The sequence below is a fragment of the Macaca nemestrina genome, chromosome 19, assembly GCF_043159975.1.
Source record: "Macaca nemestrina isolate mMacNem1 chromosome 19, mMacNem.hap1, whole genome shotgun sequence".
In the NCBI taxonomy this organism is placed as follows: Eukaryota; Metazoa; Chordata; class Mammalia; order Primates; family Cercopithecidae; genus Macaca; species Macaca nemestrina.
The window spans coordinates 72,543,500-72,615,588 of NC_092143.1; positions in this window are offsets into that span (position 1 = coordinate 72,543,500).

The following is a 72,089-nucleotide window of genomic DNA, read 5'->3' on the forward strand; positions in this document are numbered from 1 at the left end:
AGAGCCTCCCTACGAATTAATACACCAAGCAGTGCTATTCAAATGGATTGCTCTCACTGAGGTTGAAGAAAATGAAAAGAAATGTTAATAGATTGATAAGGACAAATCTCCAAGTAATGCAGTTTGAGGAATAAAAAAATCCTGGAACTAAAAATTAGATTTCACATTTTGAAAATTCAAGAAAGGAAATAAAAAGGAATGTACTTGCTGAGAGCTAACTGCAAGAATCCGTAAAGTCGGCTGGTGTCCTGTCAGAGTAAAGAACATCAAAAAGTGTAAATCGTGAGTGAAAATATCAGTCATGGAGAGAAATTATAAATACATGTATAAAGTTTGAAACACTTAAGAGAATAAAAAGAAAAAATGAAGAAAGAACTAATAAAGGGGGTAAAATGAAGAAAACTTCTTCAACTTGAAGGATGACTTGATTTGTCAAATACAAGAGGCTGATCAATGTTGAACACAATTTAAAGAAAAAGACAGACCTAAACTTTTACATCTTGCATCTTGATGCATATTCTGATTTTTTTTATCTTTAAGCATAAACAGATTATCTTGAAGGCTTCTAAATAGAAAGCAACAGGTTACTTACATAGAGATAACTGTCATACTTGCATTGGACTTCTCAGTTGCAAGTTTAGATCAGAAAAAAAAAATACACTTACAGACTACTGACAAAAAACTACTGATTAGGCTGCATGTAAAAATGTATAATATGTACTATTCTCATATGTGTTCAATTCCAAATATTTTCTTTTAACATTTCTATTTTGGCCAATGGGCTATTTGAAAATATATCTTTAATATTTCCAAAGATATATATCTTTGTAACTGACTTTTGGCATAGTTGCATTGTACTCAGAAACCAGAGATAATTTCAATCTTTTGCAATATGTGTCAGTATTTTTTAGGCTCAGTATATTAAAGTGGTCTATGTGCTGTTAAAAATGAAATATTCCCAACAATTGTTTGATGCAATGTTCTATATCTATTCCTTAGGTGATATTTATAAGTTGTGTTGCTCCAATCTTCTACATACTTACTATTATTTTTTTTGTCCACTAACTCTACCACTGCAGAAAGTAGTGTATCAAAAAGTCTACTGTTGTTGATTTGTTTATCTTTACTTAGGGATGTGCCAAATTTTGCTTTGTGTATTTTTAGGACATATTAAAGTACATTCAAATCCAGAATCATTGTATATTCCTGATGAACTACATTTTCTCATTGAAAGTTTTCCCTCTTGATTGTAAATAACACTTATTTTTGTTTTCAAGTCTATTTCATTTTAAATACTTTGTATCTTTATGGTACTATCTTCTTAACTGAATATGATCAGATTTTTTATCATCTACATATTTATTTCTGCATTTTAATGAGAACTTTCAGTATTTATTACATAGTTGTGTTTTAACATAACACTTTTTTTATTTAAACCACTTAAAAATTTCTCAATTCTTCAGTTTTTGTTGATTGAGAAAATTTTGTTTTTATAGTTTTTCCTTTAAATAGTTTGAAGTTATACTATTTTTTCTTGTTATTTAGTCTGCCTTTAGTTTCCAGTGAACACACAGCACAGCACTGTGATCCTTAAGACAAAAAACAACAACAACAACAACAACAGATGTTTCCTAAGAACACCCTAAGTTTCTTTGTGGAAGCATGTTTTCATCAGTAGTCAAAGAGGGGAGGAAACAGGAAATGCAAACAGGTCTTGCTTAATTTATGAGCAAAAATAAGAGTTTAGGAAAGCTAAGGCAGCTAGAATTGGTGAAGCAGAGCACAAAAGAAGAGAAACCGCCTTAAAGAAAATGTTCCAGAGATCTGAATAGAGATCCTCTTGAGTCTGCTGCTGAACAATAAGCCATTCATAAGTTGAAAAGATAGAGATGAACTATATGGGAGGTTGAGGTTACTAGAATTGTGATGCAGTATTCAGGAGAAGAGAAAAATACACAGAAATAAAGCTGCAAAAATGTGCATAGGTAATCCTTGAATATTTGCTAAGTGTTAAGAATCACATATATAGTGTGAATCTCTTCAGAAAGGAGGAGCTATGTAGAAGATGAGCGCCAGAAATATGCATTGGGTTTATTTTGAGCCTGTTGCCAAATCCTAAGACATATATAGTGAGTGAAACCTCAGAGGAAACTGTTATCAGAACAAGTTCTAGAGCTCACAGAGCTGAGAGATATTTGAGTACCAATCAACTAGAGTTAAGAGAACACATTGAATACTTTGGACATTCCTTAGGGATCCAAGAATGGTGATATCTTGGAGGAAGTAGGGCTACAACAGACCTAGGGTGAAAGCTACTCTATACTTGTCCTTACGAATCTAAAAAATAATTTATTAAAATTTGAAAATGATTAGCAAGTATTGTAATTGCCTAATATCAAAAGCTTGAACATGGTTCAAGAAACACAACAAAATATAATAACAGCATAATAATCAGAATGTCTACCATCAAATGAAAAATTACTAGGCATCTGAAAGGCAGGCAAATGTGAACTGCGACAAGTACAAAAATGAAGTTTATTGAAACAGACTAAAAAATGACAGCATAATTTGCAATAAAATAAGACACTATTATAAAGATGCTCAAGATTTAAAGGAAAACATGAACATAACAAAAAATGAGATAAAAGACATGCAAAAAACCAAAGTAGAACTTCTAGAGATAAAAGCTCAGTATTTCAGTTAAATATTAGCTGGAAAAGCATAACAACAATGAAGAAGAAAAGGTAGTGAACTTCAAGAAATAGCAAGAAACTATTCAAAAAGAAGTACTTTGATTCCACATATAAGTGAGGTCATGCATTATTGATCAAAGGGTACAAAGTTTCAGAGAGATAGGAGGAATATGTTCTGAGGTTTTTTACATAAGAGGGTGACTATAGTAAATCATAATGCATTAAATATTTCAAAACTAAAAATAAATTTCTAATATCTCATAAATGTCAATGTCTAAAATCTATAGGTAAGTGAGGTGATAGATATCTTAATTAGCTTGATTTAATCATGCTGCATTGTGTACATTCATCAAAATATCACATCGTACCCCATAAATATATACAACTGTAATTTGTCAATTTAAAAAAACCCTGCAAAATGAAGCTCAGCATTGAAAGATTTAAAAAGGACATGACAGCCTCAATTACCTGTGATACAACTTCAAAAAATCTAACATCTAATACATAGGAAATTGGGTTTCAGGAGTTGGAGAGGAAAATATTTAAAGAAATAATGGCCAAATATATCTGAATTTCATGAAAATTACAAACCAACAGATCCAAGCAGTCCAGTGAAACCCAAGAAGTGTAAACAGAAAGAATGACACAACAAGAAACATAAAAATCAAATTAATGAAATCAGGGTTGAAGAGAATATCTGAAAAACATCTAGGGATAAAACATATATGACAGAAAGGAGATTAGATTAGAAAGAATGTAGACTCCTTCTTGAAACAATGTAAACCAGGTTACAGTATAATGACATCTTTAAAGTGCAAAAGTTGGGGAGAAATCCTGTCAATTTGAAATTCTATATCCAGCAAAATATCCTTCAAAATTGAAAGTGAAATAAAAACATTTTCAGACAAACAAAATCTGAGGTAATTAATTAGCAACAGCTGTGCACTATAAGAAATGCTAAAGGGACTCTGAGGTTGAAGAAAAAAAGAGAAACTAGGATCTACAGAAAGGAATGAAGAATGTTAGGAATAGTTAATATGTGGTGAATATCATGACTTTTTTAAAAACAACCTTTAAAATATATTTTAGTTTTTTAAATAAATATTTAAAAGAAAAGTGAGCCATAGTTTAATAAAGTTCAATAATATTTTGAGGTTTATAAGAAAATACATGTCATTAGTACAATATACAGGAGGTAAATAAAAATATTCTGTTGTAAGGTGCTTAAATTGTAGATGAAATGGTATAACATAATTTGAATGTAGATTGTAATAAGTTAAAGATGCATTTTACTAGACATATATCAATCTATATATTTGTATAAATATATCACTATCACTACAGTAACAACATAAAATAAGACAAACATGTTCAGCTAATAAGCAAATATTGGTGATAAAATGGAATCATAAAATATATTCAAATCAAAAGAAAACCAGAAAAGAGGAAAAAGGAAACAACATGTGGGACTGAGAAAAAATAAATAGCAAAAAGGTAGTCTATAAACATGAACCCAACCACATTAAGGATTGTATTAAGCATGAACAACTAAAGTATAAAATAAATACACATGAATCTATGATGATATAAATAAACGATTGAATAAAAAAAATGAGGGAGGCATGCAGACCTTTTCTACCGAATTCCAAACAAGAAATCTCCCCCTCTGAGTGGTGAAACCTAATCCCTGAAGCCCTTTGAGGATTTGCTACTCTTAGTGATTTACCTCCAAAGACTAAATTCAGGAAGGAGAAAATAGTAACCTTAGAATAGAAGAACTGACATTCATGGAATTTCTATAGAAAATTAAAAAGACCTAGAATAACTGAAACAATTCTGAAAAATAACAAGCTTGGAGGATTTGGAGTACCTCATTTCCTGAATGACTATATGGCTATAGTAGTCATGACAGTATAGTAATATATAAGTAGAGATATTGGTGCAGTGGAAAGAATAGACAACTTAGAAATATGCTTATAAATACTCAATGCATACTTCACAGATACACAAAGATATTCAACGGGGAAAGAATAGTTTATCCAAGAAATGGCACTGGAACAATTGGATCTCCAATTTAAACATAACAAGCTTCAGTCCTTAGCTCACACCATGTACACAAATTAACTTGAAATGAATTGTGCATCTAAATGTAAAAATAGAAACTGTAAAACTTCTTGAAGAATGTACTAGAAAACCACTTTGGAATTACAATAATTTTTTATTAGAATACAAAAGTATAAACCATCACAAATTGCTAAATTGTAATTTGTCAAAATTAAAACTTTTTGTTCTTTAGAATACTCTGCCAATTAAATAAAAAGCCAAGCCATGGACAGGAGAAAATACTCAAACTCCATAACTGGACAAAGAAATTATATAGAGATTATATAAGTACTCTTATAATTCAATAATAAGGAAAAAGAGGAGCAAAAATTTTAAATGGACAAGGAAAACACTTCACAGGAGAAGACCATGAATGGCCAAAAAACATAAAAATAAAAAAGACATTCATTATTAGACAACAAGGAAATGCAAATTTCACTACCATGAGATACCACCTGCCACACACTAGAAAGTCTAAAATTAAAATAAAAAAAAAAATCCTTACAGTATCAAATGTTGGGGAAGATATCAAGCAATTGGATATCTTCAATATTGCTAGTGCAAAATGATATAACCTCTTTGGAAAATTGTTTCCAGTTTCTTAAAAGCCAGGCAACCCAGCAATCCCATTCCTAAGTATTTAACCAAGAAAATGAAAGTATATGCCCGCACAAAGAATTTTATAGGAATATTAATGGGCACTTGACTCATAAGAGTTGAATCAACAAACAAGTTGAGTTAGATGTCTGAGTCAATATCCATACATATATTACTACTCACAATAAAAAAAAAAAGAGCTGCAAAATGTAACTTGGATAAATCTTAAAATGATTATGCTGATCAAAAGAAACCAGACACAAAACAGTGCTTAAAATGTAAATCTTCCTGCATAAAATTCTTGAATATGCAAAAGTAATTTGTCTTAAAGGAAACATAAAATTAGTTGACTGTAATCAGGGTTGGAAATCAGTGAAAAAGTGTGTGCTGGCCAGGCATGGTGACTCACATTCGTAATCCCAGCACTTTGGGAGGTCAAAGCAGGTGGATCACTTGAGGTCAAGAGCTCGAGACCAACGTGGGCAACATGGTGAAACCTTGTCTCTATTAAAAATACAAAAATTAGCAGTGAGTGTTGTCACATACCTGTAATCCCAGCTGCTTGGGAGGCTGAGGCATAAGAATCACTTGAACCTGGGAGGCAGAGGTTACAGTGAGCTGAGATCAGGCCACTGCACTCCAGCCTAGGCAACGAAGGACTCTGTCTCAAAAAAAAAAAAAAAAAAGAGAGAGAGAGAGTGCTTACTTTGTCATGTAAAATATTTCAATATAGTTTAAAAAATCTTCTTTCACTTGACAATACGCTCCTTCATAAAGACAATCATAATGGTTGTTACTGATTGTGCTAGATGTTGGGTAACTTTATATACACACTGTGCCAGGTTTCTCTATGGTCAGTTTGGATAAGATGAGAATTGCATTTCCATGAATGCTGGTCCTCCTCTGGGTCCAAGTGTAAGTTGGTAAGAAAGGAAAGAAGTGAAGCAGCCGACACCATTCTCTGAAAGTCTTGTAGTGACTGTCAGACATGGAGGTTCATGAAGGGTTACAGCTTCTCTTTTATTTCCTCTGTTTTTTTGTCTAACTCATTGTCCTGCTATCCAGTTGTCAAGTCCACCACCATACACTTGACTATGGACCCACCAAAGCACTGGTTACACAGGGGCAACAACTGCATGTGGGTCTCTCTGTGAGCTTCCCCTTCACAGTTCCACATAGGCAGTTGGACTTGGCTCTTCGGTTTTCTTGGCAAGCTATGATTTTTCTCTAATCCTCCAGTTACCCATTCTGACCATTCACTTTCCCAGCTCCTTTGACAACTGTGTAAGTCCAATTCCTATTATGAATCTTTTATCCCAAACATTCCACAGCACTTCCTGTTCTCTGCTACCCTGACTGAACCCTGGAGTTCTCTCCCACTCGCTGTCTTTCTTACACACTCACAACACTTGCACACATTTTCACAGTTAGGTGCACACATTTTCACAGGTACACACATTTTCACAGTTAGGTGCACAATTTTCAAGAATATACACATACATATACCTTATCCTGTTTTTATTTTTGTGCTTGTTTTTTGATAAGACTTTGGTTACCCAAGAAAACATAAAAGAAGTTCAATGATGTGAATAAATTTAAGATGTAACTCAGATAATGATAAATTTACTACTTTAAATATTGTTCATAAGCCTGTTTCCTTACTAGTCCTTACTCTGTGACGCTGATTCTGAATTTCCAGCTTGTATGCAATAGGCTCCAGATCTCTTCCAGAATCCATTACTACTTAAAGTGCCACCGGAATCCCAGAGATGACTGTCTCACATTCCTTCCCTCTGTTTTACTGTCCATATTATTTGCTTAGTCATTCAAGAACCATTTGCTAAATACATATTTTGTTCCAGACGTTATTAAAAATGTCCTCAAGGACTTCACAATAGAGAAGCAATAAAAAATAGGCTTATTAAAATCATATGCAAGGTGCTATATATTCACCAAGAAGAAAATGACTGACTCTATAAGGAGTCAGTTTTCCGAGGCAGCCTTTGCAGAGGGTTAAAAGGACGGTGTACACTGGCTGTCTCTCGTGCCTTTTGTTTACTCCTCAAGCCACTGTAAAACGTCTTCCTCTTTAACAATTCTATTCAAACTGCTCATTGCCCAAGGTGGGCAGATCAGTGACCTCTGTGCTGCAGAATTTAATCTTACTAAAAATGTGTAAAGTATATTTGCATGAGGCTTACTTACTTTATTAGATTTGTTCATTTTTCTTATAAGTAGAATAATTTTGGTAGCAAATTCAGGTAATATACCAATTCACATAAAATTAAATTCTACTATGCTTCAGGCATTTGGACATCTTAGTTATCTAGTAATGTTAATTTAAAAAATATTCTGATCATTTTTAAATTTTTGTTTAGATATTCATCTTTTATTTTTATAACAGTTGTAAAGAACTCCTCTATAAAATTCAACATAGCACCTATAAAATAGATTTAAACTCTTCTGTAATACAAGTTGCATTTTCTTTCCAGTTTTGTCACTTGCTGTTTTGATTATGATGTTTCAGTCTGGATCACTGCAGAAAACAGATGGCATACCCAAAGATTTCATTTAAAAGAGTTTAATAAGTTTACAGAACTAAAAGAAGGGTTAAGAGACAAAGCAATGGATAATGAAACACCCAAGAATTATCAACAGCAGGGAGCTGTTACCATCTCTAAGCCTAGAGAGACAAGAGGGAAAGATGTTACTAGAGTCCAGCAAGCACTGGACCCATAGAAAGGAACCTTCTGCTCTCCTGCTGGTGCCTCCACTTAGCCCATATAATCCAGAAGCCAGAATGGGGTGGAAACCCAGTGCTGTCATCGACAGAAGCAGTCTTCTGGAACACAAAGCAAGGCAGAGAAGAGCAAAGACTGAGTCTACAAATATTCTTTGATTTCTAGAAGTTTCTATTTTTCATAAAGCCAAACTAATACTTTTTTCAGTTGGTTTCCAATTTCATCTTTAAAATAGCTTCTTCATTCAGAGATTACACAATTTTTTATACTTTCAAAAACTATACTTTCTATGTGACTAGAATTCTTTTCATTCCCAGGCGATTCATTGCTATTTTTTTCCTCAAGATTTTCACACTTGCTTTCCCTTCTACTTGAACAGTTGTCTCCCCATTATAAGATTAACCAAATTGAGGCTATCCTTTAGATTTCTGACCAGTTAGAGAAGTGTTACTTTCAGAAATGGTCACAGTGCCTGCCAAATGGCAAGACTTGGGGCCAAATATTCACTTTATATTGACAATGTTACACTTTGCCTGAATGTTCTGGAACGCAGCAACAGTTAAGAAATCACCCCACTTTCTTGTGTTCTAGCAGTCCCCAACCTTTTCGGCACCAGGGACTAGTTTCACAGAAGACAATTTTTCCATAAACCAGGGCAGTGGGGCTGGGAGTGGGGGTGATGGTTTCAGGATGATTCGAGTGCATTACATTTATTGTGCATTTTGTTTCTATTGTTATTGCATTGTAATATAGAATGAAATACTTATACAACTCACCATGATGTAGAACCAATGGGAATGCTGAGCTTGTTTTCCTGAAGCTAGGTAGTCCCATCTGGGGATGATGGGAGACAGTGACAGATCATCAGGCATTAGACTTTCATAAGGAGTGCACAACCTAGATCCCTCACATGCATGGTTCACAATAGGGTTTGCACTCCTATGATAATCTAATGCCACCGGAGCTCAGGTGGTAATGCAAGTGATGGAGAGTGGCTGTAAATACAGAGGAAGCTTCACTTGCTCATCCGCTGCTCACCTCCTGCTCTGAGCCCTTGTTCCTAACAGGCCATGGAAGGATACCTGTCTGTGGCCTAAGGGTTGGGGATCCCCGTTCTAGGAAATGCTTACTGCAAAGAACTACCCTTCTCCTTTTGAATTAGTCAGGACACATAGATGCTGCCCTTTCTTAAATATAGTGAAATCAGACACACACTCTCCAAACTCCCACTCTTTGCCTTATAAATGATTCACTGAATTGTTTGTACCTAGTGACCAATTCGTACAAAACAATACCTACTAACTTGGCTTGGCCAAACTTTCATGAGTTTTTCTTCTTCCCTTAGGCCCTTGGACTTTGACCAGGCATTGGAAAAAGCAAGTGTCATAACTCAGAACAAGCCCTTCTTAACAACTCCTCCCAAATTCTCTAACCTCAGGAAAAAGTGTTAACTGTCAGATCATAACATTGCCCATCTCACTTCGTCACCCTGACTGTTTCTTGCCTGGTTTATTCCTTTTCAGAAAAGAAACCCGTTTTTCTGCCTGACCTTTGGGGCACTCACAGATCTCATGGTCCTTATGGTCAGAGCATAAAAGCCCTTTCTCTACCTTTTCTTCCTTTCACAAAACAACCCTCACCTTACTGTCATAGTAGCCCTCCCCATATGTAAATTATCATTTTGAATAATGTCTCTCTTCGTGAAAAACTCTTTATTCAAAGTCCAGATTTGTTATTTATTTGACATACTTTTGTCCTTGCTTGCCTTAAAAGCTGCTAGAGTTCAGAAAATGAGTTGTTATTCATTCAACAAACATTTATGGAGCAGAAATCTGTTCTAGATACTCTGCTAGATGCTGGGGATACACTGAAGAGAAATACAATGTGCATTCCTTTAGGGAACTTGCAGTAAAATGCAGTGTACAAAGTGCTATCAGAAAAATAAATAGTGGCAATATAATACTCGGATAGTACGTAGGAAAGGCACTGATTCCTGAGGGAGATAGAAGATAGAATGTTATCAAAAGTTGTAGTGTGTAAGCTGATCAGAATATATAGGTTATGATCAAATACAGAAATGCATATCATAGAAAGTAACTTCAAACAGTGACTATAAGCAGTTACCTTCTATGATAAAGAAAAGATACACAGTCGGCCCTCCATTTATTTCTTTGGGGTTTACATTCATGGAGTGAACCAAATATGGATGGAAAATACTTGGGAGAAAAAGAAATGGATGGGTGTGTCTATACTGAACGTGTAGAGACTTCTTTTCTTGTCATGGTTCACCTAAACAATACAATATAATAAGTACTTACATAGCATTTACATAGCATTTACATTGCATTGTGTATTATAAGGAATCTAGAGATAGAATCTACATGGCAGGATATGAGTAGGTTACATGCAACTACTGCACCATTTTATATAAGGGACTTGATAATCTGCTGATTTTGGTATCCATGGGGGTCCTGGAACTAATTCCCCCGGGCACTAAGAAACAACTGTATGTGTTCAAAGTTGGGAACGTTAGAAATAAGTAAAGCTGAGATCGCTAAGGCTTCATTTGTGGTTGATGAGGTGAGTCTAGAAGAATAGTTAAGACTCGAATGGCATAGAAATGTTTCAGATGATGGTTCTGCAGTTTCATGAGCACAGGGAGCTGGAACAGAGATGTGTGTTGAGGGGAAAAGAAAGGGAAGGGTCTGAATCAGTCTTTCATTTCTGTATTCATGGCACTCTTACAGAGCTCATTGGACTCCATACCTATGTTTAGCTTATGCTGTACCACAAAATTATATATATTTTACTTGTTATACTGATTCTTTATTTAATTTAGACATCAGTTTGTAGATCTAATGCACTAGGAAGCATGATCATTGCACACATTTTTCCCCAAAGCAGGACTTAAATAACTCAATTTCCATGGTTGACAACATGTTGATGTCAAGCACATGATGACATCATTGTACTGTAGTTACAAAGAACAGCAACTCATGCTCTAATACTGGATAACAGCAACTCATGCTCTAATACTGGATAATTTCACAATGGACAATTTCAGGCATCACCATAAGAAGAACTTAGTAATTTTATTAAGTCCATATGTTCAAAGTGAGCATATTTGGGCTGAATTTGATTGAGTGCTATCCTGAGGATGGTGCGCATTTGTCAGAGTTTATTTTCTGCTGTGTGACAGACCTGCAGTGATGGTCCAACTGACTCAGACCTTATGGCTAATTTTTCACATTATAATGCGATTTCTACCTTGGCAATCCAACAGATGGTTTCTCTCTTCCTGTCTTGGATATTATGAGAAAGTGGATCAGATTCAGAGTCTTGTAAAAGCTACTGTTGAAATGTTGACACAAATCATGAGCAGCTTCACACCTGTGTACAAAAGTGAGGTATTCCTGGCCTTCCCTGCCAACTAATCAAATTTAATTGTTGTGGCCTCACAACTCTGGCTTGGCATTATGTGGAAAGAGACATTCCAGGGCGCAATAAGCTATTTCATTTACATTATTTCTAGTGCTGTTTATTACAGTTTGCTAGATCTCATGGCAGGAAGTTTTTTTTTGTTTTGTTGTTGTTGTTGTTGTTGTTCTAGAGCAGAAGGTAATTTTTCTCTCTCGATATTTCTAGCCTCTATGCTGGCAAAATTCTCACATATGAGGTAGTCAATGTGAAGAACTGCAGGTTTGAAAATATATGTACTTTTAGTATGAAAGTAATTTTGATTGAGTGAGAAATTCACATTTTAGCTGGAGAGATTATGCAAATATTACTAGGTTTTATGAAAGCTCTACTAGAAAATTGCATTTTAACCAGAAATAAAGACATTCCAATATTGGTAACCTTTTTTGACACGAGGGGCAAGATCATTACCTTACTTCCTCATCATGCTTCATATTTTATAGTCACTCTCTGCAGTAAGGCTCTTACAGTTGTTTTATAAAGCATGTGTGATTTCAACATTTATTGGAAAATTTTAAGCATCTAAATATAATTAAAGAAGAAAAAAGAAGACGGTCTTTTTGGTATTTTATATTCTGAATTTACTGAACATTTTATGAGAAATAATAACTATGACCTTTTATTATAAGTTTAGTCCTAAATATTTAAAGAGAAACATAATTCAAATTTATAATATAAATCCATGGTGCAAATAGGTTTGGTGTTAATGAATAAAACACGCAAGCATTTTATCAGAAAATTTTAATTCTTGAATTTGTGATAAGAGTGAAGAACTTATAAATATTTATACACACATATATTTAATAGAATACTCAAAGTTTACAGCATTTATGATGACAAGAATATGGCTCTCTAAAATAAGATTTATAGTTTTATATTGTTAGGATTAAATAACTCTGGGTAGAAGATTAAATATTTTATAAAGGCCTGTGGGTTAACCTGAATAGTTTTTATTTTCAAAACAGAAAGCGAGTATCCATTGCTAGAACCTGTAAAAATTCCATCTAAAAGTCTATTTTCCTATCATATATCTTCACTAGAGCATGCAGATTAGACTGCTAAGCAAATAGCCCAACTGAACTCAAATCTAGAACTGTCTTAATATGTATGATGTGATTTTTAAAATGCCTAACAGTGACTGGCATATAGTAGATGTTCAAACTGATATTCTTGTCTCCTTGGAAGTAACAGGATAAATGTTTTTATCTATTTGTTTCAAGATAAATAAAAAGATAAATGGTTTCAGTTACAATTTCCTTTTTACCAACTGGTAAAATAAATTTTAACCTATTTTCCTTTTTATTAATAATATATAATGTTCATCTATTAATAACACAAAAATAAGTTCAATATAAGTGGTCAGACCAATTCTCTGTTATAATGGCTCAACGCAGTCTTCTAGGCACAACACTTCAACATTACCACTTGCAGGAAACCCAGTATGTTATCTAGTTATTTCAATGACTTGGCTTTCTCTCCAACTTCTCTAGTCTAATACCTCAATACATTGCTCCATCCAGCATATGCTGTTCTTATCTTATGCTTTTAACTTTTTACCTTCCTAACTCTGTGATTTTGTTTTTTCTACTCCTTCTCTCTAAAATACCATTCTAAACTGATTAGCCAGTAAATCCTATTAATTATTTATGTCTATGTTCAAATACCACTTCTGCAACATGATCTTGTCCAATCTCCACAAATCATAATTAATACTTCCTTCCACTGATTCCCCAAATTTTTATACATAAATCATAGCAATTACTTTATTCTGTCATTTATATCAATATTTGTATGCTTGTTTCCTTATAGTAACATCCTTAGCAATAGGTGTACATTTTTTTTCTGTTCTCTTCACAATACCTCATCTACTTGAGCTTGTAATATAGAAGTATTGATCACTGAACGTACAATGAAAGAATACAAGCCTTTGACTAAAACTTGATGAAGAATATACACAAATTTATAGAAATGTATACACATGTGCTACAGTTTTCTGGTGTTTAAATATTATTGAAGACTCAAATGCACTGTTTTTACTTTCTTATTGTGATAAGAAATGCATTATATAAAATTTTAACATTTTTAAATGTACAGTTCAGTAGTATTAAATGTATTCACATTGTTGTACAACTATGTTGTACATCTCCAGAAATTTTTATCATCCCAAACTGAGACTGCGTACTCACTGAACAAACACATATCACTTCATTTTATAACAGCTATTACAAGAGATACTCTACATTACGATTCTTACAACATTCATACATATTTCAGCTTTTGATAGTATAACAAATTCATGTCAGGAATTGCTACTCATTAGGTGTAGGTCACACAAATACAAAATGGAAGACTGAAAAGCTGTATTTCATTTTGATGCTTCAAAATATTAATATACATCTGTAGGGACTATAACTTGTCATGGGTTAAAAACGCAGTACAACTCAAAAATGATATACCAAATGTTATTACAATATCTTTTAAAGCTCCTTATACATTTACTGTGTTAGGAGCAAAGATACTACAATAAAAATGTTTCAGTAAGTGTTCTACACTATATATTTCTTTAAATTGTAATTATAAATACTTATAACTTCATTTCCATTCTCACATAAAAAGTTGTCTTAAGAATACAAGAAACTTTAACTCTGCTTATAGATGTCAGAGTTCTACAAAAAAAGATGACAAACACGCCAAGTGTTAAGGAAAGGATAAGAGTTATTTGAACAGTGTGAGGAGCAAATAATGCAAATAATGATGACTTAATGTAGGGTCAGGAAACAGAAGTAAGTGGCCAGAGAAGTACAAACATGTGGACATGATTGAAGAGGAGAATGAGCAAGCTAATCCCTACCTTCTTCCTGTTCCTGGAACATTATGCTGATTCTTTAGTCATGGAATATAACCTTACGGAATTCTTATATTTTAAAACAACTTATTCTCCGAAAAAACAGAGAATATATTGACAAAATGAACAGTGTCTTTATTATTTAGTGTAACATCTCCCAGATCTATCACTGTGTTTAGAACGTTGTGTGTAATCAATAAATGTTTTTATTAGAATTGACTTATTAAGCATTGAAAAGAAGTATCTGAAATCTAACTCCTTTCCCTTCCCTCACCTTATGTCAGAGAAATTGTCAGGAAATCCATGAAAACCATTTTAAGGGTGGTTCGACAGTGTAGAGAAAGAAAAGAACAGGAAAGGATTACCACTACAGTCATATACGTTCTAATTATAAACAACATGATACATCTATGAAATAAAATTTCAGCTTGTAAAATAGTTTTCCACCTCTTAAATGATATTGTAGTAATAATAATGATGCCAATAATAACAGCTAATATTTACTGAGTGTTTCCAGCACGCCTTTTACTGTCCTTAGACTTGACATGTACTAATTCATCTATTTCTCACACCTGTAATGTAATATGGTTATAAGCCCCATTTTACAGATGAGGGGACTAAGATGTGGACAGGTTAAGGAAGGCATCCAATCTTTCAGCCACTTATTTGTGAGGCTGACTTCTGAACCCGTGCTCTGCTCCAGAGCCAATACTTTCAATCATTATCTTAAAGTGCCCTACGGTGTTAGAAATGAAATAATCCCTTTGCTTATGCTATTGTTCTTACTTCAAATGACTTATTTGGTAAGAGAGAGAAGAGAAGTTGTAAGATTGCCAGTTTTTGGCTGGTCGCAGTGGCTCACGCCTGTAATCCCAACACTCTGGGAGGCCGAGGCGGGCAAATCACGAGGTCAGGAGTTCGACACCAGCCTGGCCAATACGGTGAAATCCCGTCTCTACTAAAAATACAAAAATGAGCCAGGTGTGGTGGCAGGCGCCTGTAGTCCCAGCTACTTGGGAGGCTGAGGCAGGGGAATGGTGTGAAACCAGGAGGCAGAGCTTGCAGTGAGCCCAGATCGCTCCACTGAACTCAAGCATGGGCGACAGAGCGAGACTCCATCTCAAAAAAACAAAACAAAACAAAACAAAACAAAAAGATTGCAAATTTTCAACATAATCCCAACCAAAGACAAGACTAATTTGATATCCACTGACTCATCAAATCCTGCAACTCCTGGAAATTATTTAAAATGCCAAAAATAATTAAATGGAAGCTATATTAACATTTAAAAATACATACATAAATAACTTACCTCTCAACGTTTATTAATGTTGGAGACACTGTAACACACTTAAAATATTTTTGTACGTAGGTAAATTCACGTTAATAAGCAAAATGAATTTTCCTGCCATGTAAATTAAGGTGGTAAATTCATTTTATTTTAGGAAATGTGGCTTGAGGTAGAGAAAGAGATATCACGAATGTACACACACGCATATATATGTATGTACACCCACCATCCATACATGTACATGTTACGTACAACTATGGAAAAACACAATATGATTTTCTTCATTTTACAGATGAGAGAATTATAGTCACATGGTCTGTTTTGCTCGGATTTACAAAGCATGTTAAAGATTATATGCTAGAGAAATCTAAATCATCCAGTTACCTCCAGTCTCCCAGTCTTCCCAGCTGAGGCTGAGGCTGCAGATTGTAGAATAAAGCAAAGCCACTCCTTGGTAAGCTTTGCTAAATTCTCAACCCACTTCCCCCAGTCCATAAGCACATTAAAATGACTGTTTTTGGGTTGGGGTGATTTGTTACACAGAAATAGAAACTAAAACAGTATACAAGCAAAATAAAAGTTGCTGCTCGCTCACATTTTAATAACTATGTGGAAATAGAGATTTTTGACATATTCAGAAAACAGAATTTGATATTCCTTGCACAGTTTCTCAGTGTGATGTTCCTCTCTCCAAAATTTTCATTATTGCAAAAGACAGTTACTAGGGGTTTTTCCTTTATTGAAATGGGAGAGAAATCACTCTTCATAATCTTAGACATCTATTTTGTTCATTGGAGTTTAAATCAATTTCTGTAATAATTGGAATGCTTATTTCTTGGATTTTAAAATAGATTTTCCCTAAATAATTCTTTGTATTACATTTCCATTTTTAAATTATATGTCTATTTAAATGCAAATTACAGTATTTTCCTTTATGAAATAGAGAAATGTAGAAATGTTCTACCACATAGCAACTATTAACTTTTTTTTTTTTTTTTTTTTTTTCCACATTGTCACGCAGGCTGGAGTGCAATCTCGGCTCACTGCAGCCTTGACCTCCTGGGCTCAAGCAGTCCTCCCGCCTCAGCCTCACAAACAGCTGAGACCACAGATATGCACCACCACGCCAGGCTAATTTTTGTATTTTTAGTAGAGACAGAGGGTCGCCATGTTGCCCAGGCTAGTCTGCTGGACTCAAGCAATCCGCACAACTCTGCCTCCCAAAGTGCTAGGATTACAGGCTGAGCCACCGAGCCCGGTCCTGTTTTACATTTTATATAATATTTTATGCATCTGTAGTTAAACAGTTAAAAGTTTCTTTAAGATCTTTGCAATTATTTTAAAATACTGATCACTGTTGATTTTTTTCCACCAATTTCTCGACTATTAAATTCTATGTTCTTTTAAATAAAATTAATTTTAACATGCTGAAATTGAATCATGTTCATACTTATATTGAATATATTTATTGTCAATTTCTTAATTTTATAGACAAGTAGATTTTATTATGGTAAATCCACACAGTACTACTTTTTTGAAAGTGCATAAAAATTAGCTCATAGATTAATTCCTGAAATTGCATCACTTTGAAGCTATTAGATAGATTCATTCTTCACCCTATTTAAATCAAATTTTCTTTATTTTCAGAACATTAATTTCAATGTACATGAGGTATGGGAGTTTGCTTGCTTTTTAAGTTTTTTGATAAAACATCCTGGGGAGGAGGCCAGAGAACGTGCCATGAGAGTTAGAGGATTTACACAAAGTTCATTTACCCTTTTCATTGTTTCTCTGAGTTTGAAATGTGCTCATTGATCTTCTACCTGGTGATTTCCAAGCTGTTGAGCAAACAGTAATCTGGTGTTTCTGTAAAAATGAAACTGCACTTTGGCATGCAAGTGAATGAATGTGAATGTCACATTCTGATTAAAAGTTGTCTAGGTTTTCTCCTCAAAAGTTTGTACAACTTTTTTTTGTATATTCTTGCTGAACACAAAGTTTACACAGTTGGCTGGGAAATAAAACCATAGAATATATAATAATATTAACACTATAATTTTTATATGAGTATATTTATATCCTACTCAGGAAAATTATTCCTCTGTAATCTCTTTTTTTCTCTTTGGTCTCATCTGACCTTTATTTATCAAATTCTGGATCATTAAGAAATAAATTCATTTAGACAGTTTTTATTAGCTTTTATTTATTGAGCCCTTGTTTTAAGCCACGTACCACTCTAGGCACTTTACACACAGTAATCCAAAGTTTAACTATTACTTTCTTAAGCGGGACCTATTGTGATCATTTTATTGCCAAGGAAACTAAGGCACAGACAGGTTACTTAAACTTTTCAAGGTCACATGTTGAGTAAGCAACAATGCCAGTCATTTATATGTAGATCATTGAAATGATACATTTACTGTAAATAAATTTCAAACTCATCCTCCATATTTGACAAGCTATTTAGCTAAAATATCACTCCAATATTTAACAACTCTTATCGACAACTGCATTTTGCTACTCTGGTGGATTTTAAAACTTCAGCACAAAATTCAAGAGAAATTGGCCCTGCTGGCATTTCTAATCCCACTTTCCAACATTCCCCTACTCCAATACTCCAGTTATTCCAGATTGTATACTTTTCCAAATGTTCCATGTAATTTCTTACTCTCATGACACTTTCTCTTTTACTCTATCTTCATGGAATGTTCTTCCCCTTATCCTTGGTCACCAGGAAATATCTCTTCGTTCTTTCAAATCTAGCTCAGGTGTCATTGCTTCCAATAAACCATCCTTAAATTCTACTACCATCAAATAATTGATCAATCCTTCTACTATTTCTTTATGTTTGGCATTATTGAAATATTATATGTTGTATTGTGTTAGAATAATTTGTTTATCCATTTCATCTCTACTAGCCAAAGTTTCCTTTTCAAGAAGGAGCCATGTTATTCATTTTTGTGTTCCTGGCTGTATTAGTCTGTTCCCACATTGCTGATAATGACATACCCAAGACTGGGCAATTTACAAAAGAAAGAGGTTAAAAGGACTTATAGTTCCACATGGCTGGGGAGGCCTCACCATCATGGCAGAAAGTAAGGAGGAGCAAATCACATTTTACATGGATGGCAGCAGGCAAAGAGAGAGAGCTTGTGCAGGAGAAGCTGTTCTCCTGTTTAGAAAACCATCAGATCTCATAAGACGTATTCACTATCACAAGAACAGCACAGGAAAGACCTGCCCCCATGATTCAATTACCTTCCACCGGGTCCCTCTTACAACATGTGGGAATTGTGGAAATTATAATTCAAGATGAGATTTGAGTGAGGACACAGCCAAACCATATCACTGGCATCTAGGCTAGTATCAGATAAATAATAAATGCTGGTTGAAAAAAATGAGTATGTAAAAATTAGAGTGAAATCTTTAGTAAACTCTAGAAAACTTGTGAAATTTAATTAATTAAATGTAAATTTAAGATATGACATTAACACTACAGGCTGTTGATTCATTTTGTACAGAAAATAAATATTGCCTTACCAAGTAGTATAGGTTGTTTGTGTGTAGGGGGATGGGGGAGAGTAATTGATAGTCACAGAGTGTTTATTTCTTAAATAATATTATATCCAATTTTACAATTTAGTGGCATATTGACTAAGGCAATTTAATCTCATGTTTTCTTTTGTGCAATTCAGAAATGGGAAGGAAGCAAATAAATATTTTCTTCTTACAATAGGAAGGAGAAGAATATTAATAACTAATAATACTTTTTGCATGTTTACTACATAGTGGGTACTATACTCAAAACCAACTTATGTAATAGCTACTTTCATTATCTCCATCTTACAGCTGAGTTAGAGGAGGTGCAGAGAAATTAAATGAACTATAAGTGTTACTGACTAAATTGAAAGCAGGCCTGTCTGATATAAATGATAAAAATATCTGAAAAAAGATCAAAAAACCTGTAATACACTGATGCTGTTCCTCTTTGAGGAACTAGAGCCCCAGGGAATCTCAGGGTCCATCTCTCTCATACCACAAAATGCTGTGCTATATCTTCCAAAATGTAGTTTTGCTGTCAATATTCTCATTGCTTACTTCTCCATGTCTGGGAACCTCTAGCCTCTGAGAAGCCCAAGGCCTTTTGTATGTGTACCAGATTATAATTAAAATTATTTCCTAAACCTGAAATGAATAAGCAAACTTCATTGAAGACACTCTGGACTACTATGCATTCACTATCTTTTTCTTGTCTACTTACAAAAGTAATATATACTCATTGTAGAAAACAGAAACTAACACTAAAGAAAAACATCATTAATAATCCTATAAGCCAAATCTAAATCCTGCTAAAATTTTGGTGAATAAGAAAGAGTGGGGAGGAGGTAAAATTTTTAAACAGAAAATGAGGGAAATTCCATATACATTCTTTTGAAACTTGATTTTTAGTTTAATATGTCCATGTATATTTGCTCATGTTATTGAATAAATTTCCAGTTACCTCAGTGCATTCATAATTGCTAATATTTCTCAAGAATTTCTTTATCTGCTTGGCAATGTACTTTATAATAATACTTCTCATATATCAGTCTACCAGAACTACTTAAGGACCTATTGTGTTAATGTAGGTGAGAAAATGAAAAGTCTGAATAGGATAGTTTTACTGAGACTATTGAGAAATAGACTGGCTTGAATTTAGGTGTTAAGAGTGGCATTGTTGATGATGAACAAATCAAGTAGTTGATTTGTCTGAGGGGAGTGAAAAAAAGAGAGTAGTGAAGAAAAGGTGTCTTCCGAGGTGTCTGGCTATAGCAACTGAATGCATGGTAGTTCCATGCACTCTGAGAGAGACAATACCGGGAGAGGGCCAGACTTGGTAAGAACAAAGGGGAAGTTAGGTTTTGTGGAGCTTGAAGCTTATGTAATTTGCTCACCATATGACCATGAGAACATATTGCTACATTACTTCCATGGCATTGGAGGAAACCTGTGCTTATGAGGCTTATGTTTGAGCCTTATTGGTTAAATCTCCCACTTGATAGGGAGTTTACTTTTGGACCTGCTGAATGCAAGGGACATCCAAATAGAGTTGTGAAATAAGCAGTTCAAAAATACAGAGATGTCTTATTTACAGTTGCAAGCACCACGCTTGGCATGAAATAGCACACAGTACTTTAGAATAAAATAATTGCCTCAATACTGTCTTCTCATGATTAAGGAGGATGAATAGAAGCTGATTGCTTAGAAACAACTCATTCCATACTTCTAGACTGGGGAGACATGAATGGTAATAGACAATTGAACGCTACCTCACAGAAAAGTACAAATGATAGCTGTTGCCCTGCCAAAGGAGGACATCTTGCCAGCCATGACAAAACAAGGCCCCAGCATCACTTTTATTCCTCCAAAGGATGATTGGAGAACATTTACACTCTTCCTGGTTTATGATTCCTCCATCTCTTTAGCCCTCAAATTAATTTACCAGAAAAACTAAAGAGTACTAGAGTAGACCTTAAAAGTATTTTTCTCCTTTTAAAAAAATACCAAAGAATCAATATTTCTCTTGAGATTATGATGAGCCTTATAGCTTACTCGCTTTAGGTATATTAATTACTAAAAGAACATCTTGAAAGTTTACCTCTCTAATGCTCTGCTTCTGAACAAATTGTTGTTAACTGTTATCTGTGTGGGAAAACAGACGTGGTTTACATGGTGCCAAAAATGTGTCAGGCTCAATGAGCGATCAGATGCACTGCCAATTTGAAAATGGAGAATTCCGGACTCAGTTTCATTTCATCACCCACGGGCATATACTAGTAAACAAGAACAGGAATTCAAAAGCAGGTTGTTATCATTGCCCTTGCTTATTCTCAAAGCCCATGCTCTTTCTAGTATGTGAGGTTGCCTCAGCTCAAGATTTTAAGACTATGACTAATAAGAAATATCTATTGAGGAAATGGCGGTAAAGGCTACTAACAGTGAGGAGCTTATTATCTCTAACTAGGTGTTGCCTAAGGGAGCCAGCAATAGGTCCTTCCCCAACTGTGTGGGCAGGTGAAGGACAAGTCTCCCGCCCTATGCTCTGGGATTTGAGATGGTTGGAAGAAAGTCAGCAGTCATTCTTCTCCCTCCAAACCCTTTACCCTAGCAAAGTTCTCACCCCCGGAAGGGAAAGGATTGGCACTTTGACACACCATTTTTAAAGATTGCTAAAGATTAACAAGAACCCAGTCAGAGCCACTCCGGCAGAGGTAACTAGCTGTTCACCTAAAAGTTCACATTCCAACTTCCAGAAAGTGTTAAGTGACAAACTGCTTAGCAAGAAACTCTATTTCCCAGTCCCACTGCAACGATATGCCCATATGGGTACATGACTACTTTTTGCCTATGAAATGAGACTAGAAAGGATATGGTTTCAACTTAGAGTTTATAAGAATCAGTTGGAGCATTTTCATTCTGGTTTTCTCTCACGGGTTTGACGCAGAGGACTCTGAGGACTCTAGCAGATGACAGAACATCAAGTTAGCAGAAGCCTGAATCCCTAAATGATTATGTGGAAGAAATTCACCTACTGACTAGGTATGTCTGTTTTGCAGTGAAAACTGGAACTATTGCACTATAAGCTTTTTTGGTGTTAATCACTGGTGGTTATGGCAGCTAATGTTACCCTAACTGATCCCCAAAGCCAACAGAAACAATGAACACATCACCAATGGTAATAAGGAATAAACAGAACTGAAAGAAGCAATTATTGGCTATATATATGCAAATAAACATTTGGCTGACTCACAGGAACCTGTAAGGGTGATGTAGTTTCAGGTTGAGTTCAGCTGAGGGCAAAGGCACCAGCTCAGTCTAATCCTTGCTCAGTACAAACTATAAGCAAACTGAATACTAAGCATTTCATTGACCTTTCAAAATGCTTAGCATGTGCTGTTCTCTCTGTGGACATGTCTGTGGCTACCTGAAGGGATCCAGCATGTGAAAAAACAACTCAGACCACACATTTTCCACCTATGTTCTTCGGGATGTGCTGGAGATGATATGTGAAGAGAAAGAGACTCAGCTTAAGACTCAACAACTCCAGTAACCCATCTACATACATAGTAGCCCACTTAGAATGTCATAGTGCCATTTGGTCACTCATATTTTAAATGTTTCCTCTAAGGGGCTGGCAGTAATAAATGAAGGAAAGGTTAAGAGCAATTTCCAAACTCACCATGTCTTTATAATTCCAACTCTTGGTTGTCACTCATTGATTTAGCTGGCAGAACCAGAGTGTTCTCTTTAAACACATTTGTCTCTGTGTAATTGCTGTGCACACATTCTCTGCTCTGGAGGTATCAGAATGATACCCATCTGTCAACTCTTTGGCAAAGATGGAACTATAATCCCATTTCAGGGACTGAGCCTTGCCATCTGCTAAGGGTTCAAATGCTCCTTTATAGATATTTCATTCAACTAATAGGAATGAGAAGATACTATCTCAAATTTGGTGAGTTGCTATGAAGTCATAAATTAAAGTAAGCACAAGGCTGATGTTCTCACCATAAGCCAGTAAGTTGCTTGTCCGGTTATTTGTTAGCTGAGCGATTCTGGGAAGAGAATGAAAAACATTTTGTTGACGAGAATCTGTATTCATCAGTTTTTGTACAAGACTAAGAACTTAGCATGCTTTTACATTGGAAATTTGATAATTAATATCAAGTATATGGTTTGATTTCATGTTTTTAAATTGTTCAATTCTTTCAGTTGCTAAATCTGTCCCAGTTCAATGAGCTTTAAAAGGAAAACTGGTGTAAAAGGAAAACATGTATTTTGTAAAAAGATGAAATCATAGAAAAGCAGAAATTGAACAAAACTCATCCTTAGTTCTACTTTTATCATTTTCTAGTTTTCCAACAAGGAGTTTTCCATACATATTTATACATGATTGAGAGTGCATATGTGCAAATATATTCATTGTTCTTTTTACTACATTTTTAAAACTGGTTTCTCACTTGGCTTTATTATACTGTCTTCAAATGTGTCAGGCTTGCAAGTAACTCACTTGCAGTTTCCTCTGCCATGCCCTTCCTCTACCCATTCTCATGCTTTGCTCCTTCACCTACTTTAATTTTTATTAAAGTTTTACGTTCTCAATACCTCTTTTCCTCCTTTATTTTTATTTCTAGATTTTCACTATGCAATATATTATTTACTTTACATATTATAATGTTAGCAATGGATAAATAATATTATATCATATTTATCTATTACATTTTAGCTCACTCTCTATGTTTCTGGTTATGTTGTTTCATATTTTACTGTAAAAATTTGTTGCTAATATTTAATTGGGGCTATGAGTGATAGACTTTTTCAGTATAAAAATCAGTGGGAAAAAAGATAGAAACCTACATGTTTGTTTAAATAAAAATAAAAATTTTTATATAGCAAAAATATCAAAATCAGAAAAAAATGGCAGATTTTAGAGAATGTGGCTATATTTATTTTGAATATAGAAAAATGAGTTTGCATTTCTATGTATTCATCTTTACTTCATAGATTACTCCATCGATATTAAGCTCAGAACAGTTCTTCTCTCCTTGGAAATTTAACAAATATTTATATTTATTTTATTTCATATTTCTTATGGTTTTTTTCAATTTGCCCTTAGATGCATCAGTAAATTTAATTATTTGTTAGTTTGTGTTTGTTTTTAAATGACTAACTCTTGCAGATATCGGTTGCTTCTTGCCTGTCCCAAACTAATTCCCTCTTCCTCTGTTAACAGCATCCTGATTTTCCATTGGGGAGTAAGTCAGCCTTCCTTGGATAGTAGCATAAGGACCTTTATTGTACACAATCAACTGGACTTGGACAGAGTCAATGAATTTATCCATGAATGGGTACCTGCCTTCAGTCCAGTGAAAATCAACCAAGTACTTCTGTACAGCCCAAGGGGGAATAGATCCTTTTCTCTAGGGTTGTTCTGCTAGTTAAATGTATGCCTGAAGCTGCCCGTCGTCATGTTTGTGACACTAGGAGATGAGGCACCTGTCCACACTGGCATCTTCTGATGTGGATATCATCTCGTGGCCTTTGGGCTGGTCATTTTTCCTATGCTGTCACTAAGGGAGATGTATGACCCAAGCTGGTGCTGAACTGTAACCATTCCTCCATACTGGCGTCCACTTAGATATACATGCTCCCACTCAATCTCTGGACATAAGTTCCATTACTCATCCGAAGACTGCATCTGTAAACCCATCCATGTACACAAAAACCTCTCTATGAACAACACCGAGTCCATTTTAATGGAGCCCTTGGCAACCTTCAGGTGTTCTTTCCCATCATTCAAAGGTCACAGAGATTACCTGGGGAGATGTTCAGATCTTTGCTTAGATATAACATCTCACCATTCCAACTGTAAGACTGTTCTGTGTTAAGATAAGGGGGCAATTCCAAGACTTTTCTCTCTTTTCTAAGGTTCTGTGTGAGAGCAAAAGCTTCTGCTACTTTCAGAGCCTTAAACTTCTGTGAATTCTGTCACCAGCATTCTTGTATTTATCAGGAGATGTAGAGTATGAAAATAATGGGGTCCTTCTTCAGAGCTCTGCACCACAGGCATCTCAATATCGTGGTTAACCCCTCACTCCCCTTCTTCTCCAGATTTGAAAGCCTTTATGTAGCATGGTGGAGAGAAAAAAAAATGAGTCTAAGAATTTTTTTTTTTTTTTTTGCCTTTTCTGTGGACTAAATCTTTTCAAATGTTTAAAATGGAAGAAGATGACATTTGGTTTCTTTGCTCCAATGTAACAACACCCCCCAGTCAATTGCAGATTCGTGTCTAGGGAATAGAAATGAGAAAAATTCAGAGTTTAACAGTAATTTGAGGAAAACACACATAGACACGAACGCACATACACAGACATACAAAAAAAGATAACTTAAAATATCAGCCTACCACCTAGGTATACAACCATTCTGCCTGAAAATGATAATATTTTACTTGGGGACTAGCACCTCAACCCCAGAATGTACAGATTCTTACAGCCTCTCAGCTGGAATCTGCTTAAGCCTACTGAACTCCCAGGGGTAGGAGCAAGCAGCACTGGTTGTGGCTGCCTAGTGTCTAAGCCATCTGACTCCTTGCAGGAGGGGCAGCAGCCAGCACTGGGACTGGCAACTGCCTAACAAGCTAAGCTCCCTGGGTGGGGGAAGAGCGACATCTATTTCTAGAACTCCAGGCTGCGCTTTTTTCCTTCTGGAGCCAGGGAGGCTGAATGTCTTAGTCCCAAGACTTGTCCCCACAACCCAACACACTGGCTGTGAGAATCTGTAACCAGAGCGCCTCTTCAGGCCTAAGTCTGACCCTTCCTTCCTCAGTGGGTGGGGCTTCCCCACAGATCTCCAATAACTCCAGCCAGAGGCTCAGAGACAGAGTTCAGATCTCCCTGGGCGTGAGCCCCTAAGGGGAGAGGTGGCCACAGTATCTGCGGACCAGCAGACTTACCCTCTCCTCCTTGTAGTTCTGAGGAATCCGGGAAGCCCAGATGAGTGGGTTTCCCCCCAGCAAAACACACCAAGGGACAAAGTGCTTCATTAAACAGGTCTTGCTCCCTGTGCCACCCAACTGGGTGAGATGCTCCAAAGGAGGTTGTCAGATACCCTATTCAGGAGCAGTCTTGCTGGCATCAGGTTAGTGCCCCAAAGGCCTGAGGTCCCAGAAGAAGGAGCAGGCACCCATCTTTACTGCTCTTCAGCCTCCTTGGAATGACATCTCCAAGCATGGGAGTGAATCAGTTGAATAGGGCCTGAACTGAACCCCCAGCAAACTGCAGAAGTCCTACAGAAGGGACCTGACTATTGAAAGAAAAACAAACAAGCAGAAAGTGACAACAGCATCAACAACAACCAAAAAAGGCTCCCACAAAAACCCCATCCAAGAGTCAGCAGTCTCAAAGACCAAAACTAGACAAACTCACTAAGATGAGAAACAATCAATGAAAAAATGCTGAAAACCCAAAAGGCCAGAGTGCCTCTTCTCCTCCAAATAATCACAATGTCTCTCCATCAAGGGCAGAGAATTGGACGGAGGATCAGATGGATGAATTGACTGAAGCAGGCTTCAGAAGATGGGTAATAAAAAACCACAATTAGCTAAAGGAGCATGTTCTAGTCCCAAGTCATTATAGTGGAACAAGTCATAATAGAGGACTGTCATAAGGTTGGTCAATCAGTTAAGGCAGGAGCTGCCTGTTTCACTTCTTTTGTGATTTTTCTGTTGTTCTACACTTCTTGGCTCCTGCAGGCCATCTGGATGAATATGTGCAGGTCACAGGGATTACAATCGCTGAGTTTTGGTCCAGAGGCCTGACAATCAGATTCTCCTGGAAAAACTGTTAAAGGCAGTCAGAGAGAAAGGCCATGTCAACTACAAAGGGAAGCCCATCAGACTAACAGTGGACTTCTCAGCAGGAACTCTACAAGCCAGAAGAGATTGGGGGCCAATATTCAACATTCTTAAAGAAAAGAATTTTCAACCCAGAATTTCATATCCAGCCTACTAAGTTTTATAAGTGAAGGAGAAATAAAATCCTTTCAAGACAAGCAAATGCTGAGGGATTTCCTTACCACCAGGCATGCCCTGCAAGAGCTCCTGAAAGAAGCACTAACTATAGAAAGGAAAAACTGGTACCAGCCACTGCAAAAACACCCCAAAATATAAAGACCAATGGTACTACGAAGAAACTTCATCAACTGGTATGCGAAATAGCCAAATAACATCATGATGACAGAATCAAATTCACATGAAAAATACTAATCTTAAATATAAATGTGCTAAATGTCCCAATTAAAAGACACAGACTGGCAAATTGAATAAGGATTCAAAAGCCATCAGTATGCTGTATTTAGGAGACCCATCTTACGTGCAAAGACACACATCGGTTCAAAATAAAGGAATGGAAGAAAATTTACCAAGTAAATGGAAAGCAAAAAAAAGCAGGGGTTGCAATCCTAGTCTCTGACAAAACAGACTTTAAACCAACAAAGATCAAAAAAAGACAAAGGGCATTACATAATGGTAAAGGGAACAATTCAACAAGAAGAGCTAACTATTCTAAATAAATATGCACCCAATATAGAAGCACCCAAATTCATAAAACAAGTTCTTAGAGACCTACAAAGAGATGTAGTCTCCCACACAATAATAAATAGTGGGGGACTGTAACATCCCACTGTCAGTATTAGACAGATCAATGAGACAGAACATTAACTATGATATTCTGGACTTGAACTCAGCTCTGGATTAAGTGGACCTGGTAGACATCTACAGAACTCTCTACCCCAAATCAGCAGAATATACATTCTTCTCAGTTCTACGTGGCACTTATTCTAAAATTGACCACATAATTGGAAGTAAAACACTCCTCTGCAAAGGCAATAGAATAGAAATCATAACAGTCTCTCGGACCACAGTGCAATCAAATTAGAACTCAGGATTAAGGAACTCACTCAAAACCACACAATTTCATGGAAATTGAACAATCTGCTCCTGAATGACTCCTGGGTAATTAATGAAATTAAGGCAAAGATCAAGTTCTTTGAAACCAGTGAGAACAAAGAGACAATGTACCAGAATCTCTGGGACACAGCTAAAGCAGTGTTAAGAGGAAAATTTATAGCACTAAATACCCCCATCAAAAAGCTAGAAAGATCTCAAATCAACACCCTAACATCACAATTAAAAGAGCCAGAGAGGCAAGAGGAAAAAATTCAAATCTATCAGAAGACAAGAAATAACTGAGATCAGAGAAGAACTGAAGGAGACAGACATGAAAAACCCTCCAAAACATCAACGAATCCAGGAGCTGTTTTTTTTTCTTTAATGAAAAAATCAACAAAATAGATAGACCTCTAGCTAGACTAATGAAGAAGACAGAGAGGAATCAAATAGACACAATAAAAATGATAAAGGGAACATTGCCACTGACCCCACAGATATACAAACTATCATCAGAGAATACTATGAACACCTATAGGCAAAGAAACTAAAAAATCTAGAATAAAAGGGCAAATTCCTGGACAGATACACTCTTCCAAGACTAAACCAGGAAGAAACTGAATCCCTGAATAGACCAATAACAAGCTCTGTAATTGAGGCACTAATTAATAGCCTGCCAACCAAAAAAAGTCCAGGACCAAATGGATTCACAGCTGAATTCCACCAGAAATACAAGGAGGAGCTGGTACCATTCCTTCTGAAACTATTCCAAACAATTGAAAAGGAGGGACCCTCTCTAACTCATTTTATGAGGCCAGCATCATCCTGATACCAAAACCTGGCAGAGACACAACAAAAAAATAAAACTTCAGGCCAATATCCCTGATGAACATCAATGTGAAAATCCTCAATAAAATACTGGCAAACCAAAACAAGCAGCGCATCCAAAACTTATCCACCACGATCAAGTTGGCTTTATCCCTGGGATGCAAGGCTAGTTCAACATACACAAATCAATAAACCTAATCCATCACATGAACAGTACCAAAGACAAGAACCACATGATTATCTCAATAGATGCAGAAAAGGCCTTTGATAAAATTTAACATCCCTTCATGTTAAAAATTCTCAATAAACTAGGTATTGATCGAACATATCTCAAAATAATAAGAGCTATTTAAGACAAACACACAGCCAGTATCATATTGAATGGGCAAAAGCTGGAAGCATTCCCTTTGAAAACCGATATGCCCTCTCTCACCACTTCTATTCAACATAGTGTTGGAAGTTCTGGCTAGGGCAATCAAGGAAGAGAAAGAAATAAAGGGTATTTAAATAGGAAGAGAGGAAGTCAAATTGTCTCTGTTTGCAGACGAGATGATTTTGTATTTAGAAAACCCCATCGTCTCAGCACAAAAACTTCTGCAACTGATAGGCAACTTCAGCCAAGTCTCAGGATATAAAATAAATGTGCAAAAATTGCAAGCATTCTTTTACACCAACAATAGACAAGCAGCCAAATCATGAATGAACTCCCATTCACAATCGTTAGAAAGAGAATAAAATACCAAAGAATACAGCTAGCAAGGGATGTGAAGAAGATCTTCAAGGAGAACTACAAACTACTGCTCAAGGAAATAAGAGAGGACACAAAGAAATGGAAAAACATTCCATCCCCATGGATCAGAAGAATCAATATTGTGAAAATGGTCATACTGGCCAAAGAAATTTATAGATTGAATGGTATTTCCATCAAACCACCATTGATATTCATCACAGAATTAGGAAAAAACTATTTTAAATTTTATATGGAATCAAAGAAGATCCCATATAGCCAAGACAACCCTAAGCAAAAAGAACAAAGCTGGAGGCATCCCACTACCTGACTTCAAACTATACTACAAGTCTATAGTAACCAAAGCAGCACGATACTGGTACCAAAACAGACATATAGACCAATGGAGCAGAACAGAGACCTCAAAAATAACACCACACATCTACAACCATCTGGTCTTTCACAAACCTGACAAAAACAAGCAATGGGCAAAGGATCTCCTATTAAGTACATGGTGCTGCACAAACTGGCTAGCCATATGCAGAAAACTGAAACTGGAACACTTCTTTACACCTTATACAAAAATTAACTCAAGATGGATTAAAGACTTAAATATAAAACACAAGAAGAAAATCTAGGCAACACCATTCAGGATATAGGCATGGGCAAAGACTTCATGACTAAAACACCAAAAGCAATTGCAACAAAAGCCAAAATTGGCAAATGGGATCTAATGAAACTAAAGAGCTTCGGTACAGCAAAAGAAACTGTTATCAGTGTGAACAGACAACCTACAGAATGGGGGAAAATTTTTGCAACCTACCCATCTGGCAAACATCTAATATCCAGAATTTACAAGGAACTTAAACATGTTTTACATGAAAAAAACAAATAATACCATCAAAAAGTGGGCAATGGATGTGAATAGACACTTCTCAAAAGAAGACATTTACATGGCCAACAAACATGAAAGAAAGCTCAACATCAGTGATCATCAGAGAAATGCAAATCAAAACCACAGTGAGATACCATCTCATGCCTGTCAGAATGACGATTATTAAAAAGTCAGGAAACAATAGTCACTGGTGAGGCTGTGGAAAAATAGCAACCCTTTTACACTGTTGATGGGAATGTAAACTTATTCAACCATGTGGAAGGCAGTATGGTGATTCCTCAAGGATCTAGAAATAGAAATACCATTTGACCCAGCAATCCCATTACTGGGTATATACCCAAAGAAATAGAAATCATTCTACTATAAATACACATGCACACATATGTTTATTGCAGCAGTATTTACAATAGCAAAGACATGGAACCAACCCAAATGCCCATCAATGATAGACTGGATAAAGAAAATGTGGTATATATAAACTATGGAATACTATGAAGCCATAAAAAGGAATGAGATCATGTCCTTTGCAGGGACATGGAAGAAGCTGGGAGCCATCATCTTCAGCAAACTAACACAGGAACAGAAAACCAAACACCGCATGTTCTCAGTCATAAGTGGGAGTTGAACATTGAGAACACATGGACACAGAGAGGGAAACGATACGCACCAGGGCCTGTTGAGGGGTAGGGGGTGAGGGGAGGGAACTTAGAGGATGGGTCAATAGGTGCAGCAAACCACCATGTCATATGTATACCTATGTAACAAACTTGCATGTTCTACACATGTATCCCATTTTTTTAGAAGAAATAGAGAAAAATAGTTGCAAATGTGTGTAATTTATATCTACATATATATCATGATCATATATCTCATTTATTATACATATTTATGGTGCATAACATTTACATATCACATATACATATGCATATATATATCTTATACTTATATAATTTTTTTTTTTTTGAGACAGAGTCTTGCTCTGTTACCCAGGCTGGAGTGCAGTGGCGCGATCTCGGTTCACTGCAACCTCCCCACCTCCCGGATTCAAGCAATTCTCCTGCCTCAGCCTCCTGAGTAGCTGGGATTACAGGTATGTGCCACCATGCCTGGCTAATTTTTGTATTTTTAGTAGAGATGGGGTGTCACCATATTAGTCAAGCTGGTCTCAAACTCCTGACCTCGTGATCTGCCCACCTCGGCCTCCGAAAGTGCTGGGATTACAGGCGTGAGCTACCGGACCTGGCCTAAAATGTTGTTTTGAAATAGCTTCAAGTGCAAATACGTTTAAAATTTTTAAACGCAGGAAGGTACATAGATGAAATTAAAATTCATTTGAAAGCATACCACTGAGACAAAGAATCGCTATAAAGATTTGAAGAACACCATTCCATCTGCCTATGCACATATTATTTTAACTCATGTATATGTATATATGTATAATTATATATGAAGATATATATGTATGCATATAAAATATTTTCTATATATATTTAATTATTAGGTATATACTATTTAAACCTCAATCTTATCTATAAAATAGGTATTACATTACCTAACTTAAAGGGTTGTTAATAAAGATGAAGTAACACACGTAATTGTCTCAACATAGATAGATGTCCTTTCCTTTAAAATTGTTTCCATATTGTCTAAGCCTTCATTATTTGTCTTTATAGTTCTGTCAATGTTCTGTGTTTATCTGCTTATTATTCCACCTTGTAATGTTTCATTTGTCAGTTTCCCTTAAGGACTATATCTTGTTCACTGTTATGTCTCTCAGTGCCAGACAGAATGAAGACACTTGCCAAACATTTTTAAAATAGATATTTTAAAACATTACGTTAAAACACCTGTATATCCTAGGTTGTTAATAACTAGTTGTTGAACTTGAATTTAATCCAGCCACTTTATACAACAGATGTGAAAACTCTCCAGACATATTTAATTACTTCTCAAGGTTAAATTGTGGTTCATGCTTCTTGTTTAGAGCAGTAATTACAATTATCATGTAATTAAAAAGGTATAATATTAATTATTAAATGACTTTATATTAGTGATGAGATTATCACTCGAACTTCTGCTCAGGGTGCCCTAAATATTTCTTGGTAATAGAATGTTCTATAACTTCTCAGCATATTTCTGTGCATACATGCCATCTTATTATGTCTTTTGTGATGAAGTTTTCATAGTCTTTTTGGAACTTCGAACTTTAGTTCTCTTACTAATGGCAATGAGGCTTCCTTGTATTTTCTTCTTCTTTCTCAAGAATGTACCATTTGCCAGGTTTCAGTATCTCGACCAAAATCTACTCCTCTGAACCCTAAAATATCCTTAAAGAAATGGATTTTAAAACTACTACTACCTTTAATTACTACATATATAGACTACAAGAAATCAAAATGGTTTCTAAAAGTTCAAAGCTTGAAAAGGTCATCTGACATCCAACTAATACAACAGAAGACATTTTAACCAGTGAGTAGTTCCAGTGGGTTATTTGAAGTTTACAGCTTTTGCCCCTTACACAGTCTCCATTAAACATTCCCCAGGACACTTGAAATAAACAATTCAAGTGTGCTTGCCACTGAAATCAGCTACCCAAACTTTCCAAGTCAGCTGCTCACCTCAAGCTCTGACTTCATGACAATTCTAGAGCTGCCTGTAGGTTTGCAGATGCTTTGAACTGGACTGTTGCTGACAAGGACTTCTTCAAATGCCTATCTCATCAGTCTAGTTCTGTGTATATGTGTGTGTGTGTGTGCACGCACATGCGTGTGCATGCATATATGTGTACATGTGTGTATAGTGATGTTTCTAAAGACATGGAAAGGTGCCATGAAGTCTTGAGTAGGCAGGATACAGATGGTTTTTCTAGTAATTGAGAAAATAGAGATAGGGCTTAATAAATTATAAGAGAAAAGGGACTGAAAATCATAATGGTAATTAATTTTGTTTGTAGGTGTGGTTTCTGCTAGATTTATTTTGGTTCGTTTGGTCTTTTTGTGGCCAGCAAGGAGCTCAATAGGTCTAGGTGCTGGGAAGTCCAAGATCAAGCTGCCAGCAGATTTGCTGTCTAGTAGTCTTGCTCTCTGCTTTATAGGTGGTGCTACTTGCTGCATCCTCACATGGCAAAGGAGTCAAAGAGCTAAAGAAGGCCTATTAGACTTTCTTAAGTCCTCTTACAAGGGCACTAATCCCATTCATGAGGACTCTGCCCTCATGACCTAATCATGTAGTGAAGTCTCTACCTCTTAATACTATTTCATTGGGGATTAAGTTTCAACATGAATTTTGGAGGGATGCAAACCTTCAAACAATAGCAACATATAAATAATAAATATGATACAATAATATAATTAAAGTATTAAATAATAAAGATACAAATCAATAATAATTTTTAGAACTACTGATGAATAACTTTTAGAACTAATGTCTGAGTCTTTCCATGTAACTTTGAGCTAAACATACCAGATACAAAAGGGAATGACTCTACCTATGTAGGGAAGTTCAAAACTAGCCAAAAGTCAATTACTGACCTTCCTGGGGAGACTACCCCAGGGTAGGGCAGGAGGAAGGCTTCTGGGTGTTGGTATTGTTTGTTGCCTGGACCTTGATGCTGGCAATGTTCTCTGTCTTGATCTGAAAAGTATTTACCTTGGTGATTGCTGAGTTGCATACTTTTTATGTTTTATAACATGCATGCAATGTTTTAGTAAAAAGGTTAAGAATGAAAGTTTGCCTCTGGGCCAGGTGCGGTGACTCATGTCTGTAATCCCAGAACTTTGGGAGGCTGACGCAGGTGGATTACCTGAGGTCAGGAGTTCAAGACCAGCCTGGCCAACATGGTGAAACCCCATCTCTACTAAAAATACAAAAATTAGGCGGGCACGGTGATGTGTGCCTGTAATCCCAGCTACTAAGGTGGCTGAGGCAGTAGAATTACTGGAACCCAGGAGGCGGAGGTTGCAGTGAATCGAAATTGTGCCATAGCACTCTAGCCTGAGCAAAAGAGCAAGACTCTGCCAAAAAAAAAAAAAAAAAAAAAAAAAAAAAAAAAAAAAAAACCCTTGTCCCTGCTCCTGCTGCTTCCATTTCCCTCTTCTTTTGCTGCCTTCAGTCATTCACACTCCAGACATGAACTGCCCAAAACACACTCCATGTTCTGAAGAGCTTGCTCAGATTTTTGGTTTGTTTCTGGCATTCGTATCTCCCTTTTGTTTCCCCCGTTGCTCCAGGATTGGATTTTATGGAGGAAGTCAATAGCTTCTGCTTGTTTATCATTGCAGAATTAACCAGCAGCTTTCTCAAGTGAGTCTTATAAACACTTGTAATGGCCTTTGATGTGCCAAATTGTTTTTGAAAATGGCCATTCTACAATCTGTGCAGCAGCACTACAGATTTAATGCACTATCACTAGCTTTTGTTGACATATGTCATTGTAAATTGCATGCCTTGTAAATTATACCCCAATTTTGCTTTAATTTGCAATCATTACAACAGTAGCAAAATTAAACAATGTCTGTTATTTGCATGTGCTTTTCAGTCATTTTGCTGTTCATGTTTTTGCATATGCATTTATTAACATCATGATATTGTCCTTACTACTGGGATTAAACATTTCACACTATTTAGATACTCTGTTTCTTCCTATTGATAGAATAAATGAAAACATTTTGAAATATTATGAACTCAGATGTAGGATTAAGTAAACCAGACCACCTGTCTGTCAGGAGCAGGGAGTAAGGAATGTGATATTTTATTTACTGAAATCACACATGCCTCTACATCCACAAACTGCAGACATCATATATAGTTTATTCAGCTCAGAACCTCATTTTTGAGTTAATGGTGCTTTTGTTCAGAAAGAAGTAAGACAGTGGGAGTTCCTACTTTCTCTGTAGTCTCACTTTACTTGATGAGATGTTGGCACTGGGGCATCTGTCAAGTATAACAGATGTCAGGAAAAGAAAATTCTCTGTGACCAAGTTTCAATCTGTTATTTACATATGCTGCTAAGCACATAGATAGCAGTTTCATTTCAACAGAAGGAAGACAATGTATTTCACTGCAAGCGTATTTTCCCTTTAGCTCCTTGAGGGCGGATAGCAGTTGATTTTCTTATTGCTATTCAAGAAAATATAAAGATAATAATTTCCACAAGAAATTCATAGCTCTGATTGTTTCCTAGTAAGACATGATGTTAAAGTGAATTATTTAAACCTGGACAATGTTGAATATGCAAATGCCACCTAAGACTTCCACAGCTTCTTCAGTTGCATTGTAAAATTAGGTACACGTGGTGCTAATCTTACGAAGCAGGTTTTTTAGAATCTTAGAGACAACTTGTATAATGACAGGGTTTGTTATTACATGGTTTTATAGTGACTTAAGTAAAATATAGGCATACTTCATTTTGCGGCACTTCATTTTATTGCTCTTGGCAGATGTCGAGATTTTTACATTGAAAGCTTGTAGCAACCCTGAATCAAGCACGACTATGGGTACCATTTGTGCCCATACTATGTGCTCACTTGGTGTCTCTGTGTCACATTTTGATAATTATCTCAATAGTTCAAAATTTTCAATATTATTATATCTGTTGTGGTGATCTGTGATCAGGGACCTTTGATGTTACTATTGTAATTGCTGTGGGCATCATGAACCACACCCATATAACATGGCAAACTTAATAAATGTTACGTGTGTTCAGACTGCTCCACCATTCTCCACCTCTCTCCCTCTCCTTGGGCCTCCCTATTCCCTGAGACACAATAATATTGAAATCAGACCAATTAATCCTACAATGGCGTCTAAGTGTTCAAGGGAAAGAAAAGAGTGCCATGTAATGCACTTTAAATTAAAAGCTGAAAACGATTAAGCTGGGTGAGGAAGGCATGTCGAAACGTGAGACAGGCTGAAAGTTAGACCTCTTGAGCTGAACCACCAAGTTGTGAATGCAAAGGAAAAGTTCTTGAAGGAAATTAAAAGTGCTACCCCAATGAATGCATGAATGATAAGAAAGCAAAACAGCCTTATTGCTGATATGGAGAAAGTTTCAGTTGACTGGATAGAAGATCAAACCAACGACAACATTTCCTCAAGCCAAAGCCTGATCCAGGGCAAGACCCTACTCTATTTAATTCTATGAAGGCTGAGAGGAGTAAGAAAATTATAGAACAAAAGTTTAAATCTAGCGGAGGTTGGTTCATGAGGTTTAGGAAAAGAAACTGTCTCCATAACATAAAAGTACAAGGTGAAGCATCAGGTGCTCACGTAGAAGCTGCAGCAAGTTACCCAGAAGATCTAAGTAAGATCATCGATGAATATGGCTACACTAAACCATAGACTTTTGATGTAGATGAAGCAGCATTATATAGGAAGAAAATGCCACTTAAGACTTTCACAGCTGGAGAGAAGTCAATGTCTGGCTCAAAAGTTCAAAGGGCAAGCTGACTTTCTTGCTGAAGGCTAATGCAGCTGGTAACTTTAAGCTGAAGACAATGTTTATTTACTATTTTGAAAATCCTAGGGCCCTTAAATATTATGCTAAATCTACTCTGCTTGTGCTCTATAAATGGAATAATAACTACTAGATAAAGGCACATCTGTTTACAGCATGGTTTACTGAATATTTTAAGCTACTGTTGAGACCTACTGCTCGGAAAAAGAAATTTCTTTCAAAATATTACGGCTCATTAACAATGCACCTGGTCACACAAGAGCTCTGATGGAGATGTAGTAGGAGATTAAAGTCCACTCTATAGGCCACAGATCTAGCAGTAATTTTGACTTTCAAGTTTTATTATTCAAGAAACACATTTAATAAGGCTATAGCTGCCATAGATAGTGAGTCCTCTGAAGAAATCTGGAAAAGGCAATTGAAAACCTTCTGAAAAGTATTCACCATTCCGGATGCCATTGTGACCATTTATGATTCGTGGGAAAAGGCTGAAATATCAACACTAACAGGAGTTTGGAAGAAGTTGATTCTGACCTTCATGGATGACTTTGAGGGGTTCAAATTTTGGTGGAGAAAGTAATTGAGAATTTAGTGGAAATAACAAGCAAAGTAAAATTAGAAGTGAAGTCTAAAGATGTGACTGAACTGATACAATCTCCTGATGAAAATTGAATGAATGAGGAGATGTTTCTTACAGATGTGCAAAGGAAATGGTTTCTTGAGATGAAATCTACTCCTGGTGAAGATGCTGTGAATGTTATTGAAAAGACAACAAAGAATTAAAATATTACATAAACTTAGTTGATAAAGCAGTGGCAAAATTAGGGAGGATTTTGGCTTCAATTTTGAAATAAGTTCTGCTGTGGGTAAAATGTGGTGTATACATACAATAATATGTTTTTCAACATTAAAAAGAAATAAAGTTCTGATACATGCAACAACATGGAATAACCTTGATAATGTTATGCTAAAGGACATACAAAATGTTATACAAAAGGACAGATACCTTATGGTTCCATTTATGTGAAATATCTTGAAGAGGCAAATTAACCTGTTGATTATCCATTCACTTGTTGATGAACACTAGAGTATTTTCCACCTTCTGACTATCAGAAATAATGCTACCATACACATTGGCATGGAAGTACCTGTTTGAGTCCCTGTTTTCCATTATTTTGAGTATGCAGTCATATACTACATGATGACACTTTGGCTAATGACAGATGGCATACAAGACCGTGGTCCTATAAGATTATAAAGGATCTGCTCTATACAGGTGCATCTTTTACATCTTTTATAGCTGTATTTTACCATACCTTTTCTACATTTAGACACACAGATACTTACCATTGTATTATAATTACCTACAGTATTCAGTGCAGTAACACTGCACAGGTTTGTAGACTAGAAGCAACAGGCCATACTATTTGTTTTAGGCTTAATGTCTAGGTTTGTGTAAGTACATAGTGTGCACATAATGAAAAAAAATCACTTAACAGTGCATTTCTGTGAATGTATCCCCATCATTAAGCAACACATGACAGTGTATCTACAAGCAGAATTGCTGGATCATATGGTAATTCTATGTTTAGCCTTTTTGTGTAGTCATTTTTTTCCTCAAGTTTTAAAGTCGCACGTGGCTTATTGTATAAAAGATGGGGACAAAAAATTGACTTTGCATGTGAAATATACTTATCTCTCATTATGTCATTGCAAAGTCTTTGTGAATCTTGATGAGGACAAAAGATGGAAAGATGAAAATTGTGTTGGATTATCTAATTGTCTTCAAGTGTTATTAAATATGAGGGTGCAAGTGTCAGTGTTTATGAGAGCTCCTTATTGGGTCTTTTAACTAGAGACCCGCTGTGATGCCGTTTTTGTCCACCTTCTGAACCCATGTTTTTTATTCCTTTTCCCCCATGACTACAGAACAGAGAAAATTAGCCAGCCAGGTTTCCCATGATCTACACATTGTCCGTGGGTGTGGCAGGGGAAAGATCTGTCCATATACATATACGTATAAAAATGATAGTGTAGCTCAATTTCTTATTCTATATTTTTGCAAAATATGCTTCTCATGCCACACCAAGTTTAGGCTAAAACGAGGGTCTAGTAGAATGTTTTTCTGTGGCCCTTCCTCTATTTTCTGGATACACCAGGCTTTATTCTTTCAAAATAGTTTTGGTCTTTCCCAAGACCCTCACTGTTACTTTGGAATTGGTTTGCTTAAAAATTAGCTAACTCTGCCATCTTCCTTTTCCACTTTTCTAGATCACCATGGTGATATCTCTAGTCAAAAGCAAAAGCTATTGAGACCCATGGAAATCACCACCATTATGACCAGTGCTCAAGCTTGGGTCACTTAAGTCTTCTCTAATGTTACTGGTTTGAATGTTGGTGATGGCACATCATGTCCAATTAGAAGCTGCTAGCTGAGGCTAATGTCTTATGTGAAGAAACATTTTCTTAATGTTCTTTTATATATCAACTTTTTTACTAGAACTGCTGTATCCTGTAACATGAGTTCCACATAAGTCTTACTTGAATCCAAGAGGTCTGAGAAGAGAACAATGCGAATTATCAACACTATGTTTTACTCGGAATTATTCATTAATTCTTGAAACTAACCTTGATACCTAGACAGTCTCATTCTTTCTGTGAGATTTCAGGCACCCCAAGCTAAAAACAGATCCCCAGAATACACCAGGAGTAAGAACCTCAGAGCCATTGCTCACTTTTATTCCCATGGTAACTGTTGTCTGTTAGTCTTTAATTCCCTTGATTTTCCAGAAAACAGGAAACAATTACACTAATTCTCTGTCTCTTGATTCCACGTGTGCCTCCATTCTCCAGTCCCAGTAATCCCTTCATCTTGTCACTTCTAAGTCTTTAGGAATAGTTCCTCTCATCATTATTCCCTCCAGTCCAGCATGTGACACCCCGTAACTTCAGAAATCCCACTCTTTGCCGAGAGATATATTTACGTTTACATTAACTGAACAGGACTTTCTATTTCACTCTTATTGGCAGACTTAGAGATATCAAATTCAGATAACCCTCAAGAAAGGACTCTTGGCCCAACTGCGAAGAGCATGGTTTACTAGGCACCTCCAGCTGTAAGCTTTTTCAGGAGTCACCTCAGTGTACAAGCCAAGGTCTTGCTCCTTTTGGGTTAGTTCTTGATCAATGCAAGGTAGTGACACAAGACACTAGAGATTTTTTTTTTTTTTTTTTTGCCCATCACAGAACCCCACTAAAAAGCCATCTTTCCTCCCGAGCTCCCTGTTATACTGTTAGAGTTTGTCGTATTGTCATTGTGGTCTGAAGATTCTCTCTGCCTATACTATTTCCTCCACATTCCTTTTGCAAGTATTATTCCCAAATAAACACACAAAACTGTGAATTGTGTATTTGTGTCTTGTCTTTGAAATTCTTTCTTTTCCTTATGCCATAAATATACATTACTACCTCTCTTAAAAGTTTTATTTTTCACATTTGTAGTTAGCTAAATTGCCCCCCACCCTCAGATATGTGGAAATTCGAATTCCCAGTATCTCAGAATATGGCCTTACTTGGGAACAGGATCTTTGCAGATTTAATAAGTTTTAAATGAGATATTAGAGTGGGCCCTAATCCAATATGACTGGTGTTCTTATGTAAAGGAGAAATTTGGATACCGACACACACAGAGGGAAGATAATGTGAAGACACACAGGAGGAATATCATGTGAAACAGGTGATTGGAAGGGTACATCTACAAACAAAGGAGCATCAAAGATTGCTGTCGAAACACCAGAATCTATAAAGAAAAGTTTTCCTATAGGTTACAGAGGGATCATGTCCCTGCTAACAGCTTGATTTTGCACTTCTAGCCTCTAGAACTCTGAGACTTCAAGCATACTGCAATGCTGTAGTAACCAAAACAGCATGGTATTGCTATAAAAGCAGATCATAAACCAATAGAACAAAATAAAGAACCCAGAAATCATCCATATGTTTACAGGCAATTGATTTTTAACAAAGCTGCTGAGAAATTACATTGGGGAAAAGACAACTCTTCAATAAATGGTGCTGGGAAAAGGGAGTATCCATATGCAGAAGAATGAAACTAGACCTCTATCTTTCCCTATGTATAAAAATCAACTAAAAATTGATTAAAGACTTAAACATAAGATAGTAAGCTATAAAATTACTAGAAGAGAACATTGGGGAGATACTTCAAGACATTGGTCAAAGCAAGGGTTTTATGGCTAAGACTTCAAAAGCACAGGCAACAGAAACAACAATAGACAAATGGGACTATATTAAACTAAAAATATTCTACACAGCAAAAGAAAGAATAAACAGAGTGAAGAGAAAATCTGCATACTGGAAGAAAATATTTGTGCACTATTCATCCAACAAGGGACTAATATCCAGAATATACAAAGAACTCAAACAACTCAACAGCGAAGAAACTCAAATAATCCCATTATAAAGGGGCAAAATATTTGATTAGATATTTCTTAAGAGAAGATGTACAAATAGTCAACAGGTATATGAAAAAATGTTTAACATCATTAATCATCTAAGGAATGCAAATCAAAACCACAATCATATGGAGAGTGGTTACAGAGAGACAAACATCTCTGCATCCTCTCCAAAGCTTATACACTGTTGGTGATAATGTAAATTAGTACAGTCATTGTGGAAGACAGAATAGAATCTTCTCAAAAACTAAAAATAGAACTACCATTGATCAATCAATACCCCTGCTGAGTATTTATTCAAGGAAAATGAAATTAGTATATCAGGGGGCTACCTGAACTCCCATGTTTATTTCAGCACTATTCACAATATTCAAGATATGGAATCAAACTAAATGTCCATCAGTGAATGAATGGATAAAGAAAATGTGGTATATATACACAATGGAATACTATTCAGCCATAAAAAGGGGGAAATTCTGTCATTTGCAGCAACATGGGTAGAATTGAAGATCATTATGTTAAGCGAAATAAGCCAGGCACAGAAAGACAAATATCACATGTTCATATTCATATGTGGGAACTAAAAAAGTTAATCTTATGGAGGTAGAGAATAGAATGATAGATATCTATCAGAGGCTGGCAAGTGTGGGGGTAAGAAGATAAAGAGAGGTTGGCTAATGGGTACAAATATACAGTTAGGTAGAAGGAATAAGTTCCAGTGATTAATAGAATAATAGGGTGACTAGAGTTAACAATTTATGTTTCAAAATAGCTAGAATAATTGAGATGCTCCCAATATAAAGAAATTATAAATATTCAAGGTGATTGATAACATAAATATCTTGAGTTCATCATTATACACTATGTATCAAAATATAATATGTACTCCATAAATATGTATAAACATTATGCATCAATTTTTAAAAATTAAAAAATAAATTTGTTTTAAGGCACCAAGTTTATGATACTTTCTTACAGTAGGCTTAAGAAACTAACACAACATTCAAGTATTTAATCGAAATGAAATTATTGTTTTTGTAGGGTATTAAGTAATAATCTAATTTATCTTTTATCTATATAGTTATTTAAATTGTTTAATTATTTGTCTGTCCACTAATTTTTAAAACGACTTTATTGAGTGTGATTCACAAGTAAAAAATTCTGTATTGTTAGCTCTAGACACTATGTTGTATAGTAGATCTCTAAAACTTTTTTATCTGATATAACTTAAACTGTGTACCCTTTGACCATCACCTCTTTATATCCCCTATCCCTCAACCCCTGGCGACTGTTCATTCTATTCTCTGACTCTATGAGTTTAGCTAATTTAGAAATCTCATGTAAGTGAAGTAATGCCATATACATCTTTCTGTGTTGAACTTTTTTTACTTACAGTGTTCTCCAGCTTTATCCATTTTGTTGCAAATGGCAAGATTCTTTTTCTTAAGGCTGAATAATATTCCATTGTGTATATATAATACATTTTATTTATTTATTCATTGATGAACACCGAGGTTGTTTTTTGTCTTTCAATCATTTAAAAGGAATGATTTTATAAAGTTGTAAGTATAATATTTACTGTAGATCTTTATGGGAGACTATTTGTCTTGTTAAATAAGCTCCCTTCTATTCCTTATTAGCTAATGTGATCATAAAAGAATGCTAACTTCTTCCTTCTATTCTATTAATGTGATGATTTATAACAGAAATTCTAATGTTATACTGTTTCCTTGCCTATGAGAAAAAACATTTTTAATACATAGCTTGAGTTCAGAATGTATAATTCTAGTCACAGTTTCTCTTTACCCATTATAGTAATTTTAGTCTCAATGTCTATTTTGTCTGGTATTAACATAGCTTCTAATCTTTACCTAGGCAAGTGAGGCAAGTGGTTGACATCATCTTTCCCTCCATTTTTTTACTTTCAAACTTTCTATGTTCATGTACTTCAGGAAAACAACATATAGACAAATTTTTTGTTTTGTCCAGTCTAGATATCTCTGTATTTTAACTGATGAGTTTCGTTCATTTATGTTTATTATGCCTACTAATATATTTGAATTTATTTATACCATCCTGTGTTGTGCCTTGAATTAACCTGCTTTTCCTTTGCTGCTTCTGTCCACTGCTAGAATTTTATTTAATTGCTCAAATTTAATTTATTCCCCTTTTTTCTATTTTAATTTCTATGAGTATTTATAATACTTAAAATTTGTAAACACATGTGAAATTTAACAATGTCTAAAATTAGAACTTCTCTTGAAAAATATTCATTTTTTAATCCCTCCTCCTACATCCCATGCGTATTGTCTAGAATATGAATTTCATCTTGTCTTATAGCCACCTGTCTCCACATATAACCATATGTATACAAAATCAGTTGCTACTATCTAAGGGACAGATCCTTTATCTGGCTCCATTTTTTTTCCCCCTTCTAGACAAAGTGACACTAGAGAAATGTCTCTTGCCTTACTCCTTCACTCACTCATCCTTTAGTAGGTTGCATTATTCATTCCGTTAAGTCTTAGCTACATGAAATTTTAGCCAATGTAATATAAATGGATGTGACCTGTATAGCTTCCCAATGGAAAGGTTATCATGCAGTTTGCCTTTTATTTGCCTTCTTAGCCATGAGACCAGAATGCCCCGAAGAGAGACCACTACTCAGCCAGCAATGAGAGCAGGAATCAAACCTTTGACGGGAGTCCACAGATAAGCAATAGTGGTCTTTATGTGAGCAAGAAATAAAGCTTTGCTGTGATAAGTTATGAAGATTTCTGCATTATTTATAAGTAAGCATAATAATTTCTAGTTATCTGTCTGATATGTCTTCCAAAAGAAGAAGTGGTAAGTAATCTGATTAGTGAATTGGGGAGTTGAACATGGTTTTATAAATGCCTTGCTCTTCTCTTTGGCATCAGGCTGCTTGCAAAATGTAAACACTCTCTCGGTCAGTTGAAAAGCTCAGAGGGCTGCCATTTTGAGGAGTAAGTTCATTTCAAAGTGGATTTTCAAATCAGTTCAGTTCCACACCTAAACCATATATTCTAATATATAGTTAAATTGGTTAATAAAAACTGATGTTTTGATCTCCATCTGCCTAGATCCTAAGAATATTCCCCAACATATTTTCATTCAGGCAGAGAATAGGACTATTTTAATATTGACTCCTTCTTTAACAAGTATTATTATTTGACACAGCTAATACTTATTTAAATTTACCCACATATTACCTTTGGTTTTTCTCATGTCTATTACTTTTATCTCACCTGATATTGATATACTGTGAACGTTGAAAATTCTTTACTTTTATCAATTCTGATTTTGAAAAACCTCTTCTTCTCAAATGTTTCTCTTTCTCTCACTCTGTCTGTCATAGATTCTAGGTTTTTCTTTATAAAACTATTATTAGTGATATAAAACCTATAAGTTTTCCTAATCTCCTTTGCATATACTTTTTAAAAAATACTTTTATTCAATTGCCTCACATTTTGTAAATTTTTTTGAGGCCTAGCTTCCAGTTCAATAATCATCTTCTCAGTTGGTGTGAACCTCTTGTATAACTTATCCCTTAGTATTTTGATTCTTTAACACTTTTTTAACACAAATTATTTATCTATTGCTTTGCTCCTTTAAGTTCTTGGATTCCACTCTTTTTGTGATATCTGGTGATTTTTGTATGTGGATTAATGCTTCACTTTTTTTACTTTGAGTACATTTTCAGTGGACTCTTTTTTCTGTGTTAATTCCTTGTGGTCTTGGTTATAGGCATTTTACTTCAGAGTGGTTCTATGTATAATTCTTTCAGGAATCCTTGCACTATCCGCAACTCAGGAACAATTTTTAATTAATTTATTCATGTGGGGGTTTCGATTCTACTTATGTATTAGAAATTTGATTTGCAATCCACATGAGACACAGACTTGGAATTTTTTTAATTCCTCAGGGAACTTTTATTTCTTACCCATGGCCCTCCGGAGACAGACAAGTGTCTTGTTATCACCCTGTGCTGAAGAGTATATTTCTAGTCAGTGATTTTACTGCATGAAGCCCTTTGAAGTCCCGACTTCATTGAAGGGGGTGCAGGTTAAAATTGCCACCTCATATGTGCTCAAGATCTTTCCTGAAGAATGTTCATATTCATGCCACCAGTTTTCCAAGTTAGATAAAGTTCATGTCTATTATCACAATGCTTCATTTTACTTTCCACTTCTGTTTTCATTTATTCTTAATTTCTGCCATCTGTGTGGTTTTCTTTCTTGCTTGCTAGCTCAACCATCATTTTTAGGTCGTGGATGGGTTTTTAGGTTATTATACTCTGATATTTTCATAAAACTATAGTTTCTATTCTTTCAATTTGCTGTTATGAATCTAAATTATTTCCCTACTATTGTTTCCTTTGTGTCAAATTTGCGACCCTTTCTAATTTTTTTTATCAATCTTAAATTCTATACACTTACTGATTACCTTCTTGAAAGTGAGAGAAAGGCCAAGGAATAATTGAGCCCGTATAAACGCTGGCTTCAGGCAGACCTAGGTCTGCAAACAGTTCTACCATTCATAAGTGTTTGACTTTGGATTACTTAGGTAGATGCAAAGCAATACAGGACTAAACCATTAACTCCACATGCCATTTCTTAATTATCATTTCTGACTTTTTCCTTTCCATATCATAAAAGTTGAGTTTTCTAGTCATTCCTCTTTTATTCCTGTAGACTAACCAATGAAATTTCAGTTCTTAGCCTTGAAAATGTGTCTTTCTAATTGCTAGTTTAAAATAAAAGCTACAGAAAGTAAGAAAAAAAATTCCTCTTAATCTGCATCAAAGAATTAGTCTTAAAAAATTAAACCCAATAATGAGACTTTGTAAAAAAACAAACAAAAAACCAGACTTCTGATATCACTGTTATGTCTTATTAAATTAACCTTTAAACTCTAAGGTGTGTAATTCCAACTGATTGCTTTACTTAATAACATCATGTCCTGAAATGATAATTAAATGAACATCTCTATTTTCTCAAAAGTATAAACACTTTTCTCAAGGCATAAATAATTATCTTTGAAGAGGCATAAGTTAATCATTGGGTTTTTTTCTCACATGCGTAGAAAGAATGAAATGACACATTATATTTCTTATTTAAACAGATTCTGAGAGTCTTGTCTAAAATTGTATCACCTATACATTGAGAACATAATTAGCTTTCACATAGAGCAATTAGAGGATAAAATGATTAATTGATAGAATGCCCATGAAACACCTGGCTCATAGTAGCTTTGTGTCAGATGCTACTTAATCCCCAGACTCAATGCTGTATCTTTCTTCTCTGACTTCTAGGTCATTACTTTTTCCTAGCTATCTTTTCTTGTTCCTGACCATTTATGTGCCTTTTGTTTTTGCAGAAACCTCTTTTTCTTTCTTCTGCTACATTGTATGTGTCTTTCAAAAGACGGTATTGTTTTTGGCATATTTTTTTTTCTCTTATCTCTCCTTAGAAAGATAATACATTCAAAGCTATAGTACAAGGTTGTTAGGAGGAATAAATGACAGCTCCTAATCTGTGTGGGTTGTAAGCATTTGTATCATTTTGTATCTTTGTATCTGACACTCTATTTGCTTATTTACATGATATCACCGAAAGAGATGGCTTAAACAGATAAGTATTCAGTAAGGAAATTTAACTGACAACAAGGTCTTTCAGAAGCAGCTTTTTTTTTGTCATTTGATATACAAAATATCCAATAGGGGTAAAAGGAAAAGAAGTCTATTTTTGTTTTCAGATGAAGTGTAATAAGGTATAATATTCCTTCACCTTAGATCTTTACCTTCATGATGAAAATGGCTTCTGAATAGAACTTGATTAAGTAGCTGTAAGATCTTTGGAAACTTTATGAACTTAGTTGTGAAATGGACAATGGTAGTCCTCCCTCTGGTGATTCTAAATAATTAATATGAATTTTAAATGTATTTTCTATTCCTTAATTTTTTTCTCAGTTGGAGATGTGAAGTAAATATTTTAAGACTTAAATGTATTCATCTTCTGGAGAGGTTACTAATTTCTTTCCCCATAAATTATGTATCAGTACTTTATTATTGACTCTGAAATTAAAATCTGTAAAATTAAAAAACAAAGCTATCAATCACTGTATGACACTAAAATGAGTAATGGCACTAAAAATGACAAGATTTTAATATTTAATAAATCAAAAGCTGTATTATCAGACTGAGTTATTATTTGCCAAACAACTCTTTAATTAATTCTAAAGTATACTTATTCTTGGGTGAAATAGTCTGAGAAGTATATTCTATGCATATTTGATATGTAAAAGCACAGGGAGCTAGAAGGTAGGGAAAAGACCAAAAGTTTAAATAGAATATGTTGAACTTATCCAGGCTCTTTATCTTTCTAGATATGCCCTTTTACATAGTCATGACATTGAGTGCAGCAAAAAAATCTCTCCGAAATACACACAAAGGCAATTTTAAATGCAGATAATCCAATTTTGCTTAATTGGATGTTGATAGCGTTAATCAATTTTTCATAATTGGGAGTTTACTTTAGAAACACCTGGATAATATGTTTTTAACATATAATCATCATTAGAATTGATATCTAGGGGTTTTAGCTACTCAATAGGTTTCCAATGGTATTTAGGCAAAAGTATTTTGAAAAAACTTCCCATATGTTCAGTTTTGTACCAAAGATTAAAAACACGTATATAAAACTATTATTTCAGAACATATGTTGCTACTATTCACTTTCTGATAAAATGGTTATTTTGAAAGGGAGCGGTGAATATTGGATTAGATAACCATGAGTATGTTCTTGTGTTCTTCAAGGGCAATATTGGTAGCCATCTGGATTAGCCTCACAGTAAGAATATTAGCCTAGTAAGACTGAAGTGGAAGGATCGTTTGAATCCAGGAGGTTGGGGATGAAGTGAGCAGTGACTGCACCACTGCACTCCAGCCTGAGTGACAGAGACAGACTCTATCTCAAAAAAAAAAAAAAAAAAAAAAAAGAATAAGTAATGTGTGGATGTGAATAAGTAATGTGTGGGTGTTTCTACACTATACTCATGGTTTTATAAGCCAGTAATACTTTTCTTTAAAACTTCTTCTGTAGTTATAGTTCAAAATCTCAACACATTATAAAAATGTAATATGGGCTTTGCATAAGTAGAAAAATCAACAAGTAAATATTTTTTTGCTTCACTGATTCACTGGCCTTCATGTCTGTAATACTCAAGTATATGATTATTGTAGTGATCTGAGAAACGGCATGTTTCATATGAAATTTCTTTAATCCACATCCCTAATTGAATTTTCCCTCCTCCTTCAAAGAGGTAAACAGTATAATAATTTAGAATTTTTCTCATTTTTTTAATATATTTACTACATGTGCATGAATCTATAATCAATATATAGTAATCCTTTTCATACTTTTAAACTTCATTCGAAAGGGACTGTATATGCATCTTTTTGAAATTTACATATGTGTGTGTGTGTGTGTGTGTGTGTGTGTGTGTATTTTTTTTTTCTTTTTTTTTTTTTGAGACAGAGTCTCACTCTTTTACCCAGGCTGGAGTGAAGTGGTGCAATCTCAGCTCACTGCAACCTCCGCCTCCTGGGTTCAAGCAATTCTCCTGTCTCAGGCTCCTGAGCAGCTGAGATTACAGGTGCACACCACCACATCTGGCTCATTTCTTTGTATTTTTAGTAGAGGCAGGGTTTCATCACGTTAGCCAGGCTAGTCTCGAACTCCTGACCTCAAGTGATCTCCACACCTTGGCCTCCCAAAGTGCTGGTATTACAGGTGTGAGCCACCACACCTGGCCTGCAATTTATATTTTTATCCCAAATTATGTTTTGAGACTCATCTTCATTGATGGAACCCCAGGCCATCATTATCACCGCTATTTACTATTCACTAAATGGATAGTCTTTGATGTGTATATCCATCTTTTTGTTAACAGATAATTAGTTGGTTTTTTCCCCCATTTTTCCTATTAGAAACAATGTTGCAGTAAGCATTTTTGTACATATCTCTAGGCTATACATATGGAATTGGGTTTCTTGAGTCACATGATATTGGTGGCTTCAGCTTTATTAAATATGAGCAATCTGTTCTTTCCCAAGTGATGCACAATTTATACTCACCAGCAGCATGTACAGTTCATATTGCTCCACATCTGCTCAAACACTTGCATTGGCTGACTTTAAGTCTTACCAATTGTATGAGAATGAAATAGTACCTCATATTGCTTTGATTGTCAAGGTCCCTGACTAATAGTAAGGTAATACATTTAATCATTATTTGTGTTTCCTCTTTTATGAGTCAATTACCTGTTCCCATGGTTTGCAAATTTTTCTTTGAGACTTAATTTTTTTCTAATTGATTACAGGAGCTCTGGATACATTCATATCTTTATATATTATGAGACTGAATGTCTTCTGTTAAAGCTGAGTTCTCCCAAGATTACTTTTATTTTAAAAAATTCACCATAATTGCCAAGACAATCCTAAGTCAAAAGAACAAAGCTGGAGGCATCACGCTACCTGACTTCAAACTATACTACAAGGCTACAGTAACCAAAACAGCATGGTACTGGTACCAAAACAGAGATATAGACCAATGGAACAGAACAGAGTCCTCAGAAATAATACCACACATCTATAGCCATCTGATCTTTGACAAACCTGAGAGAAACAAGAAATGGGGAAAGGATTCCCTGGTGCTGGGAAAATTGGCTAGCCATAAGTAGAAAGCTGAAACTGGATCCTTTCCTTACTCCTTATACGAAAATTAATTCAAGATGGATTAGAGACTTAAATGTTAGACCTAATACCATAAAAACCCTAGAGGAAAACCTAGGTAGTACCATTCAGGACATAGGCATGGGCAAAGACTTCATGTCTAAAACACCAAAAGCAACGGCAGCAAAAGCCAAAATTGACAAATGGGATCTCATTAAACTAAAGAGCTTCTGCACAGCAAAAGAAACTACCATCAGAGTGAACAGGCAACCTACAGAATGGGAGAAAATTTTTGCAATCTACTCATCTGACATAGGGCTAATATCTAGAACCTACAAAGAACTCAAACAAATTTACAAGAAAAAAACAAACAACCCCATCAAAAAGTGGGCAAAGGATATGAACAGACATTTCTCAAAAGAAGACATTCATACAGCCAACAGACACATGAAAAAATGCTCATCATCACTGGCCATCAGAGAAATGCAAATCAAAATCACAATGAGATACCATCTCACACCAGTTAGAATGGCGATCATTAAAAAGTCAGGAAACAACAGGTGCTGGAGAGGATGTGGAGAAATAGGAACACTTTTACACTGTTGGTGGGATTGTAAACTAGTTCAACCATTATGGAAAACAGTATGGCGATTCCTCAAGGATCTAAAACTAGATGTACCATATGACCCAGCCATCCCATTACTGGGTATATACCCAAAGGATTATAAATCATGCTGTTATAAAGACACATGCACACGTATGTTTATTGCGGCACTATTCACAATAGCAAAGACTTGGAATCAACCCAAATGTCCATCAGTGACAGACTGGATTAAGAAAATGTGGCACATATACACTATGGAATACTATGCAGCCATAAAAAAGGATGAGTTTGTGTCCTTTGTAGGGACATGGATGCAGCTGGAAACCATAATTCTTAGCAAACTATCACAAGAACAGAAAACCAAACACCGCATGTTCTCACTCATAGGTGGGGACTGAACAATGAGATCACTTGGACTCGGGAAGGGGAACATCACACACCGGGGCCTATCATGGGGAGGGGGTAGGGAGGAGGGATTGCATTGGGAGTTATACCTGATGTAAATGACGAGTTGATGGGTGCTGACGAGTTGATGGGTGCAGCACAGCAACATGGCACAAGTATACATATGTAACAAACCTGCACGTTATGCACATGTACCCTAGAACTTAAAGTATAATAATAAAAAAAAATTCACCATAGCATGAGCTTAATGTTTGTAGGTTTAGATTCTGTTAAAGTTGAGAGTGGATTCAGTTGTTAAGGATGACCCCATATTAACCCAGCTTGAAATTTGTAAAGTAATGTAGAAACACGAGCTATGGAGTGAGTGGAAATAGGTCCAAGTGCTGATTTTACCACACACCAGCTATAGGATTAGGATGTAAGCTTCTTGTGGGCAAGAATTTTTCACTTACATAAACTGCCGCATCCTCAGAACTCCGAACAACTGGCCCATAACAAATAGCATGTCTGTATATGGAATCTCATAGTATAGATAACTTCTCCCAATGTGCAGATGATTTTTCATTCATGGTGCCTCTTTTAACCTACACAGACTTTAACTTTTAATGTAAAAAAACTTTCTTTCTAATACATTTTATATTTTCAGTATCTGTTAAAAACCTTATTGAGACCAAGTTCGTAAGAATATTTTCACCTATTTCCTTCCATTAATTTCACTTTTCTCAGAATGGTCTCTTAATCCACCTGAAATTAATTATTTATGGAAGATCCACATTTCCGATTAATTCTTTTCCATGTGATAGCCACTTCCCCTAGTGGCATATTTTGAGTAGTTTATTCTTTTCCATTTTACTTATAGCAATGTTTTCCATCTCTGTAATTTATCCAATTTCCGTATATGCATGCATCTCGTTGTAGGTTTTAAAATTTGATTTTGCAAGTCTAATTTCCCATAATTATACTAATACCACACAATTTTACTTATTTTAAATTTAAATGAGACAAGATATTTTCCTGAAAGAACAAACCCTCCTACCTCCCACCACATACACATTCACACCCCCACCCCACTCACACACATGTTCTTCTTGAAATTTTTCCTGAATATTCATGGCCTTTTGTCCTTCCACAAAAAATTTAGATTAAGCCTGAATCTTCCACAAAATTCTCTCAGAATAATAGCTATAATTTTAACCCTGCATCTTACTATTTCTGAACTTGTATGTATCTATTTATATATTATGGATCAGGTTTAAATTCAATAAATAAAGTTTTATAATTGTCTTCATTAAGATTTGTAATAACCACTATTAAAATAGTTTCTAGAAATCTTATACTTTTAGTGGCTGTTGTAAACGGTATGTAGTCATGTATTGCTTAAGAATATGTTCTGAGAAATGCATTAGGCATTCATTGTTGTGTCATCACAGGGAATACTTATAGAATTCCCTGTGATATAGTGATATAGCCTATCACTGTATCATAGTCATATAGCCTACTGCACATCTAGGCTATATTGTATGACCTATTGCTCCTATGCAACAAACCCGTACAGCATGTTACTGTACTGAATGCTGTAATTTAACACAGTAGTATTTGTGTATCCAACACACATGTAAACATTAAAAAGGTACATTAAAAATATGGTATAACAGATATAAAATGGTGAACCTTTCTAGGCACTTACCATGAATGGAGCTTGCAGGACTGAAAGACATTGTGGATGTATTAGTGAATGGTGAGTGGACATAAAGGTCGAGGACATTAATGCACATTACTCTTGACTTTATAGACATTGTACATATAGGCCATATCAAATGAATTTTTGTTTAATTTTCTTCCTTCAGTAATAAATTAACTTCATCTATGACTTTTTTTACTTTATGAACTTTTTAACTTTTTGTTTATCTTTTTGACTCTTGTAACACTTCTCTGAAAACACAAACATATCATAAAACTGTACAAAAACATTTTCTTTCTTTATATTCTTGTTATATAAGCTTTTTTCTATTTAAAAAATTTTTAATTTTTTAACTTATAAAATGTTTTTGTTAAAAACGAAGACACAAACACACATGTTAGCCTGGGCCTATGCAAGATCAAGATCATCAGTCTCACTGCCTTCCACTTCTGCATCTAGTTCCACTACAAGTTCTTTAGGGGCAGTAACAGGCATGGAGTGGTCAGCTCCCATGAGAACAATGTCTTCTTCTGGTATATCTCCTGAAGGACTTGCCTGAGGCTGTTTTATAGTTAACTTTTAAAAATATATCTAAGTAGAAGAAGTATACTCTAAAATAACAAGAAGTATAGTATAGTAAATATATAAATCAGTCATTTATCATTATTATGCACTGTGCATAATTATATGTATTATGCTTTTGTACCATTGGCAGTACAGTAGGTTTATTTACACTAGCATCACTAGCTCCACAAATAGGTGAATAATCTATTGCATATATTGCACTACAACATTAAGACAGCTATGACCTATGACGTCACTAAGCAACCAGAATTTTTCACCCCCACTATAATTTTATGGGATCACTGTTTTATATACGCTCTGTCATTGACAGAAATGTTGCTATACAGTGGACAATGGTATTTTTGTGAAATCACGTTTTTCTAATAATTTGTTAATATTATAATGCAACTGATATATTTTATTGAAATCAGTTAGCAATTTGTTTTCTAACTTTGGTTGACTTTTTTTTTTTTTTTTGAGACGGAGTCTCGCTCTGTCGCCCAGGCTGGAGTGCAGTGGCACAATCTCGGCTCACTGCAAGCTCCGCTCCGCCTCCCGGGTTCACGCCATTCTCCTGCCTCAGCTTCCCAAGTAGCTGGGACTACAGGCGCATGCCACCACGCCCGGCTAATTTTTTGTAATTTTAGTAGAGACGGGGTTTCACCTGGTTAGCCAGGATGGTCTCGAACTCCTGACCTCATGATCCACCCGCGTCGGCCTCCCAAAGTGCTGGGATTACAGACGTGAGCCACCGCGCCCGGCCGGTTGACTTTTTTAAAAGTAAAAATCACATCGTGTATAAATACTGACAATGTAGATTATTTCTTCCCAAACTGTACACCTGCATTTCTTTTTCTAGTCTTACTGGTTTACATAGGACTTTCAGTAAAATATTATGAAGCAATATTAAAGATCATCCTTGCCTTTTTTCTTCTGAATGTGGTAAGTAAACTCAAAATAATTAACATTTAGTTGTCATATCTCCTTATGTTCCTCTTGGCTGTGACAGTTTCTTACCTTTTTTTTTTTTGTTCTTTGTGACCTTGACAGTTTTGAGGAGTACATATTTTATAGAACTATCTTTTATTATAATTTGTCTGATATTCTCCATACGATTAAACTGTGTTATGTGTTTTTGGGAGAAGACCACAAAGGTAAAGTGACTTTTTCACCACATTTTATCAAGAGTTATTTGTTTTCAACATATATACAGGGCTGGGCATGGTGACTCATGCCTGTAATCTCAGCAATTTGGAGACCAAGACAGGAGGATCACTTGAGCCTAGGTAGGAGTTTGATACCAGCCTGGGGAACGTAGGGAGTCTCTGTAAAAAACAAAACAAAAACAAAACAAACAAAAAAATTTTAAAAAATACGCAGGTATGGTGGTGAGCCCATGGGCTGAAGTGGGAAGATCACTTGAGCCCAGAAGGTAGAGGCTTCAGGGAGATGTGATCATGCCACTGCACGGTAGCCTGGGTGACAGAGCAAAGCCCTGTCTCAAAAAGCAAATACACACACACACACACACCCCCACCCAGAGTTACTAAATAAATCACTTAGAATTCCTCTGCATAAGAGATTTGTCTGTACTCTCCCATTTATTTATCATTTATTTATATTACCATGTACTCACAAATATTTATATTTTGGATTATACTTCAATACTAATTTATTTTATTTCTTTTTATTTTATTTATTTATTTATGTTTTTGAGACCGAGTCTCACTCTATCACCCAGGCTGGAGTGCAGTGGCGTGATCTTGGCTCACTGCAACCTCCACCTCCCGGGTTCAAGCTATTCTCCTACCTCAGCCTCCCAAGTAGCTGGGACTACAGGCACATGCCAACACTCCTGGCTAATTTTTTGTATTTTTAGTAGAGATGGGGTTTCACTGTGTTGGCCAGGATGGTCTTGATCTGTTGACCTAATGATCCACCCCCCTCGGCCTCCCAAAATGCTAGGATTACAGGCGTGAGCTAAAACACCCAGCCTATTTTATTTTTTAATAGACACAGGGTATTACTATGTTGCCCAGGCTGGTCTTGAACTCCCGGGCTCAAGTGATCTTCCCACTTCAGCCTTCCAAAGTGCTGGGATTATAGGCATGAGCCACCATGTTCGGTCAATACTCATTTATTTTGCTACTTAAATTATTTCAACATTAGCAATTGGGTGATCTTTTGGTGGGTTCATGTGTGCCTTTGACATACCCCCATCAATGTAGTTTTTTTGTGTATTTTTTAAGGACTTCCTTATTTTTCAGCACTATGCTCGAGGCTTATTTGTATATTGGCTGCTTTAGTTCTAGAATCAGCAGTTTCTCCCAGGAGCCAGGGTTCCTTTTTTTAGGTTAGTGCAAAAATAGTTGTGTTTTTTGTCATTAAAGGTAATAGCAAAAACCGCAATTACTTTTGCATCAACTTTACTAGCGACTGCTAAGAGAAATCAAGTCCTGGATACTAGATATGCTCATTGCTATTGGGATATCATCATTTCTAGGCCCTTTCAGCTGACGGAACAAGGAAATATATGTATGCATTCTGACCAGTGCATGTACACCTACCTATACATATTTTATCTGTAACTGTCTATATCTAATAAGCAAAGCATGAGTTCATACTGATGTTTCCAACTTTTCCACACTACTATGTGAACCATTCTAGCCTTTTCACCCTGCTTATATGTAAACTACCATTGCATTAGAAAGAAATCTGCCTTCCACCATATACCATCCATTTACTCAATTGTTCAATTTTTATATACGTGTACAATAGTATCAGAACTCTTAACTTATACTTCCATGGGAAACACTTTATCAAATATAGTATAATGCTAATGTGCAGTTCCTTTTTCCTTTAGATTTTCAAACTCCATTCATTTCCAGAGTTACTTAGATCACCACCTTAAACTCTATTCCTGTCAGTGAGGTTGTTTTATACATTTGTAATATATTTAAAAGCTTTTGTTGCAGTCTACAATTCATCCTGGAATCCTCCTACCTCCAACATAATTTTAAAATTTGCATATGTTGGGTTCACTCTTGGTTTTGCAAAGTTCTATGGATTTTGACAAATGCATAATACCAAGTATCCACTATTATTTTGCCATACAGAATGGTCTCATTGCCCTAAAATATTCTCCATGCTTTACCTATTCAACGTTTTCCCTGTCTCCCTGAACTCCTAGTCACTACTGCCCTTACCATCACATAATGTTGTTTTTCCAGAATGTCACATGATATGGTTTGGTTCTGTGTCCCCACCCAAATCTCATCTTGTAACTCTCATAATTCCCACGTGTTGTGGGAGAAACCCAGGGGGGAGATAATTAAATCGGATGGGCGGGTCTTTCCCCTGCTGTTCTCGTGGTAGTGTATAAGTCTCATGAGGTTTGATGGTTTTAAAAATGGGAGTTTCCTGCACAAGCTCTCTTTTTGCCTGCTGCCATCCATGTACGACGTGACTTGCTCCTCATTGCCTTCTGCCATAATTGCCAGGCTTCCCCAACCATGTTGAACTCTAAGTCCAATTAAAACTCTCTCTTTTGTAAATTTCCCGGTCTCAGGTATGTCTTTATCAACAGTGTGAAAATGGACGAATACATCATGTAATTCAAATTATACAGAATACACCTTACTCAGCCTGGCTGTTTTTAAATTAGCATTATGCATTTGAATATTATTCATGTCTTTTCATGGCTTGGTAGCTCATTTCTTTTTACTATTGAATAATATTTCATTGTATGGATGTACTGCAATTTGTTTATCCATTTTCCCCATGATAAAGATCTTGATCGTTGCCAGTTTTTAGTGATTATGGATAAAGCATTTGTGTGCAGTTTTTTTTTTTTTTTTTTTTTTTTGAGATGCATTGTTGCTCTGTTGCCCAGGCTGAAGTGTGGTGCACAATCTTGGCTCACTGCAACCTCCACCTCCCAGGCTCAAGTGATTCTCCTGCCTCAGTCTCCCAAGTAGCTGGGACTACAGGCACCCACCACCATACCTGGCTAATGTTTTGTATTTTTAGTAGAGATGGAGTTTCACCGTGTTGGCCAGGATGGTCTCAATCTCTTGACCTTGTGATCCACCCGCCTCGGCCTCCCAAAGTACTGGTATTACAGGAGTGAGCCACTGTGCCTGACCTGTGTGCAGATTTTTAATGGACACAAGTTTTTAAATCAACTGGGTAAGTACCTCAGAGTGTGATTGATGTATTGTATGTTAACACTACGGTTAACTTTGTAAATGAAATTGCCAACTGGCTTCCAAAGTGGCTGTATTATCTTCCATTCCCACTGCCAGTGAACTTGAGTTCCTGTTCGTTCACATTCTCATAAGCATTTGGTATTGTCAGTGTTTTAAATTTTAGCCATCTAATGGATATATAGTGATATCTCATTGTTGCTTTGATTTGCAACTTCCTAAAGATATGATACATTTTTAACAGCTTTATCAAGATGCATTTTACATACCATACATTCACATATGTAAAGGGTACTATTCTAATAAACTTTAAAGAATTGATAGTATTTTATTACGTGATAGCAAATTTTCTGAAAACAAAATCAAGAAAAGAATCACATTTACAATAGCTACAAGAAAAATAAGATATTGAGGAATAAATGTAACCAAGGAGCTAAAAAATCTCTACAATCAAAACTACGAAAAATTAATTAAAGAAATTGAAGAAGACACAAAAATATGGAAAGATATCCCATGTTCATGAACTGGAAGAATTAATATTGTTAAAATGTCCATACTACTCAAAATGATCTACAGATTCAGTGCAATCTCTATTAAAATACCAATGACATTGTTCACAGAAATAGAAAAAACAATCTTATAATTTCTAGGGAACCACAGAAGACTCCAAATAGCCAAAACAATCTTGAGCAAAAGGAACAAAGCTGGAGGCATTATACTACCTGACTTCAAAATATCTGCAAACCTATAGTAATGCAAACAGCATGGTACTGGCATAAATTACAGAGACATAGACCAACAGAACAGAGAGCCCAGAAAGAAATGTACACATTTACAGCCAACTGATTTTTGACAAAGATGTCAAGAACACACACTGGAGAAAAAAATAGTGTCAATAAATGCTGTTGGAAAAACTACATATCTATATGCAGAAGAATGAAATTGGACTTTCATCTCTCACCATATAGAAAAGTCAATTCAAAATAGATTAAAGATGTAAATATATGTGCTGAATTATAAAATTACTAGAAGAAAATATAGGGGAAACACTTCATGACATACGTCTGAGTGATAGTTTTTGTGTGAGGCGTGTAAAGCACAGGCAATGAAAGCAAAAATAGACAAATGAGATTACACGAAACTAAAAAGTTTTCACACAGCCAAAGAAACAATCAGCAGGGTGAAGAGATGACCTACAGAGTAGGAGAAGATATTTCCAAACTATATAAGAAACTCAAACAACTCAAAAGCAAAAAAATAATTAATTTTTAATTATATATTAAAAATAAATAAATAAATAGCCCAATTTAAAAAATGGGCAAAAGACCTGAATAGACATTTCTCCAAAAGAAGACATACAAATAGTCAAAAGGTATATTTTTTAAATGTTCATCTTTTTTAATCATCAGGAAATGCAAATTAAAACTATAGTGAGATATCATTTCATCCTAGTGGAATAGCCATTGTCAATAAAATAAAAGATGACATGTGCTAAAAGATGTGGAGAAAAGGGAACACTTATCCACTGTTGGTGGATATGTAAATTAATACAGCCATTGTGGAAAACAGTATGGAGGTTATACTATCTCAAGTGAAATAAGCCAGGCAAAGAAAGACCAATACTGCAATGAACCTACTCATACATGAAATCTAAAAAATCAAATCTCACAAAATTAGAGTATAATGGTGGTTATCAGAGGTTGCAGTAGTTAGGGGACAAGTGATGGGAAGATGTTAGTCACAGGATACATAATAATAGTTAGAGAACATAAACAAATTTTAAGAGATCTATTATGCAGCAAAGTGACTATAGTTAAGGACAATATATTATTGAAAAACATATAAAACAGTGGGTATTATAAGTGTGATCAACACAAAAGTAATAACTATGTGAGGTAATGCATTTGTTAATTGGCTAGCTTTAATCATTCTACAACTTACACATACTTCAAAACTTTGTATTGTACAAGATAAAATGTAACGTTATCTGTCAATTAAAAATAAAGGGTACAATTCCATAGTCTTTTTAGTACATTCACACACATCTGCAACCATAATTATAGTCAATATTTTAATTTTTCATCATCTAAAAATAATTCTATACAACATAGGGTTTCATCCCCCATTATCCAATTCCCTACCACCTACTTTATCTCTCTCTAAAGATTTCCCTAATCTGAACTATTCACATGAATTGATTCACATCACATGTAGTCTTTTTGACCAGCTTCTTTGACTTAGCATAACGTTTTTAAGGTTTACTCATATTTTAAAAAAGAGTATGTATCAGTACCTTACTTTGTTTAATGCCTGAATAATATTCCATTATATGGATATACTACATTTGTTTGTCTGTTCATCAATTGATGGAGATTTAGGTTTTTTGCATCTTTAGGTTACTACAAATAATGTTGCTATGAATATTTGTGTATAAATATTTATAACATTTAATGTTATTGTTGATATAATTGAAACTGCCATTTTTTGTTTTCTATTTAGCTATGATTTTAATGTTCCTCTGTTCCTCCTTTACTGCTTTCTTTTGCAGCAAGTGAGCATTTTCTTATGTAGCATTTCAATTTATTTAATCATTTTTATTGTATTTTTAAGTTATCTTTTAGTGATTCCTCTTGGTTTTACTATATTTATCTTATCAGATCACCATAAGATTTATACTACCTTAATTTCTGTGGTTGATAAAGGTACTACTTTTATATAATTCTATTTCATTTTCTCCCCTTTAGGGTTTTATAAAACACATATTACATGTCTTAATGTTACAAGCCCAATATTATATTCTTATAATAATTATTACTTCTGCAGTTACAGTAGGTACAGTGTACACTGCTCAGATGATAGGTGCACCAAAATCCCAGAAATCACCACTAAAGAACTTAGTCGTGTAACTAAACATCACGCGTTCCACAAAAACTATTGAAATTTAAGAAGAAAACAACAAACAAATGCTCTTTGAGCATCTGAACGTATTATTCCATTGCCTTCTCATCTCTATTGTCTCTGCAGATAAATCATGTGTTAATCTTATCGGGTTATTTTGTAAGTGATGAATCATTTTCTCCTGTTGTTTTCAAGATTTTCTCCTAATCTTTGACAGTCAGCTCTTTTATTATGATGTTTCTGGTTTTGGATCTCTTCACATTTGTCCTAATTGGAGTTTGTTTCACTTCCTGTATTTGTTTATAGTTTTTTAAAAATACATTTGGAAAGTTATCAGCCATTATTTATTTGAATAGATTTTTCTCCATTCTTTCTCCACACTAATGCTGTGATTTCCATTATGCATATGTTCGTGTACATAATGGTTTTTCACATTTGTCTGAGGCTCTATTCATTTTTCTTTATTTCTTTCCCTTTGCCCTTAAGCTTGCATAATCTTGATCAATCTATCAATGTATCTTCAAGTTCACTTATTCTTTCTTCTTTCAGCTCAAACCTACTACTGAGCTCTCTTATGGATTGAATTGTGTTCCTCCAAAATATATGTTTAATTTCTAACACCTAATATCTCAGAATGTGGGCTTATTTCAAGACAAGGTATTCAAAGTAATTAAAATGTGCTCATTAGGGTTGACTAAATCCAATATGACTGGTGGCCTTACACAAAAAGAAAACATGTACACTAAGAAAGACACACACATAAGGAGGACACCAGATGAAGATGAAAGTGTAGGTTGAGGTCCCACAATTACAAGTAATGCTAAATATTTCTAACAAAGAACCAGAGCTAGGGAAATCAAAATCATGGTTCCTTCCCAGCACTCAGAAAAACCCCAATCCTGCCAACACCTAATTTCAGACTTTTAGCCTCCAAAACTGTAAGACAGTAAACTTCTGTTGTTTAAACCACCCAGTTTGTGGTATTTTGTTATTCAAGTCCTAACAAACTAATATAAACCCCTCTAGTTAATTGTTTTAGTTATTTTATTTGTTTGACCCAGAATTTCCATTTGGTTCCTTTCTATAATTTCTCTTTGTTGACATTTTCTACTTGAAGTGACATTGTCATCATACTTTCCTTCACTTCTTTAATCATGGTTTTCTTTAGTTCTATGAATATGTTTATAAAAACTACTTCAAATCTTTTTCTGAAAAATCTGACATTTGATTGCTCTCATAATTAGCTTCCATTGGCTTTTTATCCCCCTTCTCTCATCCATATCTGGGTCACACTTTCCTGCTGCGTGACATGCCTCATTTTGTTGTTATTCTTTGAAGTTGGACATCTTTAATAGCATTTTTTACCATTGCCCTTCCTCTGGGTGTATTACTGTTATTTGATTGTTTGTTTAGTGAATATCTAGATTATTTTAGTGAAGTTTATTTCCTCTCTTAGCCCCAACCCCAGCACACAGTGTAAAGACTCTGATATTTCTCCTCAGAGAGGTACAAGTTTGAATATGCCCATAGCCAACTATGGTAGTAATTTTGGTAAGACTTTCTTCTCTTTCTCTGACCACATTCAGCTGTTAAACTCCACTAACTGCCAACTGATTGCTCTACTGTTTTCAACAACATTCTAGGACATAAATTGTTCTACAAAGTAAACCAATCAACTTTTGGCCCCTTTGAAGAAGTAGTTTCTGAGTCTAATATTTGTTCTGACCCCAGGAGGACTCCTGTGAGCGGTCTTATTTCCCATTTTTCCCCAAAAACTTGTTTGCCTATCATTTAGCCTTTATCTTGACTATCTCTCCAATTGCCTTTCACCATGTATGTATCCACTGTTCTTAAGGTGCATTTAGTTGAGAATTTACTTATGCCCTGTTGCAAATACAGTTCTTTTAGGAAGAGATTGGGAACTATGTTTTATGATCTGTTTCTCCCATAGGCAAAATTTCTGAACCAGGGCTATAGAACTGGGAGTGGGGACAGTGGCACACTTTTCTCAGAGTGAAATCTGTGCTCTGGATGCTGCACACTCAATGAAGTCAGGCAAGCAGCCTAAGATCCTCTAGGCGTATCTCTCCTAACATGGAACCAACTAGCAGGACCCTAGTATTCTCAGCCTGCCATGCAAGAGGTAGTCTCCATTCCATGAGCGTGGGTTGGGCCAAAGAAGGAAGTCTCCACTTCTCAACTGCAGTCATTCAGGACTTAGCCTCTGCAATAAGTAGCTGAGAGTAGAAATAAGAAAAGCTGATGTCCCACTCTTCCCAGGGAAGAAGTTATCTGACTGGAATCTAGTGAAGGAAATTAAAATATTTTACCCTAAAATATATTTCTTTGACATATTTTAAAATGGCTGCCAGTTGGTCATCCTGGCAGAAGTGGCCTTGCAAAGCTGTCTTCAGTGGAGAAAATTTGCATCAGTAGAGGATCTCCATTAGCGTAGCCATAACTCCTCCACTTTCTACGCCTTTCCCCAGATCCAGGAGAGATAGAGAGTCTGACACTTTTAAAAATCTGAAAAGAAACATTTACCATCTCTAAAGGAGGCTTCATCTACCTAACAAGGCCACCTTTGCTAGACGAGCTTCTGCCTTTCTCTCTCTTTTAACCTGTGTTGCCTCCAAACCTCGTTTACCTGTTTCTGGCCATTTTTTGAATCTGCATTCTTTCTTGTGGCCTAGTATGCATGTTTCTGTAACTCATTGGGAAGTTGGTCTTCATTCTGAAGGCTCCTATGTATACATTTTAAATAAATGTGTATTCTTTTTCTCCTATTAGTCAACTTACCTCATGTCAGTGATTTTTAGCAAATTGTTAGGGGCCAAGAGCCTATGGCTCCTGCACTGGTGAGGAAAGAAGTTCTGTGTTTTTGGGAGCGGAGTCTTCATGTTGCTGAGCTAGAAGGTGGGGCGAAGGGTGAAGTCCTGATTCAAATACCACAGGCTCCAGGCTTTCTTACTGAATTTTCAAAGATTATTTTGAATAGGTATTTTTTTTTATTTGCTGTTTTGGGACTATTTCTAGTCTTTTGGACTATTTCTAGAGGCCTTAAATAATTGTTATGTTTATAATTGTAACCAGCTTCATAGGGGAACACTTTAGTGAGGCACCTCCCACTCTCATGCTAGAAGATCTCCTGATATGATACATTTTTAATTCATATTTTTATGTATGTTATAAGTTGGGGTGAAGTTTAGTTTTTCCATACAGATACTGAGTTGACCCAACATAATTTATTGGAAAGATTATATTCTTCCTCATGAATTGTAGTGATGCATTTGTTGCAAATTGGGTTTAAAAATATGTATGGTCTCTTTTAATTTATTTATTAATTTTTTTTAAGTGTAGAAACAAGGTCTCATTGTTTTGCCCAGCCTAGTTTTGAACTCCTGGGCTCAAGTGATCCTCCCGTTAGCCTCCCAGCATGCTGGCATTATAAGTGTGAGCCACTGCCCCTGTCCTGGGTCTCTTTTAGAACTCTCTTCTGTTCCACTGGTCAATTTGTGTATCCCTATGGCAGTCCCACACTGTCTTAATTATTGTAGCTTTATAGAGAGTTTTGATGTTTAGCAGTATAACTCCTCCAACTTGATTATTCTGCTATATGATTTTTTTAAATAATCAGCATGCTTTCTTTGTTTACACACCTTTGAAATAAGCTGGTCAATTATCACACATACACACACAAACACGTATACTCACACATGTATCCATGCTGGAATATTAATTGGGACTGCATTGAAGTAATCATTTTGTAGCAAATTAATAGCGTATAAATATTAGTCAACACAGTATATCTCCATTTATTTTAATACTTTGTTTTCAATAAGGTTTTATTTATAAGTGGATCATTTACAGATTATTTATTAAAATTATAAATAATTTTATAATTCTTATTAAAATTATGCATTTATATATTTTGTAATTATTTATAAAATGGTATTTCTTTCAGTGAATGTAACTGTGTATTTATGTATTTATTTATTTGGAGATGGTGCTCTTCTAATGTTACACAGGCTGGCCTTGAACTCCTGGGCTAACATGCCCTTCCTGCCCCAGCCTCCCAAGTAGCCATTGTGCCTAATGATTAACAGTAAGAAAATAATATAATTTACCACAATAAAAGATCAAAGAAGAAAAATCATTTAGCTATTATAACAGGTGCAGAAGAAGCATTAAGGATCTGTATCACTTATGGCAAAATCCCTTAACAAAGTATGCATAGAAGGAAAATCTTGAATCTGCTAACGAGATTTCTATAAAAAATAGAATAAATTTCATGTTTAATACCAAAACACTGAAAATCTTTCCTTTGAGATTGATAATAAGACAAAGATGAAAGAATTGTATTATCACCTCCATTAATTATGTTGCTGGAGATCCTTACAGTGTGATGAGAGAAGAAGAATAAACAAAAATTTAAGGTATAGAGGTAAAACAAAACAATAAGCAAAAATGACATTATTTAAAGATATCAATAGAGACCTTCTAAAGACTCTATCTACAACTTTGAGAAATAGCAGAGTTGATCAAAGTTGATAGTTAAAAACTCAATGTACTGAAGTTATCTCTCTATACACTGACAAATGTTTAGATACACTAAACTTTTTAATAATACTATTTATCAACAGGCATTCCACAGAAACAAAAATGGCCCTTAATCATATGAAAAGATGTTCAATTTCACTCACAACAAGAGAAATGCACAAAATATTTGTACTGAAATACCATCTTTCAAATATCAGGCTGATATTTCAAATATCAGGCTGAGTTTCAAAATGTCATAGTACATTGGCAAGGGGTGAAAATAGATATTCTCATATTTTCCAAGTAGAAATGTATGTTGTCCCATTGGCAATAAGGGGAAATTAGGCAACACAGGGTGAACATCTCTTATCCAAACTGCTTGGGATCAGAAGCGTTTCAAATTTAGAATATTTTTGGGGTTTGCAATATTTGCATATATGTAATGAGATAGCTTAGGGATGGGACCTAAGCCTAAACAAAAACATTTATTCTTGCTTCATACACACCTTATATAGATAGCCTGAAGGTAATTTTATATGATATTTTTAATAATTTTGTGTAGGAAATGGATTTCTTTAAATTACCCTTTGTAAGGCATTTGGAAAATATATATATCAGATGAAGGGGACTGGTAGGGTCTTTTTCCTTTGGGGACATTGAATAACCTGTGTGTTGTGTACCTGCATTTTGTCTGTAATCTGTGACATGAGGTCAAGTCTGGAATTTTCCACTTGTGGCACTATGTTGATGCTCAAAAATGCTTTCAGATTTTTGAAGCATTTCAAATTTGAGGATTAAGGATGCTCAACCTGTATCTATAAAAGTTACAAATTTAGATACTTTGAGCCAACAGTTTTATTTCCAGAAATTAATTATATACATATACTCACATGCATGCAATAGTTATGGTGTCAGAGTCTATTGTGCCATGGGAAACACCTAAATGTCCATAGAAGCAGACCATTTAAGTTAATTTTACTAGGAAGACAAGTGTCTACTGCCTAGGTCCTCATCTCCCAACATTTTCTTCTCCACGAACACAAAATGGCAAGGAACAAAATTAAATGACACAAAGCTCATATCCTAAGAATAATTTGAAGACATAGCATGTGTACATTCCAAACAACTCTAAGTTAAAAAAGGAATAAATCCATAATCTCTCATGTTCCTGCTCAACTGTCATTGGCCCATCACTTTGCAGCAAACAAAGTCAGATCAAGAAAAAGCACTGCAGCTAAATGAGAAGAAGGGGGCTAGCAATGCTATCCAAAATTGATCTCAAATTACTGCTATAAATACTAAATCATCCTAAGTCTGAGAATAATACAAAGGCATCCTGGTAAATCAGGGCAAGGACGCAGAAAAGAGACTTATCCATACTTGTGTTTTGAACGAAAGATCTTTGCACCACCACATTTGGGGCTTGGGTAGGGGACTGGCAAAAGGTAAACAGAATGGTGAAGGAAAAAAGTAGCCCAGAGGGAAACTCTGCGGCCTGAAAACAAAAGAAAACCAAAACATTTGAAGAACCCAAAATCTTGCCCTTCATCAACAAACATAAAATAAATCTGTTTATTTTTTGACAGAAGAGGATACCATGATACTGGAAATCATGTAAAATGATTCAATTTCACAACAATAAATAAGAAAATAATTAGTAGATCTCTAAAGAGTTATTTCAAAAAACATCAGAGAAGAAAAATTAACTCATAACTGAGGAAAACTCTCGCTAGAAAAGCAAGCATGAACCAGGAGATGGACAGACACAGAGAGAAGACAATATTTCATATTGAATTAAATATATGCAAGCATGGGTTTGAGGATATTGCAAACCACTTGGAATCAAAAATTCAAAAACTAAGAAGGAAAATCAATGTTTTAAAATACAGGGGAAAAGTGACAACTCAGGAAACAGAACAAAGACAATAACAAATTTGCTTCAGAAATAAATAAAAAGTTAGAACTAGTCAAGAGAAAATATACTCAAAGAAAAAGAATGGTGCCAATCAGAAAGCAAGCAAATGGGCAGAGATCTGTATGAAACAGTTTGTATGCACCAAAATATATCAATGATATTTTTTTATTTAGTCAATAAACCTTACACCAATTAAGAAAATAATTTCAATGAAATTCATTGATACATTAATATGTAGTTAAAGAAAGGGAGACTATCTTTACATATATATTTCAAGTTGGTAATGTAGAGCTGTATGACAGTCAGGAAATTTGACTTAGATATGTTAATTGCAGTATAGTTTGATTTAATTTTTAGTTTAATACAAAGTAAGGCAGTTACCTCAGAGAACAATACCACTGCACACCCATTATTTCAAATGACTCATACAAAAGTATTAAGAATGTATTTTTTATGCAAGACATTTTACCTTCTATCTTAAATTTATCTTGGCTATTATTTAGAGGTTTTCAGGACCTCTTGAGAAATCACTGCAGTTACTAGTGAAATATGCAATTTAATCCCCTGGCATTTTCCAGTTGATTAAAAGTGCTCAATAAGTTTTTAAGGGATGCTTAAATCAATGTGATATAGATATATATATTTAACATCTATAACAACGATAGGTATATAAAATTCTTTGAGTACTTTCATTTTGAGAATGAAATAGAAGATAAAGATATTACACAGTAATAGAGATCTGTTCATTTAAAGAAAAAAAATTATACCCAATACGCTTCTATGTAATTCACTGATTTACTCTATGAGCATGCCTTCACACAAAATCCAGTAAAATCATTTTGATGAAACGTATTTATTTCATAACTAAAAATTTTATGAATCAGGACAAGTTTGGTAAGTCGTTATTTTACCCAGCAATAAAGATGCACCAAAATATCTGAAAAATATTTTTTGAAACATTTGACATTAATCAAAGACAGGCTCTGTTGTAATCTCCAGACAAAACCACATATATAGAATGCAGAAATAGATTTTATCTTAATGGGGTTTTCCACTAGCATTGTGATTCCTGACATTTTCTATGAGCACGATCAAGGTAAAGTTGACATTGTGAAATTTGCGTGGACTGTGGGGTGGTAGGAAGTGGAAAAGACTTTTCATCCAGGTTGTGCCTTTGGAAGCACTGAAAATGTTAGGACTGACTTTATGGTGATGAGGATCAGACCTGCTGACTCTTACATCTTGAGTCACTACTCTGATGTCTAGCCTAGCTCCTACAATAGAGTAAATCCTATAATGCAGCTAACTTCAACTAGTCATTTTTTATGATTCACCATTCCCCAAAAATATCATTAATTCTGAGATATTTTAGGCACAGGTATTTGTACCATTGAGGATTATGCCATGATGATTCTATATATATATATATATCTGGCTTCAGCTAGTAGAAAACAAATTAGTTATTCTCCAGTTCTTACATGAACATCCTATAAGCTTTTCCTAATTGGGTTAGAAAATAAAACTCATTTGCACAACTTGGAACAAGGCAATTTGATTGAATTAAATCAGGCATGAAAAAATCAATAAAACTCACCAATTCAAATAAATCAGTTCCAACAAACAAACTGAATCAGGTTAAAGAAAAAAGAGCAAAGCTGTTAAAACCATGGCAATGTTTAAACTTCTTCTGTGGTTATTTACTCAAAAATTGCAAAACCCAGGAATGCACATGGAGGAAGAAACAAGGAAAGTTACATATGTGTTTCATTCTGGCATAAATAGTAACAAAAAACTTCAAATGTACATGTTGTTGGAAATAACCATCATTTTTTCTATATTGTTGGGTTTTCAGAAGCTGACAAATGGTTTATGTCAGAAGGTTGAATCGTGGGTATGGTCAATGTGGCAGATCCTAAACATAAATTGGGTAAGCTAAGGCAAGCAAAGCTGTTACTTTTTTGAAACCAATCTCCATTAATGCCCCGTATTATTAGATGTGATTGCTTGCACGGATTTATAAGGAAGCAACCATTGTTTTCCTAAAACTGATCATCTCTAGCAATATGTCGTAGTTTTCAGGTGTGCACTGTCATTTCAAAGGCCCTTTACTAAGATGAAAATCGACAGGAGAAATTTGTTTTTAAGATTGCTGAAAGGCACTTGACAGAGACGGTCAGACTTCACTGACAATCTTGCCAGGTCCCAGATGTCAGGCGGGCAGAGGCATTTTGCAGAGGTCCTTGCACAGCTTCACATGCATGTGACAGACAGCACCTGAGCAAACCCTTCCCATTGGCTGCCCCTCCACCTTCTCATTTTCTTCCAGCTCCTATTGTTCTTTCCTGATGTCCATTCCTCCTGAGATGCAGTTCATTTCACCACTAAGGGTATCTGGTTTACCAGAAAGCTATGTCTTTTTGACAGTAAGTGTAAAAGAAAGTTTGATCCATCTGATTATCCAAATAGCAAAGGAAACATTTAACTCTGAGTCTGAGGGCAGGGTTCAGCCCCAGGAGAAGCTTAGCTCCAGAGCCGTCAGTGCAGCTGTCGCCTTTACCACATACTCAGTCCCCAACTGTACATGATTTAAAGCCCTCAAGTTGCCTTGGGATTGAAGAAAACAAACATGAATCAAAGCTATATTTTTCAAAGGCAGAAAACTAAAAATTTCTCAGCAAGGAAGCAAAAGCAATCTGGAAATGAAGATCAGAGAACTAATACCCAGAAGCGAAGTGTTAAAGGTTGTCGTTCATTCTCCTGCAGTCAGTAAAAGATGTTCCAGACAGAGATTAGAGAATCCACATTTGTGGACAACCTACAATGTAACCCATCAGCCCTCCCCTATATGACTTCATTTAACACTCTCTACCAGGTAATGTTAATATCCCTCATTATGGGTACAAAATCACAGACTTATAGACAGTACTTTGCTCAAAATATACAGTTGCAAGATATTGGTTCCACTAAAACAGTTTTCTTCTGTTTTACACCATAGTAATAGATCTCATTTATTAGATGCTCAGTGCAGTATATTAGCAACTTAGTACATGGAGGGTTCATATTAATACCTGAGAAGACTAACTCTTAGAACTACTGCAGTCTTTACCACTCAGCTTTAAATGGAAATTGTCTGAAATGTAAATTGTCAGAAAGGTCTATCCTATAAATTAACAGACACAAGGCTTATTTCTAAATATGCCTGTTATAACCTACAAGAATGGCAAACCTAGAAAATCAGATAAGAAGTCCTAAGAGCATCAAGCACTTTTGATAGGAGTATAAGGTCCGACTGTCTATTTAGAGAGCAGTCTAACACTACTTACAGAATGTAAGTATGCATACACCTGAAGGGATCATATAACTTATCATCAAACCTAAAACACTTTTTTTAGAGGGAAAAAAGTAAGAATAATTTAAAAAATAGCTGTTATAGACTGAGTGTTTGTGTCTTCCCAAAATGTGCATGTTCAAGCCCTACTTCACAGTGTGATTTAATTAGAAGTGGAAACCTCTAAAGAGGTAATTAAGGTTAAATGAGGTCAGACAGGTGGCATTCTGATTCAGTAGAATTTGTGTCCTTATAAGAAGAGACAACAGAGCACATCCCACTCTCTCAATGCATGCCCCAAAGAAGAGGTCACATAAGCACACAGTGAGAAGGTGGCCTTCTCTAGCCCAAGAGTAGAGTCTTCACCAGAAACCAACACTGGTAGCTCCTTGATCTTGGACTTTGCAATCTTCAAACTTGTTAGAAAATAAATTTCTGTTGTTTAAGCCATATTTTGTTACAGTAGCCTGAGAAGACTAAAATAATAATGAAAAGTAGGAGTGGACATGACCCTCCCACTCAAATCGGGGTGTATGGTCATCCCACATATATTTCACTGCCATCAATCATGGCCTTGGGTATGTATTTCTGTTAAAGTTTTACTCTACTCCATCAGGAAACATGTGACTGATTGCTCATTGCATCATTGTTTGGGGTAAGCTGCCAGAAATTCTGAGTTAAACTTATGTATAGAAACATGAAGAAATCTCAAAAACAAAATGATGAGTAAAAAAAGAAACATAATATGATTTGTAGTGCAATATCATTTATATAAATTTTTAAACATTCAGAAAATGTCAGCAAACTGGAGAAAGTTAGAAAATCACTAGGAGTATAATATGTATGCACACACACATATATACACACACAATTTTATAAAACAGTAGGGATGAAAAATAATAAAATAGTAGCCCAATATGTTTAACATCTGTGTGACCAGAACAGACAATGATTCACTCAGTTTTAAGCACCTTAGTCCCATTTCCACATTCAAAAAAGAATAAATTATTGGTTATATGTAAAGGGTTAAATGTTATCACAAATATGAAAAATGAACTAAAACAGTAAGTTTTTAATAAAATGTGGGATCAATTGTTAATGTATCTATCACCTCCTTGCAATGAAGTCCAGAGAATGAGATCAATATATTAATTGTTGTTTGATCGTTGGTTGTAATTTTAAATTTTAAATAAGATATACACCTATGACAGTTTATTCATGAAAAAAATTTCATGAACAATGTGAGTGGCAAACAGAATAGATTCTTGAAACTACTCGTTAAACGAAGATAGCAGGTCTCAAAACACATCTGGAACCTGGGTTTTGGAATTGTCTCAACTATGGGCAATAGAAGGTGAGTACCTAAGCCATAATTACAGGCAGTTGATTTGTTTGTTTTTAATGTGGAAAGGCACTATCCAAAGTTATAAACATATCCATCAACATGCCTCTAAATGGCATTTTGGTAATTCCAAAAATTCAAATCCTCTGTTGTAAATTGATGACAAAAATGCCCCAATTCTTCCATTTCTCTGGTGTCCATAGCCTTTGAAATATAAATTTGCTGCTGCTTCTACAAAGAGGTGGG